General features: G+C 42.2%; 3 protein-coding genes and 1 long non-coding RNA gene across 4 annotated transcripts; 2 read left to right on the forward strand and 2 right to left on the reverse strand.

Annotated features, from left to right (window-relative positions):
- The first annotated feature begins 2613 nt into the window (after positions 1 to 2613).
- On the forward strand, positions 2614 to 9809 carry LOC138975647 (uncharacterized). Its single transcript, XM_070348382.1, has 5 exons — positions 2614 to 2665; positions 6469 to 7083; positions 7535 to 7904; positions 8320 to 8498; positions 8990 to 9809. The coding sequence occupies exons 2-5, from the start codon at positions 6949 to 6951 to the stop codon at positions 9140 to 9142; spliced, it is 837 nt and encodes a 278-aa protein (XP_070204483.1). The 5' UTR covers positions 2614 to 2665; positions 6469 to 6948; the 3' UTR covers positions 9143 to 9809.
- Positions 9810 to 13289: 3480 nt separating this feature from the next.
- LOC138977135 (mucin-5AC-like) lies at positions 13290 to 26349 on the forward strand. The gene is made up of 4 exons (XM_070350046.1): positions 13290 to 13334; positions 15700 to 15954; positions 17729 to 17907; positions 21655 to 26349. Exons 1-4 carry the CDS (start codon positions 13290 to 13292, stop codon positions 25769 to 25771), a joined length of 4596 nt encoding a protein of 1531 aa, XP_070206147.1. The 3' UTR covers positions 25772 to 26349.
- Positions 26350 to 28583: 2234 nt separating this feature from the next.
- LOC138975648 (uncharacterized) lies at positions 28584 to 34217 on the reverse strand. The gene is made up of 3 exons (XR_011458704.1): positions 33933 to 34217; positions 33161 to 33215; positions 28584 to 29178 (listed from the first exon to the last, which is right to left on the reverse strand). It is a non-coding gene; the product is annotated as an uncharacterized lncRNA (long non-coding RNA).
- A 2405-nt stretch (positions 34218 to 36622) lies between these two features.
- LOC138977136 (uncharacterized) lies at positions 36623 to 44523 on the reverse strand. Its single transcript, XM_070350047.1, has 6 exons — positions 44208 to 44523; positions 43714 to 43857; positions 40373 to 42099; positions 39310 to 39586; positions 38248 to 38373; positions 36623 to 37063 (listed from the first exon to the last, which is right to left on the reverse strand). Exons 1-6 carry the CDS (start codon positions 44521 to 44523, stop codon positions 36918 to 36920), a joined length of 2736 nt encoding a protein of 911 aa, XP_070206148.1. The 3' UTR covers positions 36623 to 36917.
- Between the last annotated feature and the right edge of the window lie 6233 nt (positions 44524 to 50756).

Consider the following 50756-nt stretch of genomic DNA (forward strand, 5'->3'; position numbering starts at 1 on the left):
TGTGTGGGCTCGTACGCGTGGCATTAACATTCGGAAGTATCATGATTCAGCAGATCATTCAAACAAAAATAAGCTCGGATGTTAGTTCCCCAGACTCCTTCGCAAAAATCCAACACTAACGTGTTTTAGCCTAGCAATAAGGCCCAGTGAGAAGCCTGGCTGTCTGCAATCTCTACAGTCCACCCAGCAACATGATTCAGCAGCACACCGTACCGCCAAGCGGTGAGGACTAGATACAGTTGGCAACTAGAACACTCCCCCTCCCCTTCATAGAACATCATTACTCCACATACGCAGGCATGAACTGTCACGGGCAAAGGAGCAGTGCATGTCTTTACCAGAACCTATCAATCTTCAAGCACAAAGAGAAAAGGAGCTCCAAACAGAGTACACAGATTCCCGGAGGCAGTGCTTGTCTTTGTCAGAATCTATCAAGCTGCAAATACAAAGAGAAAAGGAGCTCCAAACAGAGTACACAGATTCCCGGAGGCAGTGCTTGTCTTTGTCAGAATCTATCAAGCTGCAAATACAAAGAGAAAAGGAGCTCCAAACAGAGTACACAGATTCCCGGAGGCAGTGCTTGTCTTTGTCAGAATCTATCAAGCTGCAAATACAAAGAGAAAAGGAGCTCCAAACAGAGTACACAGATTCCAGGAGAACAACCGAGGAGATTCAAAACTCCAGACTGAGGCAGATCTGGAGTCTTGCATGACGGAACGTCTCATCGACCACTGATGAGTTGAATGATTCTCTGAAAAGACTGAAGCGTCAGACGATGCCTGGCCCTAACGGAATCACCAACGAAATGTTGACACACCCGGGACAAGGAGCAACACGATTCCTTGTGGTCATTTACAGCCACAGCTGGTCAACAGGCAAGATTCCAACGTGCTGGACAGAAGCTCACACCCAGCCTGTCCTGACAAAGGAGAAGGACAGGTGTGATCCACGAAGCCACCTGTCCATCAGTCTCCTCAGCTGTGTTAGGAAGCTTAAGGAAAGACTTGTCAACAATAGACTTCTTTTACATCTTGAGTTGAAATCTGTGTTCACCAATGCCCAGACAGGCTATCGGCAACATCCAAGCACTGCGTGCCTGTCTATCATTAGACATTAACAATTATTGTTCTCTTTCTCTCTCACACACACACGCACAAACACAAACACTCTCGCTCTCTCTTCGTCTCCCTCACACACACACACACACACACACACACACACACACACACACACACACACACACACACACACACAAACACACACACACACACACACACACCCGCACACACACAAACAAACACACACACACACACACACACACACACACACACACACATACACACACAACGCACACACACATACACACAAATACACACACGGACGGACACATGCACACACACACGGACCCATACACACACAAAAAGACAAACACACGCATACACACACACACACACACACACACACGCAATGAACCCATGCAGTCGAGCAGCAACCCTGCCACCTTCTCCCACCGCTCTACTTTCACTTTGCACGGAACCGAAAGTACGCGGAGGTAACTCTAGCGAAGAAAGACACCGCTTACGGTTCTTGATGAACCACACACTTGACGCTACGCCTCCAATTCATTTCCGTGTTCACAACTACCGTAAAGTACCTTGTAAGCGCCCAGTATCGAGTAAGCGCCCACCCCCCACTTTTAGTCCAAAACCGTGCATAGGGTATAGTACCTTGTAAGCGCCCACCCCCCACTTTACACCATTGAAATCAGGGGAAATAAAAATTCCGCACTTGATCTGCTAGTTGTGTGAATGATTTCCCTTTCTTGCAAACCCTATCAAACGCCTGCAAGTCAATGATTAACAAGATGCCGCTGATCAAATCGTACACCGTTGCATTAAGCTGTCAGCTCTTGACTATTTGGATAATAACGCCAATGGAAATGTGTCGCAAACAGCAAGTGAGTTTGGGGAAGATAGAAAAGGGATTCGAGAATCGCGATAGCCTACCCTTTTATGTCACCAGGCCGGAAAGGAAAAGAAGAAGCTCTCTCTCTCTCTATCTGATCTCTCTCTCTCTCTCTCTCTCTCTCTCTCTCTCTCTCTCTCTCTCTCTCTCTCTCTCTCTCTCTCTCTGATCTCTCTCTCTCTCTCTGATTTCTCTCTCTCTCTCTCTCTCTCTCTCTCTGCTCGCTCTCTCTGATTTATCTCTCTCTCTCTTATCTCTCTCTCCCTCTTTCTGCCGAAAACAGTCTTTGGCCAAGTAAAATAGACTGCTGCCCATATCCAGAAGACGTACCCCTTGTTAAAGGGAAACAGAGACACAGTGCGGCCGACAGCGGCACCACTGCAGACAAGAAAAAGATGCTACGACATTTGTCTCCCCAAGCTCTTCTAATGACAATACGAACAAGAAAAACAATGGAAGATAAAAAAAGAAAGAAGATATGATTACGAAGTGATCAAAGATCACATTTCTTACTGAAAACTGCTCGTGCATAGGGTGTAGTACCTAGTAAGCGCCCACCCCCTACTTTGGGTCGGAATTGGTGCACAGGGGGGGGGGGGGGGGGGGGGGCGCTTACAAGGTACTTTACGGTATTTCCAGGAAAGACTTCTGAAAGACTTCTCCATTAAATGTTGTGCTGTGTAGAAATCCACAGAGACAGGTATGTGTCGATAAGTTGTTGTTTTTTACACTGCGTTGTAATTTCTGTGTAAACTAGTTGTCCACAGGCTGTGTGATTCGTAATATCTGCTTTCAGGTTCTTGTGTGGATAAAGTTCAACTTGATAAATAATGTCCAAGCTCAACAAAGTTGTTGTGAGATACAGTCAAACCTGCCGCGGCGACCACCTCTCAGTAACGGTCACCTGCCCCTTACGACCACCCCAAAGGGTCCAAAACGAGGTTCTTTTTCTGAAAGCTAGAATTAACATTTCGTAGCGACCACCTCTCTACAACGACACCTTCTTGGTTGGTCCCTTGGACGATCGTTATAAATAGGGTCGACTTTACCAAACTTTGCAATCAGAGAGAACCGCAGAGGTGTGGTAAAACTGAGACAAAAATAATGTGCTTTTGATAGTGAGTTGATTTGGATCAGTGTTCTTGACTGTGTCAGTGCGTGCGTGTGTCATTCATGGTCATTGTGTCCGTGTGTCATTCATTGTAAGTGTGTGCCATTGGGTTTATGAAGTAAAGAGACACTGGCTGTAGGTCACGTTGTGATTATATTAGCCTTGTCTTGCATACGAGCGACAGCTGCACTAGAAGTAGGTAGACTTGAGAAATAGAGAATGACACTTGGTTTATGCATATCTGTCTGTACTTTGTACGCTTCACCTTTTTCCTTTTGTACGCTTCGGCTGGAGTGTATTGTGCGTCAGTATCTTCTTTCGGTTTTGGGTTACTACCCACACCAGGCGGAATTTATAAGCCTCACCACGATGTGTCAACTGATTCCAGCTATATCGTTCGTACGCCGGATGGTTCCGTTCATACAACGTCATTTTCGGCACTTGGTCGAGGAACAAAATTGCGGTACATCGTGTGGGGCAGCGCACATTCTTCATAATTTTATTATTGCAAGAATTAGGCAGCAGAAGGATTGGGCTATGTGTACAATAAATACCAAGGTGCTTATGCTAGTCGACCTTATGGTTGCACACTCGGGTCAAACGTGGCAGCATTGCATGATTTCCCGACATGTTCTTGTTTTTCTCGCTTTGTAATCAAAACTGACCCCTGATTTGCACATGAGCACTAAAACCATTGCCTGTTCCGACATTTCGCTTGAACAGAAGTTTATAGAAACTAATTGCTTGTGTACAATCACTTGATTTTTGAAAACATGCCGACTCCGTTCCTCTTGAATCAGGCACTAAAATAAAGCCTAATTACTCTAATTAATAAAAACACTTTCATCCCACACCACAACAAACACATCCGCTCGCATCAGTCATCCTATTGCTCTCTCTGGCGTATAACGCTTGCACGGTCAACCTCTCGATCACTGCATTTACACAGAGGGGTAACAGCATAAGACGCATCACACAGCACAACCGTCCCTCGCTAAAGCAAAACACTGATTTTACCTATTCAAATTAGGCGAGTCGGCTATTCCGCCAGACCATTTCAATGGGGTTTTAGAGACTGCTCGGAAATAATACTTATTCCACGATAGCTCAGGGGTACCGTACTCAAACAAAACTACCACCACATTTTCCCTTGACACACGTACCTCGGTATTTATTTTACACATAGCCCAATCGATTTGCTAACCTAATCCTTGCAATATCACAAATGTGCGCTGCCCACACGATTCATCCGCTATCTATTTTCCTCGACCAAGTGCCGAAAATAACGCTGTCTGAACGGAAACATCCGGCGTACGAACGATATAGCCGGAATCAGTTGACACACCGTGCTAGCTTGGTGTCATTTTTCACACGGCCTATAATTCTGATCAGTTACTCAGTCGTTGCTTACAAATCCTTGAGTAAAGGGATGGTTATTTTTGAGAGACAGTGACGGAGAGAGAGAGAGAGAGAGAGAGAGAGAGAGAGAGAGAGAGAGAGAGAGAGAGAGAGAGAGAGAGAGAGAGGGGGGGGGGGGAGAGAGAGAGAGAGAGAGAGAGAGAGAGAGAGAGAGCGAGAGAGAGAGGGGGAGAGAGAGAGAGAGAAAGAGAGAGAGAGAGAAAGAGAGAGAACGTGAGAGAGAGAGAGAGAGAGAGAGAGAGAGAGAGAGAGAGAGAGAGAGATTTTGGACTTTTGGATGGTTTATTGTACTTGTGGCCATTGGCCCATATACAGACCAGGGAAAAGGGGAACGTGGGTTAAGGGACACTACTCTAACATGTCAACACTTCAGCATGCAGTTGTCGACGTAGTATAGCGTGAACAATAAACATAGCAATAAGGTAACACCTGAAAATGATAAAATGGTGGACACAGAATATACACACGTACTTCCTATAAATCTTTTTCTTAAATCAGAATATAATGGACAGCATAAGAGGAAGTGGTGTTCATCTTCGACTACATTTTTGCAAAAACTACAATATCTTGATTCTGAATCGTTTAAGGTTGTTATTAATTGGCAAAACACCAAGTCTGAACTGTGTGAGTGCTAGCCTAAAACAATTAATATCAATATTGGACAAATAACTTTCAACAAGCAGCGAGAGAGAGAGAGAGAGAGAGAGAGAGAGAGAGAGAGAGAGAGAGAGAGAGAGAGAGAGAGAGAGAGAGAGATAGATGGATGGATGGATGTTTTATTGTTCTAATCAATGAGTTGATTTTGACAATTTTTAGACAAATGAAATTGGTGTATAAAACGAAATTAATAAGGGTGTGATACATTGGGCTTTAAAAATAGCCTACACATGCAAATAAGTGAGGCAAAATAAAGAAAGAGCCTGCCAAATGTTGACACATAATCATGAAAACATAGCTTGGAAAGATGATATAACTTAAGCAAACATTGTCAAACGACACCAAGACACATACACAGATATACACGTACAGACACGGACACGGACACACACACACACACACACACACACACACACACACACACACACACACACACACACACACACACACATACATACATACATACAGATACACATGTGTGTGGGCACACACACAGCAAATTATATGCAAATATACACATCTGAAGCAGTCATTAAATGCATACAACAAATGCATGAAACTATTACAGTAGATATCATTATGCTTGATAGTAAAAGCAACACACACACCCGTCGCGATATAAACTTGAATGGTTGAAAACGACGTTAAACACCAAATAAAGAAATATACACACACACACACACTCACACACACCAATTAACGCACACATTTTCCGAGATGAAATGCATAATAAGAAGAGGTTGTAACATGCCAGGGAGAGAGAGAAAGAGAAAGAGGGTCGAGTCAGTCTAAGGGTAATAACCAATGTTTTTGACAGGAGCTTTATATGCTATGCTGATATGCATAATTTACTCCCTTGAAGTATTAAACCCTTTACCTATAGAGCTTCTGTCTTCTAACTAGAAGATACTTACTACTGAAGTCAAAAGTTGCTCTCCGGCTGTGTGAGCTAATTCTCTCTCTCCGTCTGACCATCTGACCGTCTGTCTCTTGCTCTGTGTCTGCTGCCCCACCCCCACACAACCCTTCCCTCCAATCTCAAGCAGTGCTTTTTGTGTTGTTGTTTACTTTAAACACAAGGCAATGGTATTTTACAGACGGCTAAATTGTTGGGCTCGTTACTCTTAGTCGTAAAACGTTTCTTACTTTATTTATTTTTTAGACATAAATGTTTTGATCTGACTTACAATTTCTAGTTGACCTCAAACAAATTCCACTAAACTTTGAAATCCTGTTTTGTGTGTGTGTGTGTGTGTGTGTGTGTGTGTGTGTGTGTGTGTGTGTGTGTGTGTGTGTGTGTGTGTGTGTGTTCACAGAAGTCATCATGGCCGCCGCTTCAGCCAGCAGCAGCAGTGAGCTACCAGAATGCCCTGTCTGCCATGACGGCTATCAAGAGCCAAAGATACTGCCGTGTACACACCTGGTGTGCAAAAAGTGCGTCGTGTCGTGGCTGCACAAGGCAGGGGTCAAGGGAGGCTGTCCGCTCTGCAGGGCCCGCATCCTGCCCTCCACCTCCCGAGGTCAGCGTGACCTTGACACTTTGGTCAATGACCTGCCCACTGACCTGGCCACCATGGCTCTAGTGGACAGTCACAAAACGCCTGCAGTGTGACGTCAAGCTCTGCGAAGATTGCACCAGGAAACACAAGAAGGTACCGGGAACCAGAAAACACGTCATTGAAGACTTGAACAAACTCAGTCCGCAACGATTGGCTGAGATAAACCGCGCAACATGTAACGTGCATGATGATAGGCCGGCTGAAGTCTATTGCTCCACCCACCGAGAGCTAATTTGCATGTTGTGTGCGACAACCAATCATCGCAGCTGTGCAGAGGTGAAGGCCATCACAGACGTGGCTATAGAGAAGAGAAGAGAACTGGAACAACAGGCACAGAGACTGAGGGCTATGGAGACAGCACTGGCAGCACAGGTCTGGGTTTAACCTTTAGAATTTAATTGAGGTTTTTTTCCGTAACATTTTTGTTTAGCTCAATTTCTTTGTGCATTTAATGTGTAATTGTTTTAAACAAAAGTTAATGGGTTTTTGAAGGCTGCTTTTTTCGTTTCGTTTGTATTTCTATTTTTGTTTTCGTTCTGAGATTAAAAGAATGTTAAAACGAGCTGTATTGTCTTTATTTGCTTCTTCTAAATCGAACATATTTTTTTAATCGTTTCCGAGTAAACTTGCATGAGGTTTTATGAGATTATGATCTTAGCGACAGCTGTTAGTGTGGTGAATGTATACTGTATCGTTGATTAATTTCATTTTCAACAACAGCACAAACACTTATCCTTCAAATTCAACACAAAATATTTATGCATTCTTGTTTTAAAACGACTTTTAGAGATTGCAAAGTCATTTGTGTTGTCTACTCGTTCAGATTAAAGAGGTCAAGAGCATGTTCCCCTCCATGCGAAAAAAGGCCAAGGACACGTTCGATGACCTTGAGCAGTGGGTGAAGAAGCGACGTCAGGAGGTCAACACGCTGATACAAGCTGAGGAAGACGCCACCAGGACGTCACTGGCGGAGCTGGAGAAATGGCGGGCGGCCCTAGCACTGAACACTGCCAGCGTAGAAAAGCTGGTTCAGTCAGCGTCTGGAGGGGCTCTGCTGGGGATGGTGAACAGTCTGACGTCACGCCTGAACGACCTGGAGTCACAGACCGGAACGACACGCAAGATAGAGACCGCAGACTTGACCTTCAACTTGCAGAAACTGGATCAACTGAAGGCTGACATCGCCTCACTGGGTACGACAGTCTTTCTGCAACTGTGAAGTTCTTTCCCCTCCATGTTAGTCGATTAGTCACCCCGATGATCTCTTACACCATTAATTGCAGTACAACGCAAAGGCTTCAGAGTCAACAGAAAACTTACTTCACAAATGCAATTGTTTTATGAAGAAGAGAAACTGTAACTACCATCTAATGGTGTGATGATATATGATATATAATGGGATATAATTATGCTGTGTGTGTGTTGAAAGCTGTTTGGTTTGCATTACCAACAGTAGTTGGAATACTCAGACACGATTGGATCGTTTTACATTAGTATGAGACTTGTTTTTTTGCGAGAACGTGGCATTACATGATGACAAAATACAAAATCGCAATAAAGGGCTTACACATAAAACGAACATTTTCAAGGACCGAAATCTGTTTACAGGACAGATAACAAAGCCCACCACGACACCTACAACGTTGCAGCAGCCTACACAGCCAGCACCAGCCACATCTACAGCGACAACAGCGACAACACGGCGGACTGCAGACAAACCCAGATGGGCGGCGCTGGCCAAAGTTCTCAGAGTTGGGGACCGGGTCAAACTGGCATGGGACGATGTGGTAAGACATCGTGTTCCTCTCCTGTCTGACACACAGTTGTCACCATCTCTGTCACTCAGGCGCAGGTGTCACTGGAATGTAACAGAATTTATTAATATTCAGATTCAGCATTTGCTTCTGGTCGCCGTCCGGTAAGACATCTGTATTTGCTTCAGGTGCATCTTAGTTACTGTTGCTGTTCTGTTCATGTGTCACACACTTTATTCCGAAGGCAGTGTAAAGAGACAACACGAAAGAGGAACATGACAATGCAAACACGCATTCAAGCAAACGCACATAATTATTCAAATACACACAGTCACACAGACACAGACACAGACACAGACACACACACACACACACACACACACACACGTACATACGCGCGCACACATACACACACACACACATACACACACACAGACACAGACACAGACACAGACACACACACACACACACACACACACACTACCAATGACATACAAGCAGTGAACAGTGTGTACTGTGTGCAGGACCTGACAGGCACAGTGACGGCCATCCCGTCAAGACTAGCAGTAACACAGGGCTGGGATCCAGCAGGCAGGGTGGACGTGAAGTGGGATGGTGGAGGTGAATACTGTTACTGTATGGGATATAAAGGCCAGTATGAGCTGGACCTGCTGTGACCGCCTTCGTCACCCTCCACCGCTCCCCGCACGATCCAACAGTGTGTTGTGCAAGACGAACCATAACATACAGCTACAAACAATGCTATTGATGTAAATATTTATTATCACCAGTTCATAATTGTTCGAATAAGATAACCCCCTGAATAATTCACATTATTTTTTGGGAATACCTGAGGCATTGATATTAATAGTTCTGCAATATAGCCGTGTCTTGAATCCAGGGGTGAAATGGAGAAAATAAGAGTAAAACTAAACTGTTCTTACGTAGCCTACTACTAGCACAAAACGTCACTGAACATCACACATCCTGATGCTAAACACACTTTGGAACAAGGACAGGACACACGCTTCAGTCACGTAAAAAGGTCAGCACGACATTAATAGTTTCAAAAAGCCAGATGGTCATCATCAAATACATTTTTCTCGTGGAAAACGTGATCTCAGAACTCTTTTGCGCGATCAGTTATTCCTGAATTGTACAACAGCCACCACCAAGAATAATTGTCTCCCTTTATATGGGTGTACGCGTTCTGATGTACAGTATGTTCTCTGCTAGTTGACCCCCAAGTATTGGTCGGGCTGTTTTGACTTCTTATGTTGCAGCCAGTCAGGTTATGTAATTTGGTTTTACCTCGTCTTGTCTGTAATAAAATTAGTTGCAGTATACTGATAGTTATGCCTGTGAAATGCAGAATGTGCTTTTTGATTGTTGAACACAATACATATCACCCTTTTCTCCAATTTTGGAGAAAACAGAACATATTCTGACTTTGTTTGTTAGCTTCTGTAGATTTTGCTACTTAATTTTTAATTTTATTTTTTATATTGGGGTTTTGTGGGCTACATCAAATTTCAAAGTATAACAAAAATAGAAACAAGTCGCGTAAGGCGAAAAAACAACATTTAGTCAAATAGCTGTCGAACTCACAGAATGAAACTGAACGCAATGCAACGCAGCAAGACCGTATACTCGTAGCATTGTCAGTCCACCGCTCATGGCAAAGGCAGTGAAATTGACAAGAAGATCGGGGTAGTAGTTGCGCTGAGAAGGATAGCACGCTTTTCTGTACCTCTCTTCGTTTTAACTTTCTGAGCGTGTTTTTAATCCAAACATATCATATCTATATGTTTTTGGAATCACGAACCGACAAGGAATAAGATTAAAGTGTTTTTAAATTGATATCGACATTTTAATTTTGATAATAATTTTTATATTTTTAATTTTCAGAGCTTGTTTTTAATCCAAATAATTATAACATATTTATATGTTTTTGGAATCAGAAAATGATGGAGAATAAGATAAACGTAAGTTTGGATCGTTTTATAATTTTTTTTTTTTTTTACAATTTTCAGATTTTTAATGACCAAAGTCATTAATTAATTTTTGAGCCATCACGCTGAAATGCAATACCGAAGTCTGGGCTTCGTCGAAGACTACTTGACCAAAATTTCAACCAATTTGGTTGAAAAATGAGAGCGTGACAGTGCCGCCTCAACTTTCACGAAAAGCCGGATATGACGTCATCAAAGACATTTATCAAAAAAAGGAAAAAACGTCTCGGGATATCATACCCAGGAACTCTCATGTCAAATGTCATAAAGATCGGTCCAGTAGTTTAGTCTGAATCGCTCTACATACACACACGTACACACGCACGCACGCACAGACACACACACATACACCACGACCCTCGTCTCGATTCCCCCCTCTACGTTAAAACATTTAGTCAAAACTTGACTAAATGTAAAAAAAAAACCGACTTTATTTCTGACGTGTTTTCATAGTTCTGAATTGTCCTGGATTTTTGCCTTGGGTCTGTGCGCGCGTGTTCCCTGTGTGTGTGTGTGTGTGTGTGTGTGTGTGTGTGTGCGTGTGCGCGCGCGCGTGAGTGTGTGAGTGTGTGTGTGAGATAAACCTGGATGTTAGCAAGAGCGCTGTACTTCAAAGAGACGCTTGACAGACTGCACACAGAGCTGAGTGAAGCACAGCGTCTATTGACCCCAATCCAAAAGTGACCTTACAACAGATAGGTCAAAGTGAGACAAAACAAACTTTTGTTCTCTCGTCGTCCGCAAAGCATTGACGATGGGAAAACGCTGTGTCTGTTCCCCGATATACTTCAGTACCAACTATCCTAATTAGCAAACGAAGTACAATATGATATTCGTTATTACTTTTCAAGACAGGAAGCAGACTACGTACGCATCACACACAGACACGTCCTGCAAAACGTGAGTGATCTTTGAAGAAACTGACAACCTGACCTACACGACTTTTTGCGTTTGTTCGCGCTAACAATTGAATTTGGGTTCGTGCGCGCGCGTGTGTTAGCGTTCAGATTTTGGACTATTCTTTTTGAAACATTGTTGTGTCTTTCAAAGTTTTCCAGTCGTTTGCAGATGCGTTCTCTCTTCTACGCAAACACTACCACACAAAAAAGAAGAAGACAAAAAGTCGATTTTTTTGCGCAAAAGAATGTGTATTGTTTTGGTGAAAGGGCGATGGTGTTTTTGGAATGGTTTCGGGCCTGTAATGATTATAACAGACTTTTCGGACTTTTGTCGTGTGTCAAAGTTTTCTTCCACGCTATGTCGGTCTAACTCCGGTTCTGTCGTCGTGAGACATCGACAGTCTGCAGGGCCGGACTACCGGGGGGGGGGGGGGGGGGGTTATGGGGGTTGCGCAACCCCCCCCCTATCCTAAACATGTACCTCACTTATTTAAAACATTTTTTATTATTGTTTATTTTATGCCGTTTCATGCAAGGAGCGACCATTTCTCTATCTCAGAATATGACCTACCCATCAGCTTCAGGGGGCTTTGCCCCCTGACCCCCACAAGGGGCTCTGCCCCTTGACCCCGCAAGGGGGAACATCCCCCTGTACCACCACTGGCAACCCCCCCCCCCCTCCTCTTCGCCTAGTCCGGCCCTGGGGCCAGTTTCATAAGCCAGAAACACAGTCAACCAACTGCAGTTGTCCGAGAGAACCACAGTAATCCGACGTTATCGGGTTTCACGAACAAAATTTCAGTCGGCCGACTGCGGGTCGTCTCACCGGAAGTTGGCCAAACACGGTGATGCTCTCCCCCCAACACTGTGTTCGGCTTACTGCGGTAAACCGAAAATAAATGTAATTATCCGCACAGTCAATGGCAGAATGCTCACACTTGTTTGGATTGTGAGCCAAACCTTGTGATTGTTCTTCGAAATGTATCTATCATGACGCAGTAATCCAGGAGACAAGTCAGGGTTATGTCTTGAAGACGTCACATTATGGCGTAAGATGGTTCGACGTCACGCGAAGGAATTACTGAAAGTCTCGGTCATTGTTATTTTGAGCGGGCCGAGACTTGTTTTTTCTTCGAAATCGGCCATTTCCACGTGCGAATGAGCAAACGGAAGTGGTAATGTTGCTAAATTTAGCCCTCGACTTGGCCATTCGGATTACTGTACAGTCGGTCGACTGCGGTTGTCCGCGGGTGACGGTGATTCGCTCATGAAACGCGCTTTTCGGTGACCCGGCGATCAACCACAGTCCATCAACTGGGCAGTCGATCGACTGTCAGTCGGTTCACTGCTATCTTATGAAACTGGCCCCTGGTCTGATGTGGAAGAAATGTCTGTCACACGACGAAGTCCGAATAGCGGGTACTGTGCTCATACCCAGACAGCTATAAGCTATATGGTGTGGAATAAAAGTCTGTCACACGACAAAGTCCGAAGAGCGGGTACTGTGCCGTGTATGTGCGTGCGTCCGTGCGTGCGTTCGTGCGTGGGTGCGTGATGAACATGTGTGCGTACGCCCGTACATATATATAACCCGAGCGTTGCTAACACTAACAGTAACAGTCTTGGCAAAAATGTTATGTAAACCGAGACTCAGTCCATCTGTTGTGACATCATGGCCAGGCTCGTGTTCATAATGACGCAAGCGATTCTGACGTCATCGTGTGTATTCCCTTCGGCTTGTCTGCGGTTCCATTCTTGGCTCTTCCAGAAACAACAATCTCGCAAGCTTAGACTGTCTGTACTCAGTCTGTCATGACCGAAGCCTTTGCAGATACTGGAAGAGAGGGAGTGCCTTTTAGTTAAAACCACGTTCGAAGTGCTCGTGTGTCTTCATTTTGACGATGATGCTCACGATGATGCGGACGTGTGGAATGCAGAAAGCCTTCAAAAAGAACACTGTCATTTTTGTGTATATCTTGTGAATGCTAGATCTAGTTGGTCTGTCCAGAAAGACTACGATCTTTTCCCAATGATTTTACATGAATGCTAGTACGTCTATTCTCAACAAAAGGCAACGATGAAAGACTGAAAATCTTCGTAAAGAACACCACCATTGTTCTGTACTATTTCATGAACGCTAATAGGTCTGTCGACAAAGGAAGTCGACGACAACAGACTGCACTTTTTTTTTTTTTTTTTAAATTTCACAACTAGCTGAACAGACGGAGGCATAGACACGTGTCTTTGTAAATGAACTGGTAGTAGTGACAGAAAAGAACATCTTCATCAAAAATGAACTCGTCTGTAAAAAAATCACACAGTCATACTTAGCTTCAAATGAATGTTCCCTGCTTGCAGAAGAAGTGAGAAATACAGACAAAGAATGTTGTGATGTGATTGATAACCGAAGGTGTGAGAAACGCAGATACATTTTGCGACAAATGAACGTGTTTTTGTGCTAGAAAATGAGATGAAAGACAAAAAGCACAAAGTGAAAAGTTTAAGCAAACGTTGTCAGCGATTGGACACAAATTGAGAACGGAAGAAGGTTCAAACAGGGAATGAACATAATGAACACATCAAAGTATTGCTTGTTCTGAAAGTTAAAAGCCACAATGAAACACATGTATTCAGACCGTCTGTTCTCGGATTTCAATTGGAAGCGGGAAACAAAACGGCAAAAATATAAACGTGTTTTCCAAGAGCTAGACAGAGAAGATGGCTGGATCGCAAATCGATGTGATATGGCAAGTTGTTTGTGTGTGTGTGTGTGTGTGTGTGTGTGTGTGTGTGTGTGTGTGTGTGTGTGTGTGTCTTTGTGTGTGTGTGTGTGTGTGTGTGTGTGTGTATTTGTGCGTGTATGACTGCAGTGTGTGTGTGTGTGTGTGTGTATGTATTTGTGCGTGTATGACTACAGTGTGTGTGTGTGTGTGTGTCTTTGTGTGAGTGTGTGTATGTATTTGTGCGTGTTGACTGCATTGTGTGTGTGTGTGTGTGTGTGTGTGTGTGTGTGTGTGTGTGTGTGTGTGTGAATGTTCCTTACAGCGTTCGGGTAAACTGTTTACTTTTTCGGTTTTGCTTTTGCTTGCTTTGTTTCCAATTATTCTCACTAAGTTATACTGCAATGTTGAAAAACAAAAGATGTCTGTTTTCACCATGACAAGGACAGCGCAAGAACAATGTCACAATGTTCGCCTGTGGAAAATTCTTCAAGACACAAACAATAAGAAAAGCAAAAGCAAAAGGAACAAGTCGCGTAAGGCGAAATTACTACATTTAGTCAAGTAGCTGTCGAACTCACAGAATAAAACTGAATGCACTGCATTTTTTCACCAAGACCGCATACTCGTAGTTTTGTCAGTCCACCGCTCGCGGCAAAGGCAGTGAAATCGACAAGCCAGAATAGTGCGGTAATGGTCGCGCTGAGCGGGATAGCACGCTTTTCTGTGTCTATCTTCGTTTTAACTTTCTGAGCGTGTTTTTAATCCAAACATATCATATCTATATGTTTTTGGAAGGAGAAACCGACAAGTAATAAGATGAAATTGTTTTAAAATCGATTTCGGACATTTTATTTTAATCATAATGTTTAAATTTTATATTTTTAAATTTCAGAGCTTGTTTTAAATCCGAATAAAACATATTTATATGTTTTTAGAATCAGAAAATTATGAAAAATAAGATGAACGTAATTTTGGATCGTTTTGAAAAAAGTAATTTTAATTACAATTTTCAGATTTTTAATGACCAAAGTCATTAATTAATTTTTAAGCCTCCAAGCTGAAATGCAATACCAAAGTCCGGCCTTCGTCGAAGATTGCTTTGCCAAAATTTCAATTAATTTTATTGAAAATGAGGGTGTGACAGTGCCGCCTCAACTTTTACAAAAAGCCGGATATGACGTCATCAAAGACATTTATCCAAAAAAAGAAAAAAATGTCTGGGGATATCATACCCAGAAACTCTCATGTAACATTTCATAAAGATCGGTCCAGTAGTTTACTCTGAATCGCTCTACACACACACACACACACACACACACACACACACACACACACACACACACACACACACACACACACACACACACACACGCACCGTGTTAACAAAAACTGATATTAACATTACTGAAGAAATAAATTTAATAGAAGAAATAGCAGTGACACAAAATGTTATGAGGGAAACAATTAAATAAATCACTCAATCCTTTATAAAGAAGTTATCATTATAGCAGCTATGTTATGAGGGAAACAGTTAAATAAATCACTCAATCCTGTATAAAGCAGTTATAATTATAGCAGCTATCTCCTTTGGCGTTTTCAGGTTGGACATGCCTACAGGCTGGCTGATTCTCAGTATGACCTCATTCTGAGAGCCAATTTCGTATCCACTGCCCTCTGTCGGGACTGGGCATCTCGCAACCGCCGTTGCTCTCGCCAGTCAGTTTACGTCACCAATGACATCCAGAAGCTTTTGACGCAGGCAAAAGGACCTGCGTCGGACGAGTCCCTGCCAAAAGGTGTCCAGTATTACCGGAACACAACCATTGGAGCGGCAAGACTAGCCAGCGGGAATAATGTGAGATTGACTGAAAATGTTTTGACTTGTTTCATGCACGTGCGTTGTTGTTTGATTAACAGAAAATGTACTTATGTTTCATGCATGTGCGTTATTGTTTGAACTCAGGAGAAGGATGTAGGTGTAAGTGTGCGTGTGTGTGTGTGTGTGTGTGTGTGCATGGTGTGTGTGTGCGTGTGTGTGTGTGTGTGTGTGTGCACGGTGTGTGTGTGTGTGTGCACGGTGTGTGTGTGTGTGCACGGTGTGTGTATGTGTGTATGCACGGTGTGTGTGTGTGTGTGCGTGCTTCTCCGTCAGATGTTTGTTTGCCCGTCTTCTTTTGCAGAGGGATAAGGGGGACGCCTTTCTCTGTCTCTATGTGTGCACGATTGAGTGAATACTACCTATATGTTCCAAAATGTCTGTCTGGCAGGCGATATTCTTATACATGTTTAAAAGCATGTCGATCTGGGTTGTTCACTTGTACTTCGAGGGGTTTGTCTGAAACACGTGGTGGAGATTGAGCTCATGTGGAAAAGGTTACCTCACGAGAAGCACTGAAGAGTATTCACTCTCTGACTACCCATGCAAACAAAACAGAGTTATTTCCGAACATCGTCTATTATCTGTGTCGCAGAAGTTGTTTCCAAATGCGTCAACTTTCGTAGTAGTCGGAGGCTTGTCAATCTGACTGCATCTCTTTCGACTTCTCTTGTCGGTGCAGTGATACATCTGTTGTAGACTGGTTGGTCCGGTGTCAGAATAATGTGACTGGGTGAGACATGAAGCCTGTGCTGCGACTTCTGTCTTGTGTGTGGCGCACGTTAAATGTCAAAGCAGCACCGCCCTGATATGGATGGCCCTTCGTGGTCGGCTGGGCGTTAAGCAAACAAACAAACAAACAAACAAATATGTTGTAGCAAGACATCGAGTTGTCCACATGTGTGAGCCCCGGCCTGCATGTTGCCAAGGAGTTCCTGTTGCCAGCTTGTTTGTTGCAGGATTTGTCAACTTGTTATTGTGCAGTCTGTTTATCAACACTGCTTTCAGCAATGTGCATCTCACGTCAGTACAGGTCTGTATGTTGCACGAGCCGCCTCAAAGTTTGTCAACTTGTTTTTCTTGCAGTCTGCCTATCTGACTGCATTCCTTGCTGCATCTGATGTCAGCACAGTTGTGTCTGTTGCACGAGCCGTCTCAAAGTTTGTCAACTGGTTTTTCTTGCAGTCTGCCTATCTGACTGCATTCCTTGCTGCATCTGATGTCAGCACAGTTGTGTCTGTTGCACGAGCCGTCTCAAAGTTTGTCAACTTGTTTTTCTTGCAGTCTGCCTATCTGACTGCATTCCTTGCAGCATAGGTTGTCAGCACAGTTGTGTCTGTTGCACGAGCCGTCTCAAAGTTTGTCAACTGGTTTTTCTTGCAGTCTACCCATCTGACTGCATTTCTTGCTGCATAGGTTGTCAGCACAGTTGTGTCTGTTGCACGAGCCGTCTCAAAGTTTGTCAACTTGGTTTTTTTTGTTGCAGTCTGCCAATCTGACTGCATTCCTTGCAGTATATGTTGGCAGCACAGTTCTGTCTGTTGCACGAGCGGTCTCCACGTTTGTCAACTTGGTTTTTTTTGTTGTTGTAGTCTGCCAATCTGACTGCATTCCTTGCAGTATCTGTTGCGAGCCCAGTTTTGTGTGTTGCACGAGGCGTCTCAAAGTTTGTCAACTTGTTTTTTCTTGCAGTCTGCCAATCTGACTGCATTCCTTGCTGCATAGGTTGTCAGCACAGTTGTGTCTGTTGCAGCTGACTCCAGCGTTCTTCCGATGGTTCAAGCGATTAGCCTCCAAGGCCCAAGCCGTTGTGAAGGAGGGGATCCCGCCGTCTGAAGCAGTGAAGAGGTTAACCATTCCCCTGGTTACCCCATACATCCGTATCCAAAATAAAAGACTGAGCGGAGCTGTTTCTCTGACGGAAAAGCCCAAGTGAGTACTTTTTAAAAAGAATGGTTCTCTCTTGTCTGTTTTCATCTTTTCAATTCTTCTTTTAATGTTTTGTAGTCTTATAGTCTAATAATTTCTGTCCTCCAGCTTTTTTGCTCCGTTGTTCTGTCTTCTTCTTCTTCTTCTTCTTCTTCTTCTTCTTCTTCTTCTTCTTCTTCTTCTTCTTCTTCTTCTTCTTCTTGTCGTTCGCTGTTAGATCGTCAGTCCGGACTGCAGGGCGAAACGTGCTGTCGCTCCGTTGTTCTCACATTCCGTAAAAGGTGCATTTTCTAAGCAACAAATAGTGAAAGTCTTGATTTGCGTTCAAACTATAGACTTTTTGTAATAACTTTGAGAGGAAAAGTTATCGAGGAAGAGGAATAATCTAAAAATGGAATTAGTGTGTTCGTTATAGTTAGACTTGTGCAGTTGGTGAATCGTAATTTTTTTTCTGGCACAATATAGATGCAGGCCTTTGTCCTGCCCTATAAAAGTCTCATTGACGTAAAAAAAAAGTACATAAAAAAAGTACATACAAAAAGTACATATTAAAAGCACATTACACTTGCACATTGATAGGCTTCCATTTGAAACGTCGATGTTATCATTGTCGATTGACGCCCGACCAGTCGGGCGCCAATCGAAGAGAATAAACTGGAAGTTTGAAATGGAAGCCTGTCAATGTTATTGTAACTCAATCCATCTGTGACCAAACTTGTTTATGCTTTCATGCGATTGCAACAAGGCCGATATGATTCCGTTCTGTTCACATTCTACTTTCAGTTCACTTACCTACGAGCGTCAAGTCCCCAGATATGTGTTTGCCTAATAATGATGATAATATTAATAATAATAATAATAATAATAATAATAATAATAATAATAATAATAATAATAATAATAAGGGTATTTATAGGGCGCAAATCCTAAAATAGTTCTAAGCGCCTTACAATCTTAAATATAATAATCTTAATAACAGCAACAATACACAACAAGCGCCTCATATCAATAGGAAATGTAATAATTTTAATGACAGCAACAATACACATTAAAAACAAACAAACTTTAAATAAATGGAAACGCAATCACGTACACAATACACAATTCAAATGAATCTATCGTTATCAACTACAGTCTCAGAGGTTCGCGACACATAATGATGGGACACTTTCCCACACGCACACACACACACGCGCACACACCAACGCACACACACACATACACACACACACACACACACACACACACACACACACACACACACACACACACACACACACACATTACCATCCTATCACTCTGCTCTCGCTTAATTTTTTCACATATTTTTTCTCGTCTTTTTTCGTGGTCGATCAGAAGTACAAGTAATCCCTCCTCTCAAAAGCAGTCTTTAAAACTGACTAACGTTGCCAAGGTGAATTCATACATCAACTATTGAAGTCTCGCGATCGACGTCGTCACTAAACCAATCTTCTTCGAACTACCGTTCATCAATGAGGCTCTCTTTGTTCTCGGAAGAAAAGTTTTTTACTTTTTGGTTTTTTTAGGGTGGGATATGCGATTTTTAGCATGTGCCGAGGTAAAAAGAACAAGTCGCGTAAGGCGAAAATACAATATTTAGTCAAGTAGCTGTCGAACTCACAGAATGAAACTGAACGCAATGCCATTTTTCAGCAAGACCGTATACTCGTAGCATCGTCAGTCCACCACTCATGGCAAAGGCAGTGAAATTGACAAGAAGAGCGGGGTAGTAGTTGCGCTAAGAAGGATAGCACGCTTTTCTGTACCTCTCTTTGTTTTAACTTTCTGAGCGTGTTTTTAATCCAAACATATCATATCTATATGTTTTTGGAATCAGGAACCGACAAGGAATAAGATGAAAGTGTTTTTAAATTGATTTCGACAATTTAATTTTGATAATAATTTTTATATATTTAATTTTCAGAGCTTGTTTTTAATCCGAATATAACATATTTATATGTTTTTGGAATCAGCAAATGATGGAGAATAAGATGAACGTAAATTTGGATCGTTTTATAAATTTTTATTTTTATTTACAATTTTCAGATTTTTAATGACCAAAGTCATTAATTAATTTTTAAGCCACCAAGCTGAAATGCAATACCGAAGTCCGGGCTTCGTTGAAGATTACTTGACCAAAATTTTAACCAATTTGGTTGAAAAATGAGGGCGTGACAGTGCCGCCTCAACTTTCACGAAAAGCCGGATATGACGTCATCAAAGACATTTATCAAAAAAATGAAAAAAACGTTCGGGGATTTCATACCCAGGAACTCTCATGTCAAATTTCATAAAGATCGGTCCAGTAGTTTAGTCTGAATCTCTCTACACACACACACAGACACACACACACACGCACACACACACGCACGCACATACACCACGACCCTCGTCTCGATTCCCCCTCGATGTTAAAATATTTAGTCAAAACTTGACTAAATATAAAAACGGATTTAACATTTAAATGGTACAGAAAGTTTGTAGCAGCCATCTTCAGCGGATTTTCTTTTTTCTGTTATTTTCTAGAAAATGTAAAATTTGCAATGTCTACAGCTTTGAAAAAGCACAATATATCAAATGTATCATTTCCTCATGTTTTTTTTTAAACAAAGGGACGTAATTGCTTCTCGTTTCTTCCGAAACTCAAAGTGACTGGGAAATGTCGCTGTCTCTGCGGTGATACTAATCGGAAAGGAAGAAACATGTTTCAAAGGCGGTTTCGCGAGTGAGAATTGTGTCTGAGGACGTTTCACTGAGGATTTACGTTTGCAAAGTTAGTGGTTGCAGCTAGGTTACGGCGTACAGGACTTCTGGTAGCTGATCAGTCGTTCGAAGCAATCCATGTTGTAGTAAGGTGTCCACGTGTTTTCTCTACGTGTTTTCTCACCGGAAATTTTGGTTCCCCCAAAAGCCGTATGGCCTTCACCTTGCGTCTGTTAACCAAGCTTGGTCACGGGGTCCTGCAAATCGTGAATTTATTATTTTCACTGATTTGATCTCTTCAATCGTATTGCTCGTTCTCGTCTATCCTCACAGTTCTGTTGCTCTTCTTATATTTTCTTTCACCCTACGCACATCAGTTAGTCCATATCCATAGTCATTCTTGTCTGCTCCGTTTCTTTTGTTGTTGTTGTTGTTGGTGTGTTGTTGTTGTTGTTGTTGTTGTATTGCGGTATCCAGGTTTCTTGCTGGTGAAGGTTTTTTGAAGCGCTTCGTTCTATGAGTTCTGCTTTCTTTGTCTTGAAGAAGTTTTAGTAGGGTGTGTGTGTGTGTGTGTGTGTGTGTGTGTGTGTGTGGGGGGGACCTTTGTCAAAAAGTGTGTGTTGATTAGGCTTAACTTGTTTGATTTGTCTGTTTTTGTTTTCTTGCTTCTTTTTACATTTAGTCAAGTTTTTTAATCTTTTGTCTCGGTGGTATTGCTTGCTTGCCGTGGTGTGTCGTTTTGATTGCTGCTTGCTTGAAGTTGTTGAACTATTTAGAAACACTCAGGCGCGTAAGAAAACCACACAGACTTACGAAGAGAGAGAGAGAGAGAGAGAGAGAGAGAGAGAGAGAGAGAGAGAGAGAGAGAGAGAGAGAGAGAGAGAGAGAGAGAGAGAGAGAGAGAGAGAGTACCGTAATTTAGAAATCCCACTTAAAGCAGAATCATTTTCCTTTAAAATGCAAGCAAAATCAATACTCGGCAACTGCCCGTGTGCCTGATGCATCCTTCTGCCCCACTGTTTTCAGCCCAGCCTACGCTGAGCTTTGGAAGGACACGGCAGACAATCTACAAGCAGTCCTGACGAGAAATAAGGAGCTCGAGATGTTCGGGCAGATCCATGTGCAAGTCCCTGCATGGAGGCGCCACTTGAAACACATGGACTTGGAACACTATGCTGAGATGCGTCACAGACTCATCGACAACTGTCGGTGTGGGTGCAAGAATACCCTCTTCAACTATGAGTGCAATAAACAAATCCCAAAGTGTCTAACAGAAAAGCTACGTCTTATCTCCGACCTGCTGAAAATCCTGTATGAGCAGCATAATGCTGATATGGTTACCAACTCAACCCTGCAGCCTCCGGCTCGGAGGTGCTGCTCGCTAGAATCATGTTCTGTTTTGGGTCACGATCATACCAATAAGCCAGCGCATTGCTGCTCACCAGAAAGGTGTGAGCTAGTGTGTCAGAATTTCCCCCCACCAGGACAATACAAGGTCCATGTTAGTTACAAACTGCGTCCAACCTTTGCAGATTTTTCTGCCAACAAGGCCCCTTTGACCTCTTCGGCGCAGGATCTTTCAAGGTCAAAACGTAGGAGACATTCCGGTGCTGCAGGGAACGACCCAGAAGCTTCTAGTTCAAGAGCCGCGTCCCAGCACGAGGACATTCAGCGACAGGTGAACAACGTAGTGTCATTCCTGCTGCAACAGCCCGTAACGGAGCTGAAGTTCTTCAAGAGACACCCTGATAAGCTGCGAAAACGTCTGAGAGAAACGTACATTGCAAATAATGGCCCTGCAGGTAGTATGCACGGTGAATCTTCTTCAGACAACCCAATCGACTCCGGGATACACATCTCCTTGGATCCAGTTGAGTCGTGTATTACTACTAACATTCTGCAAGCAAAAGTAGAACCCGTACCAGCTTCTAAAAAAACAACTCGAAAGTCGTGTCTTGCTGACATTATGCGCGCGAGAGCAGCTCCCGCTAAAAAAGCAACTCAAAAAGCTCGCTCGAAGGTGGTACTCCAAAAATCAAAGCTATCAGACTGTCGGACGGTTTCTGATCATACAAGAGAACCGAACACCTCAACCAATGATTGGCCTGATCCTTCCCAGGCCACTGTTCAACATGTGGACAGTGCTATCGACTCCGGGATAAATCTATGCTTCAATCAGATGCTGGTCGAGTCGTGTATAGTCGATATTCTGCATGGGAGATCATCTTCTGCAGCTTCTAAAATGTCGACACCGAAAGCACATCCATATTTGGCAGTCCCAAAAGTAACGTCCGCACACTCTGGAACGCAAGGGAATAGAAGCGTTTCTCAAACTTTCCAGATTGCTATACCACACGCGTACACCTATGCAACGACTAAACCATCAACCCAGGAAGCCTACCCGAAGGTGGTACCCAAAACTTTAAGGCCATCAAACTCTGGAATGCAAGGGAGTAGCAGCGTTTCTAAAACTTTCCAGATTGCTATACCACACGCGTACACCTATGCAGCGACTAAACCATCAACCCAGGAAGCCTACCCGAAGGTGGTACCAAAAACTTTAAGGCCATCAAACTCTGGACAACCAAGTAAAGGAAACGTTTCTAATGCCCAGTTTCTTAGACGACACACGTGGACTCCTGAGGGTACAACACCCTGCGCCGCTTCGGCCAAGGCTTTTGCAGCACGTCCGTCATCTACCAATAACAATAGACCAACATCTCAGTCTCTGTCAGCGAACACTGGACGTTTGAATAAACAGTACACGAATTACACAAGACGTCGTAGCGCACATGAAACCACTCGCGAAACAAACGGCTCTGAAAGCTCTGGGGTTTCAACCGAGTCAGCGGAAAAGCGTAGCAGTACAGACAACCAAAGTGAAACAACCTCTTTTAAAAATCCGCCTGGCAGTATGGACGAAAATCGCAGAAGATCCATTAGCTTTCGTACCGCTTCAACGAACAACTCGGGAAACCAAGGCGACTACGACAGATGGGCAAGAGTTACGGCAACAAGATACTCAATGGTTTCAGTATCACCTCAGCCTAGAAAGAAGACATCCTCACAGGGGAGACCTGGCAGCGTGACAACCAATCAAACTAGCCTTCCAGGAAAACCAGAGGCGCCAACCGTCAGACAATCCGACCAACCATCTGTAGCACGACCTGGTAAAGATAATACAATCAAGTTATCCACTGCCCGAAAACTTCAGACCCCTCGTTTGATCAGCTCTACTGGCGGTAGTGTCCCTCTCGGTTACATGGCGGTTGGTAAGCAGAGCTACAACCGCAAAAAGTGTGTTGCTACTGCCAAGACCCACAATAAACAGACACAGGAACGAAAAACCTCAGGTCACCATACACCATCAAAGGCGCAGAACCGTCAGAAGTTAAACCCTCCCAGTAGTGGTGACACCTCACCCTCAGTAAATAAAAAGAAACTAAACCAAAACGTACAGCGCCTGGTTCAAGATATCTGCACGAACATTGGAAAACTGATCGTTGATTTTATCCCATCGGAGCAAGACAGAAAGCACACTAACGAAAGGGAGAAAAGCAAAGTTGGGGAAAGAATACCAAGGAGCAAACGAACAAAACAAAAAGTGAAGCTCAACGCAATTGCAAGTTTGAAAAAGAAACCGGAAACTCCTACTTATATAGCTGAGCCGCTACCAGTAACTGTACACGTCAACGCACCAAATCCCCAAAAAGTAACAACCATGAACAAGTGGAAGAACTATGACAACATAAACGCCAAGAAGAAATGCAATACAAATAAAAGTGAGCAGAAGCCACCGTCAGCCAGCTCAAAACTTCAGGCAGTAAATACAAGCCAGCTTAGAGCAGCCAAGGTATCGAATATTGTACAATCTTGCAGGCGTACCTATGGGTTTGTAGAAGTTAATCGTCCAAAACGAAAACGGTCTCCAAAGTCGAAGAAGAAAGCAACTGTAACTTACAGCCCTGAAACACTGACACCAAGGGGCCGTGCATCACCACCCAGGTTGGAGAAAATGCCCATGAGAGTTCCTTCATTGCAAGCAACTGGTTCATTGACATCATCCGCACAATCAGACGGGTCAGACTCTTTCCATACCACACGATCTTTCCCAAGCAGATCTTCCATTTCCATTGGCAAAGCTTTCAGAGACTCATCGCGGTCTGTGACTGGGAAATATGCCGATCAAAGAAAAACGTTCCCGAGGAGCTCAGACGACTTGGACAAAAGTAGGTATCATTCTCAAGCTAGTCGCCGAGCGGGATATTCTGCCGCCCAAAGAGCGCCGCAGTCGCAATCTCTTTCTCAATCTTGGGAAACGTCTCAGTCTTTCAAAACGATCAAGTCAACGGAAGGATATCCGACTTTGAAATCACCGCCAACAGTAAAGCAAGAGTCTCGGTTCTCAAGGGCTTCCAAAGCTGTCAAGTCGTTTTTGTTATCTCCGTTTCCATCGTCCACTGAGTCCTTCTTTTCCAAATCGCCCCAACCTTCAAAAGGGCTCCCGTCTTTGGAAGCATCGCCAAAAGAATCTCCATCGTCAAAGTCATCTCTACCTTTAAAGGCTGCCGAGTATTTGATGTTGTCTCAAGGTTCCCTGTCTCCTTATTCCAACGAATCCCAATCTTCCAGGGAAGTTCTGGTATCTAAACCGTCTGTAAGTGCTTGGCAGAGAAAAGACTTGCCCACGAAATATAGCAAAGAAACTGATGTATCCCCAACGTCAAGAACCCAAGCATCTCCCAACCTTGACCTCAGTTCTGCATCGCCAAGCCTTTCTTCTCCCTATTTTGCACCATCAAGATCAAAGTGCAATCTACCTCTGTCTGCACGCAAGACCAGAACAAGTGGTAACGCATACCGTTTGGAATCTTCGTCCAAGACGTCTTTGCATAGGCCGAACATACCGCCCAAGGAAAGGCCAACATTTGACACAACCGCGACGTCATCGAATCTGCTGCTGAACGCAATTTGCATCTCCGTGTTTGAGGCGCTAGAGACCACTCTGACGTCACCACATGACGTAAAGCCATCCGTGAGTAGTTTGCTTTCGGCTGCAGCTGAAATCACTAAGGATCAAAAGCTGATGTGTTCTCTCTTGGAACTAGTCTCTAATCCCATGTCCTTACAGTCTGGAGTGTGAGACATAAAACATACAAAGCCCTGTGTGGGTTTTTTGAAGGTTGAGTGAATTCTGAGGTTGAACGTCGAAAACTTAAGACGGCAATGTTTAACGTAAAAAAAAAATATAAAAAAAAAGAAAGAAAAAGAAGAAAAAAAGGAAGAAAGAAAACGAAGAGACAATTATGTTGCGAACATACGAGCTAATGATGAATGATTTCAATCAGTTAGGCGCTCATTGTGATTCCGTTTATGAGTACAGTATTTTACGTTCTGAACAAAAGGATTTGGGTTGGTTACTGGATGGCTTGTTGTGTGTGTGTTCATTTTTTTAATTGATGTATTATGTGTTAAAGGATAGAGTGCTAAATTGAATGAATGAGTGTCAAATAACTACTGACATGGTATACTTTGGAACTGCAAGTCAAAACTACAATAAGGCTCTGTGCGCATGGGTTTAATGCACATTTACAAAAGCTATGAGTGATTCAATGGATTAACGTATTATATCCTTACCTATCTATATTTGATATAATGCTTTTACAGTTATATACTTATAAACACATATGTGTTTGCTTGCATATTAAAAAAACAAACATATTTTGTGGCTCTCGAGTTTCACGTTTTCACACTGACACTTGTTACAACAGTTTAGATAGAGGTCGATTGGCCAACGCTTGGTCTTCTTTTTCTTGTTCTTCGTGGTCTGGAACTCCTACACGTGCGTTTAATATGTGAGGTGATCTTGTTCAGTCCTACGAAGTTTGTGTTCTGATGATGATAATGATGTAAATGTGTGTGTCTGTGCCTGTTTTTTTTAAATGTTTTTTTCATATATGTGTGTTTTTACATTTAGTCAAGTTTTGACTAAATGTTTTAAAGGTCCTCGTCTACATTTTCTCACAGAAATTGAGATTTGACCACTATAATGTTTAATCCATTCACTAACACTTTCAAAAAAACACCCCCCTCCGATCAGAAAGGACGGAGCAAGTGTAGCCGTTTGAAAATTCATTGATGTATTCCATTGTAGTAGGATATCCTTATTTGGAACATAATCGTAGTAGGATATCCTTATTTGGAACATAATGTAAACCGGAAGTTTTCAAAGTGCTTAACCACCCAGAATTCCTAGCGGTGAGCAGCCGCTGCCTTGACGAAAGTTCTCTGGTAAGTTCTTTTTATCAATTATGCAATACATTCTTGTCGTATAAGACTTTTAAGTGGCTGCAAACAAGGCTTCATAATGCACCAAAACAGTTTCAAGCAATGTGTTTGCTCTGTTCACGTACTGTGTTCGTCATTCGTAGATATCAAATCTTAGCCGAGTTGACGCATTTCAGGGAACCTCTCAAAAGTCAGTTTTACGCTTACAGCATTGCACATTAGTTACGGTACTTTATGTTTGATGGCGGTTTACAAAGAGGCTCTGCTTAATGATTCGGTTCAGGAATTAAGGAGTCATCATAAAAAATAAAGCAAAAGCATAGGTCTAACACTAACTCAATGTTTCGAGAGGCACAGTTCCGACACAGTGACACACGTACACTGACAATGAAATCTAAAACGCTTGCAATCGATCTAAATTTGTATTTCTGCACACACAAAATATTTCGACTACAAAATAAGGATCGGAATCAAAAACAATTGTATTTTCCAACAAGAGTCCTTGATTTGTGTGCTTTCATTTTTAATGAGTTTACGTAGACTAGTCTAGTACCCGCAACACCGATGTCAGAATCGCCATTGATTTTCCTGCAAGACTAACAACTACAGATCTAAATGAATCAGTTGAATCGGAGATCTAGATTCTCCGGTCGAATCTTAGAATGCAGCTGGTTTTTATTTTTGTATTTCTTATGTCTATGTGTGTGCCGTATGTGTGTAAAATGTGCGTGTTTGTTTGTATGTATAAAATGTGCGTGCGTATGTCTGTGGATGTGTGTGTGTGTGCGTCTGTGTGTGTGCATGTGTGTGTGTGTACGTACGTGCGTGCGACATTCACGTAGTAGTACGAGTGATTGTGTGAATCGGAGTATCTGTACGTGTTTGTTTTCTTATACCTGATCATGTTTTAGACGATTCATGTATGCAGTTATAGTTCTTAAAAATGCCAAACGTGTAACTCATTATACATTTGCCCCTTATGGCATAAATAAACTAATACTGTACTGTATTGCATGGTAGGTATAAGCCACGTATTTTATTCACTTATGATTCATGTCCGTCAAGTATAACCGTTTGTCCATTTCTTAGACTGTGTCTTTTAACACTTTTGTTTTGTTGTTTCTTTTTTTTCTGTAAAAGCTGTCCATTTCGATACTCAGGTCGAACACAGTACGATCTCATGTCTCAACTCTGAGCTAAGCATCGTCTCCACCGGTCAGAAGAGGCAGGGCAGGGCCAGCAGGTGCGGCAGTGTTACAATGTTTGTCAGCGCAATCGGGGACACAGAGAGTCCGCATGCGGACAGCTACTCAAGAAGCTGCCGCCAAGAGTTATCGGGAAGAAAGATCCAGTCTCTTAGTCTTACAGTGAGTTTGTGTAGTTACAAATGTAATGGTTTGAAGATTTCTTCTCTCTGTTATTGCTTGAGTGCTTATGTTAATCTCAGTTATTCAAGTATGGGCTGTATATTGTAAATGCGTGTGTGTGTGTGTGTGTGTGTGTGTGTGTGTGTGTGTGCGTGTGTTTGTGTGTGTGCATATGAGAGAGAGAGAGAGAGAGAGAGAGAGAGAGAGAGAGAGAGAGAGAGAGAGAGAGAGAGAGTGGTGACACACTATACTTCCGTTTGCTGTTTAAAAGGATACTTACAAAATCGACAATCCCATCAATCAGTCGAGACACAATTTATTAACAAAAGAATTTTAATTATATACCAACTTATTTAATGCATACACTCTTACATATGTATACATCTGAATGCATAAAGCACACACACAAACATGTACAAAGTAACCCCCCCCCCCCCCCCAAAAAAAAAATGCTGATAACTCATGAATTACTTCTACAACTTACTTCAAATTTGGTGTACATTGGCCTGAGATATGGGATGATAATTCCACAAAGTTTCATGAATGCCGTTCAAGTGCGCATGGCTTATAATTATATCTACATGCCACTTGTTTCATAATACTACATCTATTAAAACAGATAAAATGGATACAAATTTGAATGCATTACATTATTTCATGACAATAGGACTTTTAACTGTGTTGGTCAGAACATGATTAACGAGATGACCGCGGGGGAGCTGGTCCTGTCCATTGCTGAGCGGCTCCCATCCCCGGTTTTGGGCATGGCCTGCAACCTTAACAGAGGATCCTTCCCAGAGGAGCCTACTTCAAGTGCAGCCACATGTCCTTCCAGGTGTGTTTGTCACCACTACCAAGATAGGGGAAGGGAGGTTGATAACCACCCGTCAAAGACCTGTAATTACAAAAATAGTATTTAAAAATCTGAAACAGTTTCAAAAATGTTAGCACACTGCTGTTAATCGCCATACGTTATACATGACTCGACTATGATGTGCCGTAATTATGCATTTAAATTATGATGAAAAAACAACAACCTGAAAAGTGATGGGCGTGTCCGGATAGGGCGGATAATCGTTATATGAAATCTTTAGAAATGTGTCCTGTTTCAGTTATTAATCTTTAAATGTTATAACAACATCCTGGAAATTCAGTAGAAATGGCCCAGTCAGGCTGATTTTTTGGCAACTACAGGGTGACCTAAAAAAAAATGCAACCCTCAAAAATGCTAATAACTTCTACATCTGTTGACCGAATCACTTTATATTTGGGGGACATAAACTTCAGCCTATCCATGACCCTTCCACATCTTGGCAACTTTTTTTGAAATAGCACAAAAGTCTGACCATTTGATCTACAAAATTGGCCCTTTGTGAAAGTGTCACGGTAGCTGAAGTTTATGTCCCCCAAATATAATGTGATTCGGTCAACAGATGTAGAAGTTATTAGCATTTTTGAGGGTTGCATTTTTGGGGGGTCACCCTGTCACCCAGTCTTCTTCAAAATGGAAAAACAACACTGCTAGGCACAACAGCTGAACCAAATCAATTTGTGTGGGCAAAAAATGAGTTGTTCTTCAATTTGAGATAATAAAACAACAAACAGGGTCACTCTTGCTCACACAATGAAATCTGCATCCAAATCAGTATGTGTTGTTCACATGGACGCTATGGCAGGCTGAGCGGTGTAGGTGTCAATACTCTCAGCAGGCATAAAAGGCAGTTTTTGAAGACGTTTTAGCGGGTAATGAGACAATTGACACCTACACCGCTCAGCATGCCATAGCGTCCATGTTAGACAAGATATGTGAACAAAACTTACTGATTTGAATGCAAATTTGATTGTTTTGTCTAAGAACATGCTAAACATGTTTTGTTTTAGCAGTTCTGATTTGTTGTCAATTTTAACGCGGGAACCTTCATTTTGCGAATTTGATTTGGGGGTGTGTGTGTGTTGTAGGTTTCACTGTATCGACAATACGTCATGTAAACTCAATCTGTTTTCTGAATAAGTTAGGGGCATAACAGGCCTTTCCAGTCATATAATTGGTTTTACGATAAACGGCCTCATCATAAAGATCTGCCCTCAAACGCACCTGTAAAGGTTTTTTTTTATGACGAGTAGTGTAGAACAATCACCATCTTACACATCTGATCGCAAGATTATGCATTCCCGAAAAATTCTGCTATGTATCGATTGGAGATTGGATTTCCCTTCTTTGAGTCATGTGACGTCAGAGGCCGACAAAACTTTATAATTTGGCTTTTCAGGTTGACGGAAACTTCAAAGGAACTAAAAAAAAAAAAACGTCATGTGTTTGATTGCATGTGTGTGTGCTGTTCAATGTCAAAACAACAACAAAGTGAGTACATGACGTGTGTTTTGTAGTTCCTTTGAAGTTTCGGTCAACCTGAAACGCCCAAATATGAAGCATGTGTTTGATTGCATGTGGATTGCATGCATGTGTTTGTGTGCTCGTTCAATCGTCAAAACAACAACAAAGTCATAGTACCTGAAAGGAATTCGATCGATACATAAATGTTATTTGCGTGTTTGACCAAAATATGACATTTTACACAGATCTCGACAGTCATTGTTCACCTCGACCGCTAGCGCGGTCTCGGAGAACAATGACTGTCTCGATCTGTGTAAAATGTCATATTTTGGTCAAACACGCAAATAACGTATAATGTCTCCGGCGCATCAGTATCTGTCCGAAGGGTTTGAAAACAAATAATTACAACACACACACACCCCTCCCAACCTCCACCACCACCCAAGAAAAAAAATAAGAAAAGAATAAATACATTGATAAATACAAGAATGAAAGAATTAATTTACTTTTTTTTCAATTGTTTTTTATAACAAATCTATTGCTTCTAGGTCATCATTATCAGGCCGATGATTAAACCAAAGCTTAGTCACGGAAATGCATATATGGACTAAAAATGACGTGTTTTTTTCTTGCAGGACAATGGCTTGGACATGACTTCATCCTGAATCGGCAGAGCAGCGATGTATTCTTATATGGATGCCATGGACGTCTTCCACCTAGCGGGCACACAGATGGTTCACAAATCTACCCACTTGTATATTGCATACCTACCCCCTCACTCTTAACCATTGCTCCTTCAGTTCTGTAGTAAAACATAACATAAAGCGATCATTTCTGAAAATATTGCAAGACATTAGCTTCTTTACTTCTGCAGCTGCATCAAAACACACACACACACACACACACACACACACACACACACACACACACACACACACACACACACATTTAATACCGATGCCACATTTCAAGTAATCGGGCTGCAGGTATATTTGTCTTCTAAAGTCCACAATCAGAATGGCAGGAGCTATTGGAAAAAACGTTTTCTTTTTTACATTTTACGGTAATTACATTTTTGTCTTTGATCTTCAGGCTTCCATAACAGTTCTCTAAATGTATTGAGAATACGCCTGAAACGTTACATGAACCAAAACAACAACAACCGAAAAACAAACGCTGTGCATAGGGAACACAAATATCAATGATCTTTCTTTATTTGGTGTTTAACGTCGTTTTCAACCACGAAGGTTATATCGCGACGGGATATCAATGATAATTTAGCAGGGAGTATCAGCCGGGACATTATTTATTATTCTGAATAGATCAACATTCATATATGCATCAAGTGTACTAATTGATCCTGCTAAATAGTTGTATTTGTTTGTGACTGATGCACTTTTGATTCACTTTGCACATGTATCACGTAAGAAAAATCAAGGGAGGTAATTTTGCTCGGATTAGATGGTTCCCTCCCCTGATAACAAAAGCACACAAATTAATTTTCCCCCCCTTCTCGTATGTGTTATTCAAACGTTTTGATGGTTTTTGTTGAATATTGATGTGAAAGGTTCAGTCCTTCCCGAGTAAACTATTCGATTTACAGTCTCAGAACAGACCAGGCCTGAAAAGACCATCGCTAAACACATCAACTAATCAGCCTGGGTGCAGTTTGTGATTTTTTTTTTTATTGACTGATTTGTGAACGAACACAAGCAGGAATCTGTGATGATAACACATCAAAATAAATTATCACTTTGCGCATGAAGCAGCCAGGTTGTCGAATCTAAGTCTTTGTTCATGTACAATCTTGTCTAAATCTGAGATGGTGAGCCAAAAGTTTTCATGGGAACGACTGTGCCTTTCTGTGTCTCTCAATTTTTACACCACTTGCTACTCATGATTGCATGATACTAAGAACAGGCAAGATGTGGATATCGTGGTTTTAATGATACATTCGGACATACAAATGGTTACCGCTGTTTTCTTAGATACGTGTGATCTCTCTTTTTCCCCTGGTCCTTTCTTTTTGATGTTATTTAGCCTGAAGTTTGTTGCAACTATTGGTCCGCTTGCATTTGTTGTTATAGTAATTGTGGATATGCTATTTAATTTGTCTGTGTTGCCTAATTATGTTGTCACTGTCAGCTTGATGAATAAAGGCTATGAGAAAAAAAAATGTTACCCTTCACCATTAGCAAAATATGCAGCTAGCTGCATATACTAAATATTTCTGATACCTTGACCAAATACGATGTTTATTTTTGCGTGTTCTCGTTTTTTCAGAGCGAACACACACACACACACACACACACACACACACACACACACACACACACACACACACACAGTCTCTCTCTCTCTCTCTCTCTCTCTCTCTCTCTCTCTCTCTCTCTCTCTCTCTCTCTCTCCCACACACACACACGTACACGTATACACACACACAGTTTCAATGTTAAAAACTTGAAACACGTATCCCTGTAGCATCGATGAAGGTTGTATGCAGGAACATCATAAAAGCTTGCTTACAAACGGACTCGCTTACCGTTGGATCTTTGCTCAAACTGCGGCTTTCTTGTCCACATTCCTGGCGCACAGATCTGCAATTAATGTGCAACGTTACTGTTGAATACACACAATTTATGTTGAAGTCACAGGGCACAGACAGACATATCCTCCCCCCCCCCCCCCTTACACACACACGCGCGCGCGACTGCGTGAAGATGCACGTCACCTTATCATTTAATCACACAATGTAAAATACTAAAAACGTGGTGGTTAAAACTGAATAGTATCATGAATCTCTGAAGAGAATTTGTTTTCTCCAACAGTCGTTCGTGTAAGGCACACGCAGACGGAATGTAGCTGAAGTCATACCGTAAAAACTAAGAACAGATCTATAGATTCTAAAACAAATGTGACATTTTAGTTCTATTCATCTGGATGAGCTTGATCTGTCCGAAGTAGAATCGGCCTCTGAAAATGCAACTCCCCTCCCCCCCCTCCCCCCCCCTCCCTTTCCCACGACACACACCACGACACGACACTAGCTGAGAAAAGGAAAACGTGTGGAGGAATACATAATGTAAAAACCAGATCTAAAAGTAAGCCCGGTTTACGATTTCAAACCTCCTTTGAGTATGAAATGTTCGGACGCGCCCTTTCAGCCTACAGTGAAATGGTAATGTACACGTACAAGCTTTGTTTCAGAACTGTGAAACGTAATAACTAGGTTTGAAAATTGAATTCAAATATACAAGTAAAGTTAATGGAAGATCAAAGTAAAGGTTGGGTGTAATGTCAAAAAGTATACTTACATTCCGTTTCAGCATGCTCTTCCACAGGAAAAACTCCCAGGGCTTTGTCCTGCTTGCGATTTTGCCAAAAGTACTTTGAACACACCCCCGACGTAACTTTCAATGAGCATCATAGTGTTTTTGCCACTTGCCGGTTGAATTTGGCGCCTAATTCCAACTTCGCTGCATCTCAGGGTTGTTTCTGGTCCCCCAAATGTACACATTCAGACCTATGCCGCCCTGATCGATCACAATTTTGCTTTTTACGTAACTGGCGCAAGATGGCAGACATCTTTGGACCATAAATGACTCTTTGCGCATGCGCCGCTAATAATTTGATTGGTCGATATTTTTAGGTAAAGCACATGGTCTCAGAAAACAGAAAAGTAAACATTGGAAGCGTGAGTCACGCTCCCAAAAAATAAAAACTTTGTTCACATATAAAAAAAATTCTGTAACTTTTTGCCCCATGGTTCATTCATCATCTGAAATAACTTTTTAGCGAAATCTAACCATAAGATTATTGGAAAAAAGTCAAAATGTAGACGACCACCTTTAACATAGAGGGGGAATCGAGACGAGGGTCATGGTGTATGTGTGTCTCTGTGTGTGTGTGTGTGCGTGTGTGTGAGTAGAACGATTGAGAGTAAACTACTGGACCGATCTTTATGACATTTGACATGAGAGTTCCTGGGTATGATATCCCCGGACTTTTTTTTCTTTTTTTCGATAAATGTCTTTGATGACGTCATATCCGGCTTTTTGTAAAAGTTGAGGCGGCACTGTCACACCCTCATTTTTCAATAAAATTGATTGAAATTTTGGCCAAGCAATCTTCGACGAAGGCCGGACTTCGGTATTGCATTTCAGCTTGGTGGCTTAAAAATTAATTAATGACTTTGGTCATTAAAAATCAGAAAATTGTAATTAAAATTATTTTTTTATAAAACGATCCAATTTTACGTTCATTTTATTCTTGATAATTTTCTGATTCCAAAAACATAAAAATATATTATATTTGGATTAAAAACAAGCTCTGAAAATTAAAAATATAAAATTTATTATCAAAATCAAATTTCCGAAATCGATTTAAAAACAATTTCATCTTCTTCCTTGTCAGTTCCTGATTCCAAAAACATATAGATATGATATGTTTGGATTAAAAACACGCTCAGAAAGTTCAAACGAAGAGAGGTACAGAAAAGCGTGCTATGCAGCACAGCGAAACCACTACCGCGCTGAACAGGCTCGTCAGTTTCACTCCGTTTTGCACAAGCGGCGGACCACGGTCATTGTAAAAAAATGCAGTGCGTTCAGTTTCATTCTGTGAGTTCCACAGCTTGACTAAATGTAGTAATTTCGCCTTACGCGACTTGTTTTTTCTTGTTTTTCTAGTTTTACTTGCCGTCAACAAACATGTTGTTGTAAATGTTCATTGATAAATGTTGAAAAAAGAAAAGCAATTGTTAGACTCCCCTACGTCATGTCCATTACAGTGCCCCCCCCCCCCCCCCCCACCCCCCCCCCCCCCTCCCTCAATTTAATACTCTCTCTTCCAGATTTGTTGTTCATCATCTCTGTAAAGGTATCCCCATTTTTCGACACACTCCTTTTTCAGACCAGATTTGTGTCAGTTGTTAAGGGGAAGGGCATATGAATACAAATTATTTGCTGGTCTACCTTCATTAAAGAATATCCAAGAGAACGTTGATTTCTTACTATGCCTCAACCTTGATCCAAATGCGACCTGACATACACTCAGTGTATATCATTTCCGGACGGCCTAACACTGCTCATTCCTAAGACTCTCCTTACTGCTCAGGGGAGCCAGCAACAGTGTATATATATGAAAAATGGAATATCAGTTGAGACACACATCTTGAATATCAGTTGAGACACACATCTTGAATATCAGTTCAGAAACACATCTTGAATATCAGTTCAGACACACATCTTGAATATCAGTTCAGACACACATTTTGAATATCAGTTCAGACACACATTTTGAATGTCCGTTCAGACACACATTTTGAATATCAGTTCAGACACACATTTTGAATGTCCGTTCAGACACACATTTTGAATGTCAGTTCAGACACACATTTTGAATGTCAGTTCAGACACACATTTTGAATGTCCGTTCAGACACACATTTTGAATGTCCGTTCAGACACACATTTTAACAAGCAGGGAAGAGTAGTTATTGGAACGTTTTATTATATATACAAAATTAAACCCAACATTCACAGCATTTAAAAAATGAAATCGTTTTGATACAAATAACCAATAAATAAAAACAGTTTACAGCTTCACAAGGAAATGTACGTTTATTATTCAGCCAAGTATTCAGTTCTGCGTCTTCATCGTGTATTTAGAACCAGAGATCTGTAGCTACAGTATCTCTGTAAGAACACAGTCAGAACGAAAAAAGCTATCTTCAAGAAACGTACGTTTACTTTTTAGCGTCTTCAACCCGCATGTAAAACACAATCGGCACATCAACGCTTTCTTCGAGAAACGAAGACAAAGGCCGGGGGTAATCTTGAACTTTAGTGTGTTAAATTCATAGCTCAGAATCCAGAGACATTCTTTACTTATTTTTGATACAAGTCCATGTAAGCAAGCCAAAGAACATGTGTCGTGATATTAATTGACGGATTGAGCTCCAAACTTAAGCATAATTAATTAATTTGGTTGTTCAATCGACGAAAATGCACCGAAAATGGCGTACGTTGTCAACCATGGGACATCATTTACACGAAAGAGTTGTCTCCCTTTTCCGCTCATACGGATAATTCCTTCTTTGACCCATGTAAACGAAATGCATTCGTACAGTTCATCGGAGTTCATTCCGTAACTTCAAAGGGATCTAAAATGACTTGTTATGATTACAAGTGCAGGTTCTCCACATTTGGAGACTTGAATGCCTCTGAATTATGAGCTATGAATTTAACACACTAAAGTTCAAGATTACTGACAAAGGTGTGTTTGTCGACAGTACACTCGCTACAGAGCGGACACTCTGTCCCGTCGTCTGATCTCCCACGAAGATATCCTTTGCAGAGGCAGAGAGATGATCCCGGATAACGTCATAATTGAGCCGATGACGTAGAAAAGGTAGTGGACGTTTCCGGATGAATCCCAGACGTATCCTAATAGAAAAAAAAGTGATTATTCTCCACTTTGTGTCTGATTTATTTCTAACTTTTTTAGTTTTGGCGAAAAAGTACCCAAAAAAGAACATCACCAGAAAAGAAGAGCAAAATGCTGGCGGGGCGTACTCACTATGCATTTTAAAATGCATTAAAATTGTATGAATGTAAAAAATAAAATTGAAAATTAAAAATTACATAAAATTTATAATTTTAACAACTGATTCAGACACAGTCGAACCAACTAATAAAAATACCTCGGATATAAGGCCAAAAAAAAAAAAAGTCTGTTTACGGTAACCCGACCGACCCTAGTTTTTTCGCGCGACCCTAGACTTTTTTTTGGCATTTGGGGAAAAAAAGAAAAAAAATCTTGTTTTTTTGGCAAAATAACGTAAAAATATGGTTTTTTGGAGAAAAAAATAAATAAATAAATAAAAAATCCCGACCTACCGACCCTATTTTTTTGGCCTATGTTACCGTAAACAGACCTTTTTTTTTTTGGCCTAAAGGGGAAAAAAAACATCGCTTATAGCAAAGATTAATTCATTCTCTGTCATAAGTAGTCTGTTTTCTCTAAACAAATCTCTGTATAACAACAACTCTGAGATGAGATATAAAGATAACAGATATGAGAAAGTTTCAGTTTGAAAGCTTCTTAATCTTATTACTCGGGTGAGTAAAAAACTCATTTCTGACAAACCAGAACCAAAAACAGATGACAAAAATGACGCTGAACATAAACAAACTTGTATCAATCAATGGTTGGACAGTAAAAATAAACCCAAAGAAAACTCTCCAAATTACACACACACCCTGACAAACAATAACACGTACACATACACACACACACACTGTCACACACACACACACACACACACACACACACACACACACACACACAAACACGTACACACACATTCAATCACACACAGGCGGTCAGATCGAGCGAGTTGACCTAATTCCCAGCTGTCGAATAATTACAGAGAGTTTTCCCTAAGTAAAACAAAACAGTGAAAGCTGGGCTTAGGTGCACAATGAAGTTAGCACCCAAACAGGAGCCACCCTGATTGGTTGAAATTGAGATTTGTCGTGATTCCAACCAATCTCTCTACGGTTTGTTCTCTCCCGTTTGGGTGACACCCACTTTCGGTTCGTGCACCCCAGCCCATAGCTCCACAAACCTGCCAGGGGGGGTCCAATCAAAACACCGATCCCGTGATACATGTTGGCCAGTCCAAAAGCTGCGGTCAACTCATTAAGTCCAAGCAAATCAATCAGAATGACCACTTGCACGGCTACATATACACCTGCACACCGCAAATGCGACTAATTAGAGAGGTCGAAATAGATGTTACCTTTCACCAAGTGTTGACCTAATGTTTTCAGGTAGACCAGGAATCGGAACGAGGTTGGTGAAGTGTGTGTGTGTGTGTGTGTGTGTGTGTGTGTGCGTGCGTGCGTGCGTGCGTGCGTGCGTGTGTGTGTGTGTGTGTGTGTGTGCGTGCGTGCGTGCGTACGTGTGTATATGCGTGTGTGTGTGTGTGTGTATGTGTAATTATTCTAGGAAAAGTTCTTGACAGATGTGTGTAAAACTTCAAATGTGAGTTCTTCCAGAAAATATCCCATGACGTCATAGTATCCGTCTAAAAGTTAAGGCCAAACGGCAGTGAACTCTTTTTTTAAGCAAATTGATTGAAACTTTGGTCAACCATTGTTTGACTCAGTCCGGACTATGGTACGGTGACAATTAATGGAGTTGGAACATAGATACCATCTCTGTTTCATCACATACAATTAACCCGTCCTTGCCTGGATTCGAACTTGTAATTCGAGGACCACAAGTCAAGTGCTAGTCTACCAACTGATCAAGCTGAACACAGCCATTGCCATGGAAATCCAAGTTCCAAAAGTGACCACAACAAAAAACCTGGCCATGCCATGCCATCGGAGATGACAATACCCAATCTTCAGAACTGGCAACTGAGCTATCAGACCCCCTTGAACAAACACACACACACACACACACACACACACACACACACACACACACACACACAAACACTGACATACACACACACACACACACACACACACACACACACACACACACACACACACGCGCGCACACACAAAGCTTTAACTAAAAATAAAATTGATTTCATTGACGATTGACCATCCGGATTAGTTTATAATCACACACACACACACACACCAATTATACAACCCCGCACTGGTATACGTACCCATGGAAGCACCAAAAAAGAAAGAGTACACCACGAGAGCAGGATAGTGTGTGTACATAGGCACCAGGCAGGTCATCCCTCCAGCGAGAAGCAGCGCGCCGTTGTTGAGATGCATGGTGGCACCGGGGTAGCGGTCGACGATAGGTCCAACGGCCAGACGGGCGACGACGTTGCCGATGCCGACGACAGAGATAAGAAGAGCCGCCTTGGAGGAGGCGATGTGACATTCTTCCCCCACGTGAGGAAGAAAGGTTGTTGGTACGTACATTCCTGGAGAGAGAGAGAGAGAGAGAGAGAGAGAGAGAGAGAGAGAGAGAGAGAGAGAGAGAGAGAGAGAGAGAGAGAGAGAGAGGGAGATAGAAAGATTTTCATTTGACTTTCAGGGGAAGTTAGTATAACACTGACCTTTGTATGTATACGGATATCAATCAGGTTGACACATGTATGTCAATATCCTGCAAGTCAGGAATCCGAAATGGCAGACGCCGAATTTGCGACCAGATAAATGTTTAAGAAATAAATAATGCCCCATTGATTCAACCTGCTATGATATTAATTAAAGCATGGCACAGATCAGCAAGATTGCGGTCATGTCTACAAGGTAATCAAAGCCCAAAAGTGAAGTGTAAGCTGCAGCTCAAAAAGCAAAACAAAAAAAATAACGTGTTTTTTTTACCCAAACGTAACCCCACTGTGACCTTAAAATGTGAAAAAGGTCAACCGAACTTGGATCAAAGCTGATTAAGGTAATCTGGACTGTGATAGTGTGTGAAGATTCATTGCTTTAGCCCCTAAAATGTCAGAAAAAAATGGATAATTGTTCCCGTTTCTACTCAAACATGATATGATATGAGGCTACTTCGGCGTGTTAACAATAACACCTGCATCATGGCCTAAAGAGAGTTGGATTTGAATATCTGGCACATTCTTGGGGTGACTGAACATTCTTTTTTTTTGAATGGGTCACAGGACAGCTGTAATTGAAACGAATACAATGAATCTGAAGCAGATTTATCTCCCACAAGTAATCCCTTTCCTCACTACATAGTTAGACTTCATTTACTAAGGTAAGCTCGTCATAATTGTATAAATACCCACCAATAGAAATGAGGAAACAGACGATACTGAAGAGCACAAAGCACGGTCTCTTCATCAAGGTGACACTTGGTTTCAGCGGCTCCCAGACAAAACCACGGACGTTGCGCGTCACACGTGACGTTGATGCGTGTTCTTCGCCCCCTCTGGTGGCGGCAGTGTCCAGTGATCCCAGGCTCGTGGCGATTTTGGCCAAAATGATGCTGTCGCTTGTACGGTTGTAGTTTGTATTCATGCGTGAGACGCTGCTGCTGCTTCTGGACATGCTTGGCACGTCGGTGTTATGTTGCTTCCTTCGCTGATGCTGGCTGTGCTTGCGATTTTCTTTTTCCGTCATCGATGAAGACGCTATCTCCTTTGCAAGGAACTTTATATCCCTTTTGGTTTGTGGGGTGTGTACTTCAATGTCCCCAGGCATTGATGCAGAAGTCTGCAAATTCATTCTGTCTTTGTATATGTTTTTAAGCGAGGTTTCAGATTCTATCCGTGTCATCGCTTCCTCCAGTGGATAGTTTTGTATGACATGTCTCATCGCTGCAATCTCATTTTGATCAGCGTTTTCATCTTTTCTCGTGGCTGTGAAACATTGTTCACTTGTTTCGGTTCCACCTGCTGCGTGCTTGGTACAGCGGGCCATTTTATTCTCAGTCTCATTTTTGCTAGCTTGGCTTGCCTGAACATTGACCCTAGATGAGGTGAACGTGTTTGCTTTATCTGGAAGTGATCCTGGGCTGGTTGCGATTTTGGACAAAATGCTGTTACTCCTTCTTTGAGTCAGGCACCTGCCCATGTGGGAATCAATGCTGCTTTTTGTCGAGCAGCTGACCTTGTTGTGCGAAGCTTTTCCCTCAAGCAAATTGCGCTTCGAATAACTTTCCTTCGACAAGGAAGCAGCTTCTATTTGTTTCACGGATCCTTGTCCTTGCTCACTTTGCAGGACATCCAGTGATCCCAGGCTAGTAGCGATTTTTGCAATAATGCTGTTCCCTCTTCTACGACTGAGCGTGTTGTCTGTATAAGTTGTCCTTTTCTCTCTTATGGTCAGATCTCTCCCGCTGTGCTGAGTTCGATTTTTTCTCGAAGTCATGCTTTCTTTTGAACTGTCTTTTTTCTTAATGAAAGTGGTTTCAGAGAATGTATTCCCTGAACTGTTTTGTGGAGCGCTAACTTTAGTATCCACAGAGCTGGATGCAATGGTCTCTATTGTGTCATTGTTTTCGTTTGTGTCAAACCTTTCGGCGTCTCCTGCTCCGTCTCCGCCCCCTATTTCTGCAGATGGGTCCTCCCTAGTACTGATGTGTTTCTCTTTTGACTGCGACAACATGGCTTTTCTCAGCAGCTCTTCTTCAAGCGCATCCCTCTGCGGTTCACTTGCGCGAACCAGGATGTTCATTTCGTAAGACTCCAACGAAATCCTTTTGTGCAAACTTCTGTGACTAAGACATTTGCTCAATTGTGTTTGGATCGGTCTAAAAGTCGCGCATGCGCAGACACACAGCAAGACCATGCTGGCGCTGAAATAGGTGGCGACCTTCCAGGAAAAAGTTTCGATGAGAAAGTAAAAGAGAGGAGCAAAAGCAAAAGCGCCGACTCCGGAGCCGCAGTTTGTCACTCCTAGGGCCAAAGCCCTCCGCTTCAGAAAGTAGTACCCTACAATCACGATGGCTGGTTGGTACAAAAATCCCAGGCCAAGACCTGTTGATGAAAGAAACAACCCATGTCAACGTATAACAGATGAAGAGTCTTAATTAGAATGACGGTGAGAATTCGAAGTAAGGGAGGACAAACGTCAAAGATACGATAAGATAAGATAATATAAGAAAACGTTAATCAACTTAATGTCCATTTTTATTTTACACAAACATGGACATTTTTTTTGTAAAATGAAAATGGTCATTTAAAGTTTTCTTATCTTTTGTTATCTTATCTTATCTTATCTTATCTTATCTTGTCGACGGACGGCAGAATGTCAAACCTTTTGACAACACTCTGTGTCAACACATTCACATACACATGCACAGATTAAGTCCTATAAAGACTGCCCAAAAAGGTTAAACACGCTGCAACGAACAATATTTGGTGGCAACGAAGGCACGCTAGACACAAAAACAGGTTAACCTGACAACAACAGCAACAACAATTAACTAACAATCACTACAACTGCTGCTACTGCTATTTATGACTAAAGTGGTACTGGTACTTACTGGCAATGCCAAACTCCTCTAATAATAGGACATCCCATGTGCAGGGACACTTTTGTCCCCTTAATTTATTGATTTTAGCATCTTCGTGATATGTGACTCACTGCCTTCAATTAAAAGATGCCATTAATTGGACCAAAAGGACAAATTAATGGTATATACTACTACTAGTTCTGCTACTCATCCTTAACCTGCTGCTGTGAATTACGCTGTTGCTTCTGCGTGTACATTATTAATATTATGATGTGACACAGTGACGCACAAGTCCCTTGCCACATCAGGGATCAGGATCGATACATTGGCGTGGTGGTAATTAAGACGTCGGCCTCTAAATCGGGAGGTCGTGAGTTCGAATCCCGGTCGCTGCCGCCTGGTGGGTTAAGAGTGGAGATTTTTCCGATCTCCCAGGTCAACTTATGTGCAGACCTGCAAGTGACTTAACCCCCTTCGTGTGTACACGCAAGCACAAGACCAAGTGCGCACGGAAAAAATCCTGTAATCCATGTCGGAGTTCGGTGGGTAATGGAAACACGAAAATAACCAGCATGCCTACTCAACAAAAGCGGAGTGAGCTGACTATGCTCTCAGAGCATAGTGTGGGGAACCCAAATGGGCAAACGAGCTCACACATAACCAGAAAAAAATCTGGAACGCTGAAGAAGAAGAAGATACATTGCAGGAACCATTTTAGGTTAACGTCGCATCGTCTGTTCTGCACAGTTGTCTAACTTTGAGTACTGAGCTACTTATAACTGAAAACGTTTAAGGGCTGTGACTCACTTATGGTTTTCAGAGAGTTTGTGATGAAGTCGGACTGATGTTGTCTGCCGGTATACTCTTTCGTACCTGAGTTTGCATGGACGTTTTTGTAAGCCCCAAATCAGTTCTGTGTGATTGGCTTTGCCTCCAAAGGTAAACCACGTGTGTCTTACACAACTCACTGATGTTTGACTGGCTTTGCTTCCAAATATAAACCGCGTGTGTCTAACACAACACTATTGCACTACCACTACACCTTAACAAAAAAATCGGACGTGCGCAGATTGAAAAGAGAGACACTCGGGAGGTCCATGAACCTTCGGCCGCTGCTTATGGGGTCGAGAATTACCTCCAATTAATCCGTAGGTGATGATGAGAACCTCAATGGAAGGAGAAAACGTGGAGACAACGAACGCCACTGCACCGAGCACACTGCCAAACATCGCCACCCCCCGACATCCGTATCGCGTCACGAACACACTCACCAACGGACCTGTAACAATTACAATGCATCATGTCAGCCTGCTGTCCCAAGTCGTCTCTCGTCCTACCTGGTGTTACCAGGGGTCTGATAGTATGTCCTTGTTCGGTTTTCTTATTTTCACACACGCGTACACATACACACACACACACACACACACACACACACACACACACACAAACACAAACACACACACTCACGCACGCGTGCACACGCACGCACACACGCAGGCACACACACACACACGCACACACACACACATACACAGCACACACACACACACATACACATACACACACACACACACAAACAAACACACACACACACGCACCAGCCATCAAATACCCACAACACAATCTTACCCACAATAAGGCAGACACCGTTGAGGGTAGCCGAAACCAAAGAGGTCTGCATCTTGGTCGTCCCGAACTCTCGCTCAAAGGTGGTGAAGAAAATACCCATGGAAAACCCCACACCGTCAACCACTGCCGCGATGAAGAAGCTAGCGAACACCACCACCCACCCCCACCCCCCGTCCACTGTTTCATGCCTTCCTGTGCGTGGCTGGGGGTTGGAGACTAGAGAATCTTCGTTTGGTTCTGGTGAGTTTTGTGACAGAGATTGAGGGTGGTTGAGGTTTTGGTTGTCGGTGTTGTCGTTGGCTTTTCCCTCTTCCATTGTGCTACTTGGCCTGGAGAGAAGAGAGAATGTCATTGTATGTTGGCCCGGGGGTAAATAAGGCTATGTCATTAGCAGGGATGGCATGCAAATCGTCCGCCCTGTCGCCAGGGGCGAGTAAAAATTCCGCCGGGCTAGTAGAAACCTCCTTGCAACTCGCCCGGCTGGCTAGTGAAAATTCTGGTCAATTGCAACACTTCCGGTTTTACTAACTGGTTTTCAAAGTATCATAAACACTACAGATGCAGCAACTGTGGTATGTACCGGGCCAGCAAAATTATTGGTGGGCTAGTGACTTTTCTGAAGTTACTCGCCCGGCTGGTGTGTTTAAATTTTAAGATTTCACCATCCCTGCATTAGCACAAAAAACAGGAGATAGTGGAAAGTGGCGAAAAGTCGTCTGGTGATAGTTAGATGGGTGTCAATCTTGAATTTGGTGAAGGATGTTGAGTAGGGAGCGGGGTAGGGGGTTAACTTAGCCTTTTGGCGTTAATTTTGACCTGTGGTTTTAAAATGGCGAGATTCGAGAAGTCGAATTCAAAGGCTACTCGGCGAAATCTTTTCTTTGTCTTGAATTTAAAATCATGTATGTCCTCTAAGTAAAGGTCGACGTATCTCGCAACATGTTCGTGTCAGCTATAATTAAACGTTACCATAAAGTAAACTTTCTTCTGTTATCTTTTGGTTTAAACAAGTTTATTCAATAATATTCTGTTATCTTTTCATTCAAGTACTAAGACATTTTCACAGGAGTAAATGCATGTAAGACTGGAACGCCGAAGTTCAAAGGAAGAGCGAAAGAAAGTTATTCGCCTCGAATTTTGGCAAGGAACCATTTCCAGTTTCACTTCACAATGCTCTGAGTTCTGTTTATGCTTTCTTGTCAAACAAAATTCTTTCAGTTTATACGGTACACGTAATTCAATCTCCATGTCATTCTATAGATCACTACAAATGGTGTGATAAAAAATAGAAGAAAAAAAAAATACCTGTGGAACGATTCAACTTACAACATTATTCCTGTGGTGAAGTTTGCGTTGACGTCATCGGAATTACGTCATGGTGAATATGTTCCGTATTATTTTGGTCTTGGTTTCATGGACCCCACCACGTACGTTGACCGAGTCCGAGCATCTTATGAATAATTATGTACGCTGGAAGTCCTACAAAACAACAGTCTTGGCTGTGCAGTGACAATAACTACAAAGCCGTCTTTACTTCACTGACGAGCAAAAACTTTAAAAGCCCTTGAAACTGACCGATTAAGGGACATAACTCAATAGTCATGTTACAGAAAGAAATGTGAAGCGGGTGAACTTGACGCAGTTTGGCCCAAATGTATTGTCCATGAAGCTTGAAAACAATAAAAAAAAACCAATAAAAAAAAAATTAAAAAAATTAAAAACACACAATTGAACCGATCACATCGTAAAGTTAAATGTTTTTTTCTGCAATTCTAAATCGGAAGTCACAATCTTGTGGGGGGCTAGTAGGCCCTAATTCGTAACCCATTTATGCCCATGCACTCCCTAATGGTTCACCAGCATAAATCCCTCTGCAAAGAAGTAGCAAAGAGATAATGCTCTGATTTTAATTTCGTGCCTGTTCCTCAGATCATGTGACACAAATGATATTAATACCCCTCTTTCTACGCTCTTTTTGTTGTGTCATTGTTTCACGGAGATTGCATCTACATCAACTTGTGATTATCGGTAAGTCTCAAAATATTGTAAATTGATAGATTTAAGTAAAGCGTAGGAATTTAACGTTTTAATCATGTTTACAATCAAATAACTAAGCTGTATGAGATTGAAGAGTTCCATGCAACTTTTGATACACATTTAATGCGCACTTATTCCTGCTCGTCCCGGAGCCCTTCAGCACTCCCCCCCCCCCCCCTTCCCCAGTACCTCCCATACCTTCCTTGCTTGTTGGCATCTGATCAGAGCCTTTGTTTACTCACGCTCCAGAGAAAGGTAGAAAGAGAAAGTATGAGCAAATAAACTACATTTTGCTTGAAGTGTAAGGGAGACAACTCGAAGTTAGCTCGCAAGTGGCTTGGACTGTAGAAGTTGTTTGCCTTGCGTGGCGCTTCACGAATTGGCATTGCGTTGACTGTTTGACTGTTGCTCATGACTATCACTGTTGTACAATCATGCAGTTCACACGCAATCATTGCCACTCTATTTCCAGTTTCTGATTTTTCACCGACTTGTTCTCCTCAATCTTTCTTCCGCTTTTTTTTATTTCTCGCGTCCACTTCCACACCCTGTGACAACAACGATAAGACTTAAAGTCCTTACATATGTCTGATGGAGCAAAACCCGTCCCCCTCCTATTCTCCTCTCCTCCCCCTCCTCCATACCCCCCCCCCCCCATCCCCACTCTTATACCGCAGTCTGATTAGCATGAGATGAGATGGTCAGCCTTGCAGTCAGGTCCGGCACTGTCCGGCAGGCCTCAATGTTTGGACACTGGCCAGAACTCTTGCCGCCGCCGGCCAAGCTTTCAATTAACACAGAGAGGGGGAAGTGTCACCTTGTGGTCAGATTCTGAGGGAAGATACTGGGAGGTGCCGTGGACACAACTTTGTGGATGTGAGGAGGTGGAGGAGGGGCGGGTGGGGGGGTGGGGGGGGGATGATGTTGCCGAAGGAAGTATATAGGAGGTGCGGGGGATGTCATTGGATATATGTAAGGGCTTTTTGTCTTATCTTTGTTGTCAGGAGCGACGCCGGCTGCGTGGACGGAACAGAATCTTGATTGATTCCGTAGGGCGGAAGGGGGTGGGGTGAGGAAGTAACAGGGTAGTGGCGAGATGGTCTCATAGAGTTAGATAGAGGTGATGCGTAAGTGGGTTGTGTGGATGTGTGGAGAAGGTGGGTGGTCGGACTAGGAGGAGTACAATAACTGTCAGAGTAACTTTCATCCGACCGGACAAGGGTCAGTTTAGGACAGAAAAGGTAGGGTGAAAGATGTGCACGCTAGTGTGTGTGCGTGTGTGTGTGTGTGTGTGTGTGTGCGTGTGTGTGTGTGTGTGTGTGTGTGTGTATATATATATATGTGTGTATGTTTGTGTGTGTGTGTGTCAGTGTGTGTGTGTGTGTGTGTGTGTGTATATATATATATGTGTGTGTGTGTGTATATGTGTGTGCGTGTGTTTGTGTGTGTGTGTGTGTGTGTGTGTGTGTGTATGTGTGTGTGTGTTTGGTGCATGTGTGTCTGTCGACAGCATCTGTGTCTGTCTCTCGCTCTGTCACTGTGTATGTCTCTCTCTGTCTTTGTTAGGTTGTCAACGGGTGCTTGTCCTTAGTTTCCAGTATATTTTTGTCACATAAATGTTGTTGTTATTGTTCTGGTGACGCCTGTGGTTGATTTTGTTGTTGTTGTTGTTGTTGTCGTTGCTATTGTTGTTCTTGTTCTTGTTGCTGCTGCTGCTGTTTTCGGAGCGGTGGTTGCAGTTGTGGTTGTCATTGTTGTTCCTATTACATCCCATGGTCATGTACTTGAAAACATTCAGGTAGGGAAGGGCTCCTAATATGGACCACTTTTTGTTTCATGCTAATAACTAGCTTGTTTTCTTCCGAAGAAGTTTTATTTTGTGTGTGGTTGTCCTTCTCTCTTAGGTTAACGGTTAGGCCTAATTAGAGTGAAATAGCTTTGATAGACAATCAGCAAAAATTAAATACACACAAAATCACAAATGGTCCATATTATAGGAGACTGGGTGCCTAATATGGACCAGTGAAGCGGCCTTCACGAATCACTGTAAAAAGCTCCCTATACTTCAATATAACATGATACAACTTATTGTACAAGTCAGACTAATTAAAATACGCTTTAGATTTAGCTGTTTCGGGTTGATAAGAGCATCATTTGAAGCACACCAGGAAACTAAAGAAGCTCATCAAAAACAGACTGAAAATAAGTGAAATTATCAACTTCCACGAAAAGAAGACTTTTTGTTATTTTGATTTTAAATCTCAAGGGCTAGTTATAGGTTATTTCCAGCAAGCTTCTTAATGAATTAATGAAATAGCCTTTAGCTTTTTTTTTCTTCGATGTGTTGAAGGTGGTCCATATTAGGGGACTCGCACATACTTTGAGATTTTGCTATTATTTTCTGTTTGCAGCAGAAACTCGGGGTCAAACCTGCTAACATGTAACAAATACGGTCTTAGCTGTCATATATAGCAATTTTTGTGTGATAACAGCTTTGGCTGTGGACAGAAACGAGTCCGTTTTAGGCGGCAAATTTAGAGTGAACGCTGCCAAAATAGAAACAAGTCGCGTAAGGCGAAAATACAATATTTAGTCAAGTAGCTGTCGAACTCACAGAATGAAACTGAACGCAATGCAACGCAGCAAGACCGTATACTCGTGGTCCACCGCTCACGGCATAGGCAGTGAAATTGACAAGAAGAGCGGGGTAGTGGTTACGCTATGCTGCATAGCACGCTTTTCTGTACCTCTCTTCGTTTTAACTTTCTGAGCGTGTTTTTAATCCAAACATATCATATCTATATGTTTTTGGAATCAGGAACCGACAAGGAATAAGATGAAACTGTTTTTAAATTGATTTGGAAAATTTAATTTTGATCATAATTTTTATATATTTAATTTTCAGAGCTTGTTTTAAATCCGAATATAACATATTTATATGTTTTTGGAATCAGCAAATGATGGAGAATAAGGTAAACGTAAATTTGGATCGTTTTATAAATTTCTATTTTTTTTTACAATTTTCAGATTTTTAATGACCAAAGTCATTAATTAATTTTTAAGCCACCAAGCTGAAATGCAATACCGAAGTCCGGGCTTCGTCGAAGATTACTTGACCAAAATTTGAACCAATTTGGTTGAAAAATGAGGGCGTGACAGTGCCGCCTCAACTTTCACGAAAAGCCGGATATGACGTCATCAAAGACATTTATCAAAAAAATGAAAAAAACGTTCGGGGATTTCATACCCAGGAACTCTCATGTTAAATTTCATAAAGATCGGTCCAGTAGTTTAGTCTGAATCGCTCTACACACACACACACACACACACACACACGCACAGACAGACAGACAGACACACATACACCACGACCCTCGTTTCGATTCCCCCTCGATGTTAAAATATTTAGTCAAAACTTGACTAAATATAAAAAGAGAAAAAGCCCAACGCGTACGGTTTTGAGGTTTGTGTTTCTGCAACGGTTTTGACATGTGCAAGTTATCCAGAGAGGTTGAATACAGCGAATAATTTTTTTTTTAGCGCTCTTGCGCCGTTAGTTTGTCTGAACAGGAAGTGGTCCATATTAGGAGCCGGTCCATATTAGGAGCCCTTCCCCTACATGTTTAACCAGATCAAACAAATCAAAGCAAAACACAGTGTTCTAAAAGTTCTAAAACGCACTGATTGTAATCAACATCTAGAAAACATTTCCAACGATGCAGTTATCTTCTTTGAGAGTTTAAAAGTAAAGGTCAACCCAATACTGAAATGACTGTAAACGGGTTTCTCCAGTCAATAACTTCTTTGAGCCGAGATACAAAACTCCAAGCTTGTTTTATATTACATTCACACTTAAAACCGCAGCTACTGACCATCTAACAGTTCCGGAAGAAAATCATCTTTCATAAAAATCAATATCGTTCTTGGCATCATATTTTGACCTCACAGTCCGCCGAATTGTCAATTGACATCTTTTGCAAAAAGAATGTCAAATAACCAAAATCCTATTCGAACTCTCGCGAGATTGTGTCGAGTCTCGGTACCAATCCAGAGTCTTGGTTAGACGAACCTTGATTCAATATGTCAAGAGTGGGAAAAGATACGACTTTCGATAACAAAACCGGATCAATAAAATAATCAGATTTTTTCCCGACCGCCATCACTGAAACTTGGGGTGTTTATCAAGCAGGACGGCTCTTATCTGTGGCTTTTCCGAAGACGAATTGTTCCAATTTCGTGCTTGAAGTTTGCAATGTTCGTTTTGGCCCTACTACCATCCCTCTCACTTGATGTTGTCTTCGGATTAAAGGAATACAATTGACCTCTCCCCCTTAAAACACACACACACACACACACCAGACACACACACACACACACACACACACACACACACACACACCACACACACATGTAAACACACTGACAAACTCTCTCTCTCCCTCTCTCTCTCTGTCTCTCTCTCTGTCTCTCTCTCTCACACTCTCTCTCTCTCTCTCTGTCTCTCTCCCCCGC

This window comes from Littorina saxatilis, linkage group LG9 (genome assembly GCF_037325665.1).
Source record: "Littorina saxatilis isolate snail1 linkage group LG9, US_GU_Lsax_2.0, whole genome shotgun sequence".
Classification (NCBI taxonomy): domain Eukaryota; kingdom Metazoa; phylum Mollusca; class Gastropoda; order Littorinimorpha; family Littorinidae; genus Littorina; species Littorina saxatilis.

Bases quoted from the DNA above. Each gene is read 5' to 3' on its own strand.
- LOC138975647 (XM_070348382.1), top strand. From the start codon at position 6,949: ATGTTGTGTGCGACAACCAATCATCGCAGCTGTGCAGAGGTGAAGGCC. The intron at 7,905-8,319 runs GTACGACAGTCT...ATCTGTTTACAG, and splicing joins GGCTGACATCGCCTCACTGG to GACAGATAACAAAGCCCACC. The intron at 8,499-8,989 runs GTAAGACATCGT...TACTGTGTGCAG, and splicing joins AACTGGCATGGGACGATGTG to GACCTGACAGGCACAGTGAC.
- LOC138977136 (XM_070350047.1), bottom strand. From the start codon at position 44,523: ATGGAAGAGGGAAAAGCCAACGACAACACCGACAACCAAAACCTCAAC. The intron at 43,858-44,207 runs GTAAGATTGTGT...TAATTGTTACAG, and splicing joins CGGTGTCTGCCTTATTGTGG to GTCCGTTGGTGAGTGTGTTC. The intron at 37,064-38,247 runs GTTTGTGGAGCT...TTTTTCTATTAG, and splicing joins GATTGGACCCCCCCTGGCAG to GATACGTCTGGGATTCATCC.
- LOC138977135 (XM_070350046.1), top strand. From the start codon at position 13,290: ATGATGCGGACGTGTGGAATGCAGAAAGCCTTCAAAAAGAACACT. The intron at 13,335-15,699 runs GTCATTTTTGTG...TGGCGTTTTCAG, and splicing joins AAGCCTTCAAAAAGAACACT to GTTGGACATGCCTACAGGCT. The intron at 15,955-17,728 runs GTGAGATTGACT...TGTCTGTTGCAG, and splicing joins GACTAGCCAGCGGGAATAAT to CTGACTCCAGCGTTCTTCCG.